Source organism: Peromyscus eremicus, chromosome 11, assembly GCF_949786415.1.
Source record: "Peromyscus eremicus chromosome 11, PerEre_H2_v1, whole genome shotgun sequence".
NCBI lineage: Eukaryota > Metazoa > Chordata > Mammalia > Rodentia > Cricetidae > Peromyscus > Peromyscus eremicus.
This window is the reverse complement of record NC_081427.1, coordinates 59,477,322-59,547,623: the sequence shown is the minus strand read 5'-3', so window position 1 is coordinate 59,547,623 and position 70,302 is coordinate 59,477,322. Positions and strand designations below refer to the sequence as shown.

The following is a 70,302-nucleotide window of genomic DNA, read 5'->3' as shown; positions in this document are numbered from 1 at the left end:
ATGCTGCTGCTCTGATTACAAGTATTCAGCACCTTTGACTGCCTTTGGAGAATAAAACTGCACAACTGAGCTTTAACTCAGGGGAGGTTGTTACTGCAGACAGAAGCACACTAGTCTAACTCCAGGATTGCTGGGTGTACACGATACATTGATACACAGAGGAGCAACATGGAGGCTAGAGGTTGGCTCAGATCATGGCCATGTACAACCTGTGATTGACATTATGGGCTAATCAGTCTGTGATGATCAGGAGCTGTGGGACTTCACAGACTGCTGTGATTCTGATGTTTGGCTGTCTAGAATAGACATTGTTTCCTCTTATATTTCTGTATTTATTTTCGAGGTACTGAAGATAAGTTCCAGAGCTTAGCCCATGCTAGGTGAGTACTCTGCTGCAGAGCTGTACCCTAGCCCTGTTTTTTGTGTTGTTGTTTCTGTTTTTAGAGACAGGGTTTCTCTGTGTAGTTTTGGAGCCTGTCCTGGATTTCACTCTATAGACCAGGCTGGCCTTGAACTCACAGAGATCCACTTGGCTCTGCCTCCTGAGTGCTGGAATTAAAGGCGTGCTCCACCACGGACCGGCCCCAGCCCAGTTTTTATTTACCACACATCCCTGTTTGTCAACAGGGGACAATAATACAAGTGAGGACAATAACACAACTCGTAACAGCTGTCCGAGGGAAAGGTTGACCGTGGATGCTTGGCTAAAGGAAGTGTGGAGTCCTTCTGGGTAGTCCAAAGCATCCAAGCTTACGACAATTAAAAACGTCATAAAGGATATGGGCTTCAGGAATGTGTCCTGGCAAATGTAAAAGCATGCCGAGGAGGGATGCCCTGTGCTTGTCACGGTGCTGTGGTCCACCGCTCTGGTGAGAGGTGTTCACAGTGCCTGCGGAGAAGGTGCCTGTGACCCTGCCTATCTTTATACTTCTCCGCTAGAGACTATAGAATTATGAGTATATAATAATTTGAATAACTAAGCTTAGCAAGTGAGGGGGAAAGACTGGCATGCTGGAAGAGTTTTTAAATGATAAGGCAATTGCATTTTGGACAGGGCATTTTAAAAGTAAATATTCTGCTATAAGGCCAATGGCTTCTTTAAAGGGATGTGGTAACAGAGTTGCTTCTCGTTGTAACTGAGAGGAAAATCAATGTGATTTAGCTTCCATTTAAAATGCCATTGCTTGGGCTTGTGAGGTGGCTGAGCAGGTAAATGTTGTCTGCTGCCAAGCCCAAGGGCTTGAGTTCGATCCCCAGGATCAACATGGTAGGAGAGAACCTCCACCCGCACGCTATGGTCCTCACACACCCTCCCAACATGCACACAAAATAAATAACATTTAATAGAAATTAAAAACTAAAATATTGTTGCCTTTCTCTTAGGATCATGGAGATACCATGATATTTAAAGAGCAATGAAACATTTGGGGTAGAAAATATTTTTTTTTTAAATTTATTTATTACATATACAGTGTTCTGTCTGTACATACACCTGCACTCCAGAAGAGGGCGCCAGATCTCATTACAGATGATTGTGAGCCATCATGTGGGTGCTGGGAATTGAACTCAGGACCTCTGGAAGAGCAGCCAGTGCTCTTAACTGCTGAGTCATCTTTCCAGCCCCGGAAAATATTCTTGAAATTAAATAAACTATGAGCTAGTGAGAAAGCAGGGGATTTGTAGAGGCCCAGTAAAAATCGGAAGCATAAACCTGGAGGTAAGTGAGCAGCCCAGCTTGCTCTTAGCCTGCAGGTGGCCAGGAAGAGTCTGGGGTCCCTGCTTCTGCGGTCACACCAGAGGGATGATGGGATTCCTGTGAAAGCCCGAGCTTCCTTCAGGAGAGGAGTCTAGCAGGAGAGACTGCTGAGAGCTGGAGCCTCGCTTTGGACGGAAGGGCAGCAAGAGAGAGCCTCTCTGCTCAGAAGGGCAGCACAGGGAACTCTGCGCGTCATCATCTCGGTTGTGGTGTGGAGGAGGGAATTCTTTGGGGAGTTGAAATGAGAGTCTTCCCTTGGGTAGGTTTTACAGTTGCCCACAAAGCTTCATAATTTCAACCTTTTCAAACTTGCACGAAGGTTGAAGGAAAAGTGCGAGGCACAGTGGTCTCCAAGTCACCAAGGTTTCAGTAGTCTCCTCAGCCTCCTCTCCGTGTAAATTTCTAGGATTTTTTTTTTCATTCTTTCTTGCTTAGAAGAAGATTTTAAATGCAGGAAATTTCACTCTTAAGTACTCCAGTAAGTATCTCTTAGAGTAAAGATATCTACTTAATCACAATGTCATTATCTCACGAGCAATAACTAATTCTGTAAAGATGTTCAATGTGGCTCACATTCTACATTCCTAATTGCCCCCCACAAACACCCATAATCCAATAAAGTATGCTGTGTACATTTGATTGGTTGTTCTTTTTAGTTTCTTTTAATTTAGAACTCTCTCTATGTCTCTGTGTCTGTCTGTGTGTGTGTGTGTGTGTGTGTGTGTGTGTGTGTACTTGTCTGTGTTTGTGCACACGTGTAGTTGAGTGTCTATACATATGTCTATACATATGTATGTGCCTGTGTGTGGAGGGTGGAGGGTGACTTTGGGTACCTTCCTCAGTTTCTCTTCACCTTATTTTTTGAGACAGGGTCTCCCTGTACCTAGAGCTCATTGATTTGGGAAGGCTGGCTGGCCCCAGAGCTACAGGGATCTGTTTGTGCTCCCCTCAGCCCTGGGGGTGCCTGGCTTTTATGGAGTTCTGGGGATCCAAACTCAGTTTTTCATGCTTGCACAGCAGACACTTTCCTGTCTGAGCCATCTCATCAGCCTCCAATAGCATGAAAATACAAAGCAAATAGAACCAATGCACTCAACCAAAGTAGCATATCAAGTGGGAAGGAAACAACTTACATAGTCTAATGATCTTGCAGTTTTCAGGAGCAAGTAAAAAGATTAAATAAACTTAGACTCTATTAAACTGTTTGAATTAGCCGGGTGGTGGTGGCGGCGGCGGCGGCGGCGGCGGCGGCAGCGCACGCCTTTAATCCCAGCACTCGGGAGGCAGAGCCAGGCGGATCTTTGTGAGTTCGAGGCTAGCCTGGTGTACAGAGCGAGATCCAGGAAAGGCGCAAAGCTACACAGAGAAACCCTGTCTCGAAAAACAAAAAAAAGAACAAAAAAAAAAACCAAAAAAACAACAAAAAAACCCTCCAAAACTGTTTGAATTAATGTCAGGATAACTGTATGACATGTTCAGAAAGCAGAGGGAAGATTAACAAAGGGAGAACCCTGCAGCATGGGCTAGCCAGTCTAGCTGAACTGAAGAGCTTCGGGGTCAAAGAGAGACAGCCTCAGAAAATGAGGTGGAGGGGTCAGCGGAGATGTCCGAGGTCAGTTTCTGGCCTCTACACACACAGGCACATGCTTGAACAAGTATAACCACCCCTGTCGTAGGTTTTTATTGCTGTGTAGAGACACCATGACCACAGCAACTCTTACAGAGAAAACATTTAATTGAGGTGGCTTCCTTACAATTTCAGAGATTCAGTCCATTACGATCATGAAGGGGAGCATGGCAGCGTGCAGGCAGATGTGGTGCTGGAGTTGAGAAAGTCCACTGAGTGAAGCTTGAGAAAAAGACCTCACAGGCCTGGAGAGATGGCTCACTGGTTAAGAGCACTTGCTACTCTTGCAGAGGACATGGGTTCAATTCCCAGCACACACATCAAGCAACTCACAACCACTTATAACCCCAGCTCCTACAAGATCTAATGGTTCTGGTCTCCTGGGCACTTGCATTCATGTGCTCATTCGAACACACTAGGGGGAAAAAAAAGCTTTAAAAAATGAAAATTATGGGGCTGGAGAGATGGCTCAGAGGTTAAGAGAGCACCGACTGCTCTTCCAAAGGTCCTGAGTTCAATTCCCAGCACCCACATGGTGGCTCACAACCATCTGTAATGGGATCTGGCACCCTCTTCTGTGTACATAGTAAATAAATAAGTAAATCTAAAAAGAAAAAGACCTCAGAGCCGGCCCCCACAGTGACATACTTCCAAAAGAAGGTGTGGCCCAGATTAAAGGTGTGCCCTCCAGCCTCAAGGTCTGGATTAAAGGCGTGTGTCATCCAGCCTCCTCCAACAAGACCACACTTCCTCCAACAATGCCACACTTCCTCCAACAAGGCCACACCTCCTAATAGTGCCACTCTTGAGTTTATGGGTAGTTCAGACTACCACGACCCCCATCTCTCAACACATTTGTGGATGACCACACATTGCAAGCTACCCTGTGAGATAGTGTCTTTCATGTTTTTCATTTTTCTCAACTAAAGATGTGAGAAATCTACTTCCAATTCAAGTATAAAGAAAAATCTTTGTTTATTTGGGGGTGTTTTCTTTATGGACAATAGAGAAGTTTGTTGTTACTAAAATTTGTTTTTTGCTTCTGTCAACAAGATGCCTGGCCTACACACCAATCTTTGCTTTACCACCCTGGCTCTTGGGGTCACACCATCAGTTTGGGGTTTGGACAGACTTCCTACATTTCTGCTATGTGTCATGCTCTTGTGTAAATCAGGGTTCTCAGCAGTGCTGATCATAAAACAAAAACACGGATCGACTCTGAGGAATAGTAAAGATGCTTCGTATCTTCCTACACTGTCAAATTCATCTGAGAGCTAATTTTTATGTAAAAATAAGCACATTCGTCTCATTACTGTTAATTTTACATGTATATCAAATAATTATTTTTAAAACAAAGTACTTTATGATTTTAAAAATCAACAAATGCTTGATTTATATACCTATTTTATACACATAAATATGAGAATATACAGAAATTTCTTGGGTGAAATGGGGTCGCAAGTGGAAAAATCTGCACCAACCTAGCTTTTCTACAGCTCATCCAGGTTGGAATAACAACCAGCCATGGGGGGTTCAGTCTCTGCTCACAGAAAACCTTTAACAAGACAGGAAGAGGGTATTAAAGTCTTACCGGACCACCTTTTAGAGCCAGTAGTAATTCAAACACAATAATATATGTGTGCTCTACATCATTTATGATGAACAGGGTTATGTCTCGCAAGTAGAAATTGTAGCTGATAAAGAACCTGCCCTTCTTTGATATAAAGAATTGGTTATAAGATTTCATCTCACTTGATTCAATTTATTCTAAAAATAATATCCCTTCTCAGAGCAATCCCACTCAAAAAAATCAGGCAAGACATTCAAAAGAACACAGAAAATAAATGTGAAATGGAATATGCCAGAATGAGCACTTTCAGACTAGAGGGTAGGTGTGCCAGGAGGAAGGAACAATGGAGAAACCCAAAGAATGGGGCTAGGAGAGGAGACAGCCCTTTGGCAGTGCAGCACACATTGTGAATTAAAACAGTATGATGCCCCCCCCCCCTTACACAGCACACTGCTTCTACTTAACATGTATAGATTTAAAAGTCAACACTTGTAAGGAAAAACCCTCTGAATCAAAGAGGGAATTGGTCAGTCTAAAATTTGGAAATGAGTGGTTTAGGAAGAGACTGTGAGGCAAAGTTCAGTGAGGTCTGTCCAGGGAAGGGCTGTATCCTGGCCCCAAACACAGGCCTTTTAGGTTGAGAGGCAGCCAGGATGGCATCGTGAGGTTGAGTGTACCAGGCAATTACAGGTGCACCTCATGAAACATTCCCCTTGTTTTTTTGTCAAGCAACTGTCTGTTAGATTGATGTCCTTGTCATTTGTCTGAGAAGGAACTGGCCTGCTGGGTGCTGATGTCCACCTTGCGATAGAAGTCTTACATTTTAGTGACAGATTGGCAGCGGGGTTAATATTCTCCCGCGTCCTTCAGACACGGATGGGAAAGACTTTCTACATCTTCAAGACAGAGGCTCTGCGCTTAGTCCCCAGCACGTTCACATTGGAAGGAAACACCGTCCGCTGGACTCCATCCTGCCAGTCTTCCCGTGACAACTGACCTCCTCTTGGGACCTTCTGCGTGAGAGTTGACAGCCAGCAATCATTTTACTGGTGATGAGAATGCTGTGTCGCAGAGAGACACGTTATGGAGAGGTCCTTTATTGAGGGAGGGGGGATACTCCAGAAGGTAGAATGGGCTTCAAACCGTGGACTCTCCTCTCCTCTGACATCTCACAGAGACAGGCTGCATCACCTCCACTGCAGCAGGCCAAGCAGCCGTCAGCACCTGAGAATGTGGCTCCCCATCTTCCCAGCTATCCATGAGCCTTTATTGAGGGTTGCCGTGACCAACCGCACAGATCTCAGCAGGAATCCCTTAGCAGAAGTCCCTGTCTGAGATGACAAGCCCCTGCTTAGCTCTTGGTCTCAGCAACTCTGTACCAAAGACGCCAAAAGTCTCCTCTTCCCCTGACTGGGTCTTTATTTTAATGTCAAAATGTAAAGTAGAACAGGGTCACGCCTTTTTCTTACAACATCGCTTATCTAAATTTGGATAATGTTCTAGGTTGAGTACTGAATGTTAATTATTTTAGAGGATGTAGCGTTCCCATTAAAAGATACTTACCGGAATGGTAAACTTCAAGTTTGGAGAATTACCAGATTTCAGTGGGGAAGGGATATTAAGGAGACCTAGCCTATCTGCATCTGGTGATGAAATACACTCACCTTCAGCCCCCGCATTCCTTTCTAATGCATGGGAAGGACGAGGCTCAGAGAAGATGTTAGGATTAGGATTAATCCAATTCTTCAGGCTCCAGATCCATGCTCTCCCTTCCTCATTGAGGTGTAGGCTGAAATGGAAGCTCATGGATTCACTCTTACGATCCTTGACAACAGACATGAACTCCGTCAGTAATGATTAGAAGCTGGGACCACTGCATAGTACCAGTCATTCTCTTCCTCTCTTTCCCCAACAATGGGGCACTCCTACATCCTTAGGTTTGAGGACCACACCTATCGGAACTCAGGGATCCCCGAACTCCCTAAAATCTGTGAACCTAGGACTGCCTGTGGTTCCAAGGGTCCTGCTATACCCACAGAACATCACACGGTTTCTGGAGATGACGCCATATCTATGAGGGTCCATCATGATCTCTGCTAGAAATTATCAGTCTGTTTGTTAGAAGTCATATTTGTGCCTAGGTGCCATAGTCATATTAGCTAGAGGTCACAACCATTTCTGCTGGGGACCACCTCTGATACCTTGGCTTCTGTGAGATTCCAAAGCTATGCTGCATTTTGCCATGAAGTTGGAGAGGTAGCTCCCTTCCCAGTCAGGTACAACGTACGTGCTGTAGAAGGCTGTGGTGGTACCGGGGTTCCTCTATCTTGTCCTCCCAGTCGTCAGCGGTTCTTATTGAAACACGTCTTTTTCTAATTCACTAATAGTCTCATCGTTTAGGGGACTGGGTTAGTGGAAAGCTGGGCTCGGAGCTGTGTCTGGAATCTCTCCTGAGGCTTTACTGCTGGATCAAGTTGACTTCTTTCTCCTCACAGAAGCCTAAATCTCCTCCTCGGAGGCTTATTTATGGGACAGCTACTGTAACATCTGTCATGTGTCAGTGCATACTGCATTCTAGAGCTCGTGCCAAGAGCTAATTCTGCGTCGGTTAATTCTCACAACAGCCCCATGGAGCGGATACTATTGTTATGTCCCTATTTTACAAATGAAGAGGTGAAGGCTTGGTAAGGATAAAGGACTCTTCTGTGGCCACACAGCTAATAAACAGAGCAGGGATTTGGCCCCAGACCTGTGGGAATTGGTGCCTGCCCTCTTAACCTGTGCCATGCTGGTTGGTGTGGACGTACTTGGGGCAGGCTGGCACTACCAGCTATCCCCCATGCTGGCTACTGCTAAACCCCAGAAGTGGGTTCAGTCAGGGCTCAAAGGAGGGCTGGCTCTTCATGGGGATACCACTTTCTCCTTAAAATATAGAAATACAGAGCTCCCAAGACTCTTCTGCAATTTAAGGAATTAAACATGGGGAGGGCAAAACTTGACCCATTTTGAGCCCCTGTAATGCTATGTCTCTGTACACTTAGAAGTCCCTGTATTCTACTATTTGTGTTTGGGAGAAGATGAGGATGAGGGCAGAGGGTGAGGATGAGGGCCGAGGGAGAGGAGAAGACAGATGATCCCTGGCAGAGGACTGCAAGTTATGAGGCACCCCATTTAACATTCCCACTCATCAGGGGTGAAGTTTTCTAAGGATACTTTAATCTTAAGGAGGAGAATGAGGTGTCTGAGCTGTGTGTCTGGATCTTAATGTCTACCACACTTGGGTGAAGAGAACAGAGGCTGAGTTAGCGACGTTTCCACTGCAGTGTTAAGACACCATGACCAAAGTAACAGAAGAAAGAGTTTATTTGGGGGCTTTGGCAGCAGGCAAGCAGGCATGGCACTGGAGCCCTGGCTGAGACCAAAACTTTTCTGTTGTCCCTCCGGAAGCCAGATGTTCCATGGTCCCTGAATTCTGCTGTTTGGATTTCTATAGCTTCACTGTTTTTCCTATCTCATATTGACTTCTTTCTCTTATTCAACCTACAGGAATTACTAAATCTTTCTTCATTGAGACAGAAATACCTGCCATGAATAGCTCACAAAGAAGAAAGATTTGTTCGGGCTCATAGACTCAGAGCTTTCGGTCTGTGAGTGGCTGGCTCTATTGCCATGGTGCAGAGAAAATCATGGTAGCAGGAAGCAGAGGAGATTGCTTTCTTCACAGCAGTCAAGAGTCAGAGTGGGCAGGACCTAGTGACAATATATACCTTTCAAAGCATGCCTACAGTGACCTACTTCCTCCAAGAAGACCCTAAATACCAGGATTTCAGTCAGCAATGAACTCATTAACAAATGAATCCACTTATGAAGTCCAATCAATTCTCAATAGTGTCCCTAGCTTGGGATCATGCCTCCAATACATGAACCTTTTGTGGGGCCACTTCCAAGTCACAATACTGAACAGAGACCAGGATGGCTTGGTTGGTCAATCCCATACTATCTAATACAGTACCACCATCAGCCAGAGCTTGACCATCAAGTCTTCTATAGGCTGCTAATCTCTTCATGTTCACTCTGGAAGTGGTGGTTTTTCCAATGCCTGTGCAAATCAGTGTAGGAACTGGCCTGGCTACTTCATTTAGAAAGAGAGGTGCTAGGCACTTGAACATTTCTTCATCTTCTTTTCTGCTCACTATCATCCTGCTGGAAACCCAAGTAACACTAACAGAAAATGGTACCTTTGTACCTTTGCTATCTTGGGTCAATATAATAAATGTTTTCTTCGTGGAAGCAGAATCATATTTCAGTTCATTTACTTTAGTTAAAAATTTGTTTTGAGACGGGGTCTTGTTACATAGCCAGGCTAGCCACACACTCACTGTGGAGCCCAGAGTAGCTCCAGACTTGCAACCCTCCTCCCTCAGCTTCCACAACACCATACCTGATCTACGTGTAAGTAGACGTTATCCTTTACATGAAGTCACTTGTCCAAGTATGCATCAGGTCTCAGAAGATTATCTAAATACCGGTTCTTTATGTGACTTGGAGTTTGGGAAAACAGCCTGGAAGTGAATCCTCAGGAATCTATTTCTGCAGAGCTTTGGCAACTCAGCCCTGGCCCATCCTGAAACCTAGCTGAGTTTGAGGCAGTCACCTACTTAAAGGGCATCACTGGGTATGAGCAACCGCTCTTTGGTTCTTGTCTGATTTTTAGCTCTTTCTGACTCTGTGCATTATAGAGAGCCTACCTCAGTCAAACGTTTTTGCTGTTGTCCATTTGTTAAACAAACTCAAACAATGCTTTTCCTTTCCACCTCCACTGTTCCTTTCCAGGGTAACTGAGCCCAAGCTTCCTAGCTAGAGAGCACGCTTCCAACACCCCCTTGCAGCTATGGTGGCCATTCAAGATATTCTTCATAAAGAGACATAAATCGAGTGGCACATTCAACTTCCTGTTCACATCCCCGCAAGGATGTTGTGATTCGCTGCCATCTTTCCATCTGGAAGGTTGATAGGTGATGGCCCTCCTTGAAAATTGTCTCAGTGGAAAAGAGCTGTGTCATCTAAAGCCATGCCCCTTTCCTGGAGCAGCTCAGCACGAATACCTAGTCATGGAAGCCAAAGGGCCAACACCTAAAGCTACCTCTGCGAGATCATCCGAGCTTCCGTGGGATCTGTGCTGGCTGACAGCAGACTTAGCTGTGCTGTCCACCAACTTGACTTCCTCCATCTCTTCCCTGCTTCTTTCTTTTTTACCCCACAGGCCGTGATCCACACACTTCTCCTTCACAGAGTATCTTCTGGGAACACTATCTGTAACTCTTCATTAACAGAAAACAGCTATTCTCTCTCTCTCTCTCTCTCTCTCTCTCTCTCTCTCTCTCTCTCTCTCTCTCTCTCTCTCTCTCTCTCTCCTTTCCTGCAAGTTGAGACAAAGATACACTAATGGTTTGTGAGCGTTGACCAGGGGATAAGGAAAGTGCCCTCAGGGTCCAGGAGAAACAAGCTTGGAAGTACAGAGGCTGCTGTTTTCTCCTTGAAGGAAGCTCTCCACAAACCCTGGACAGCTGTGCATCTGCATACTCCCATCTTGTCATATGAGAGAATAACCAGCTTTGATTTTTCTAGAGGCAGTCTATTGTGGGGTCCCACGTTGGAGCAACTTACTTTCCTTTCTAGGGGGAGTGCACTTCTGTCTCCTCTGATCATTTGGGACCTAAGATCCTGCATTAAGAATTTTGGACTTGACCATAAGGACAATAGATCTTTCCTTGCTTTTGACCTTTTTCGAGTTGACTTGACATACAGAAGGAGAAGGAGGAGGAACAGGAGGTGAGGAGGAGGAAAAAGCAGACTGTTGGGAGAGTTGTCCTCTAAATTTACTCAGAACAACTTAATAAGAATTTTGTTGAGCTGTCTTCACAAAACAGAAAATTATAAATTGCAAATTAATAAAGGTAGAATAAGATGTTCACACATTCCCTTTGGAACCCATCTGAACACTCGTCCTTTTGAGTTTCTCCTTTCTGGAAGCAGATTTGAATTTTGACTCCAACCTGGCAACCATGTAGAATTTCGGTGCAGGGCAGGATTAGGCTGGAAATTCCTGGGAGGACAGGATGATGAGTGACTCTCAACACAGGACCATGGAACAACTTGGAGGCACACAGGCTCGAGAGGTTAATTCTTTAAAGATTTTTTCCCTTAATATATGTAACCATGCTACTTTTTTGGTTAAACAGCAAACTAAATTCACACGCTTTCTTAGGAAAATAGGAACTACACCTTTGCAAAATTCCCTGTCAAATTAGTTTGTCAAAATATCAAGTAGTAAACAGCTTCCTTACTTGGGTTCTGACCACATTTCTTGGCCATGTGCTTTTGGACTTTTGGACACACACACACATACACACACACACACACACACACACACACACACACACGACTCAGAAGCTAGGTGGTCTAAGACGGAATTTCAGTAATTACCATCCAAACACAACAAGCCTTCCCCGGAAATCTGTACTAACTGTTCTTTCAGAGCCCAGATGAGGCGAGGCTGGGACGCTGAGTTAGCCACGAGTACTCCCTGCTGCCGGCTTCTCTCCAGACACTTGAGCAAGCAGAAGCTTCTACTGGAGCCTCAGACTGCAAAATCCTTCCACGTGCACCAGCTAGCTCATCCGTTTCCTAGCAACCCTCCATTGATGTCTCTCCCCAAATACTGTAAAATGAATGCTGCATAAAAAAAAGGCTTTCCCTTTCTTTTCTCAAGATCAGCCCAGGCCAGGTTTCTACTAAAATAGCACACACTGAACTTATAAACGGGTTGCTTCCCTTGGAGCAGCAGTCCTTAACCAGGAGAGATTCTGCCACCCATCACCTCTCCGTGGCATATTTAGGGACATCTGGAGGTGTGTGTGTGTGTGTGTGTGTGTGTGTGTGTGTGTGTGTGTGTGTGTGTGTTTGTGTGTGCATGTACACATGTATAGATGTGCTGTTGAGGTCAGTCCTCAGTCTTGGCTGTCATTCATCTGGTGCTAGCCACCACAATTTATTTATTTATTTTTTGAGACAGGGTCTCTCATTGGCCTGGAGCTCACCATGGAGACTTAGTAGGCTACCAAGTTCCCAAGTTCCAGGGATCCAAGTGTCCACCTCCTCAGTGCTAGAACTCTTGGTGTGCATAGCCAGATTCTGCTGTAAATATACGTTTTCTGGGGGCTGAACTCCAATTCCCCTACTTGCAAGCCAAGCACTGTACATACTGAGCTGCTAACCCTGCCCTGGAGACATTTTTGTTTATTTGTTTTTAAAACAAGGGGTCGCTCCTAGCATCTAGCTGGGGATAGGCCAGGGGACTGCAAAGTACCGTCAGACCACACCCCTCAACAAAGAACTATCCAGTTCAGAGTCAGTAATGCCAATGTGGAGAAACCCCACTTCTGTGAATTTGAAAAGATAGTCACTTATTCTCCAAATGAACTGACCATTATTCAGTTTGGGTTTTATTCACCAACAGTATTTGGAAACAAAATTAAATCCTTTACATTATGATTGCTGTATTCAGTAAACAAAAATATAGGAAGCCCAGAACACTTTGAAGGTTTTATGTATATGAAACATTATCCATAAGAAATTAAAATTTAACTGAGAATCTTGTGTTTTATCTAATAACTCTTCTGGAGATGAAGACATTTTCTTTAGCGTCTCACTTTGACATCTTTCATGTTTTTTTGTCTTAAATTATATGGAAATGATTAGTTTTATGTTTTTAAGTGAGAACCACTTTAATATCTTGGTGTAAACCAATGACTGAACTGAGTTGAAGAAGCTCACTGACTACCTTCCTACGTTAAGGTGGCATGTTAAACAAACTAATTGCCTTTCAGAAATACCATATAACCTTAAACACATGGGCTAAAGTTAGATTCTGTCACAAAAATTACACTAATTTGATGTTTTTGGTCAACATTGATGTGATGTGCTAATAAACTCTATAGTGTCTTTTCTTGTGCCAGGAATTGTGCACATTTACTCTGGATGAACACTCACATTTTCCTCAGATCTTACTCCAAATATAAGACTCAGAGTCTTTCATTCATGTTTCTTGCAAGAATTTTTATTCTTTTTACTTTCAAAAGACAACAAGGTCATATCTATTTTAGAAGAGTCTAAGTAATTGTCTCAGACAAAACCCAACAAGCCACAACTAGAGAGATGGTCCAGTGGGTAAAGAGCTTGCCATATGCATGTGGGGACCAGAATAAAATGAAAAGCAGTGGTACACACCCACGATCCTGGTACTCCTCTAGGAAGGTGAGAAATGGAGACAAGAGAATCATGACGTCTGCATGCCAGTTAGCTTGACATACACAAGAGCCAGCAACAAGAGACCTTGTCTTAAACAAAGTAGAAGGTTAGGAGTGAAACCCAAGGTTTCAACACACATGGAAAAAAAGACGTACCCACCACATTGCCAGAACAAAAGACGAGCAACAATAAGGCTTAAACAGTGATATGTTCTAACAGCACGTGGTGTGTGTGCTGGGGTCAGAAGAGCAGTGTTCTACTGCAGTTCAGTGCTGGCTTGTGTCGGACTGCTCACCTATTCCCAAGGTTTCAGTTTCATTCACAATTTGGATCTTTGAGCACAATTGTCCCCAAGAGCTGCATCAGTTGACAGGGTTGAAGGCGGTCAAGCAGAATTTTTTCCTCACTTCTTTGCTTCTATGAAACCTATTATTTTTCAGGAAAAAAAAAACCTTTAAAATACACACTTCACTTTAAAAACAATGCCATAAACAAAATTGTACAATGTACAGTGTCCCAATTTGCACACATGTCTAACAGGCATCATTTTTTTGTTCTGAAGACTTACAAGGCCACACATACAACTTAGTGGTGTTTCCCTTTATACAAAACAGGGCACTAAGATTGACAGAAGCTAGCTGAACTCGCTCAGGCCCACATATGGCAGGAACAGGCCTGACCCCAGATCTCTAGTGCTCATATTAAGTTCTCATTCCTTTGTGACTCAGTTTCTCTTTACAAAGTTTAAGGTGATTTGTGGCTTACGTTTATTCAGATATATTAAGAATGACTTAATTTATTCATACAATTGTCAAATCTAGTAAATTAAAGCTAGAGGATAGTTAATTGCGGTTACTGCAAATGTATTGATTAAATTAACTTTTAGCTATACTTATTTTTATTACACGTGGAGCTACAAGCTTCTAAATTTTTAAGAAATCTAGACTCTCTTACTCTTTGCCAGTATGGAAACCTGGGGACCATTACTACAAAAATGAAAATACTTTAAATTTCCTTTCTATTCTGTTTAGTTGCATCAAAGAACTACATTAAATACTCACCAAAGGAGTTAGGAAAGAAACACAAAACCCAGCCCTGTCCCCAAGTCTATTAAGACCAACTTTTCTGCATGAACTTTATGCAATAACTTCCATTTTCTGAGCTTTCATTGTAATTCTTTCTTCACTTTCCCCTTTTATTGAAAAACAGATTCATTTCTCACACTGTATATCCTGATTATAATTTCCCCATCCTCCACTCCTCCCGGTTCCTCTCCACCTCCCCTCCCCTCCTGATTTATTCCCCTTTTGTTTGCCATTAGACAAGAACAGGCTTCTAAGAGATACCAACAAAACGTAACAAAATAAAATATAACAAGATAAAACAAAGACCATCACATCAGATTTGGACAAACCAACAGAAGGAAAAGATTTCAAGGGAAGGCTCAAGAATCAGAGACCCACTCATTCACACACTCAGAAGTCCCAGAGACCTAGGGTAAAACCAACATTACTGGTCAAAAAAAAAAAAAAGTAATGATAAAACGACTCCTAATGATATTCTGCTATATGCAGAGATCAGTGCCTTATTCTGCCATCATCGGAGAAGCTTCCTCCTGCAGCAGATGGGACATTACACAGAGTCCTTGGAACACACAGCTCTAAATGGGATGTCCCCATCAAATCCCTCCCTTCAGAGCTCAGCAAACCCCATGGAAGAAAGAGGGGGAAATTGTGTAGGAGCCAGAGGGAATGGAGAACATCAGGAGAACAAGGTCCTCTAAATCAGCTGAGCAAAGCTCATGTGAACTCACAGAGACTGAAGAGCAAGCTCAGCACCCGCACAGGTCTGCACCAGGTCCTCTGTGTATACACTGTAGCTTTCAGGTTAGTGTTTTTATAATTCTCTCTTTAAAAAAAATTTTTTTTGACAGAGGCTCACTGAACATCCTTGGCTGACCTGAAATTCACAAAGAGATCCACCTGCCTCTGCCTCCTGACAGCTGGGCTTAAAGGTGTGTGCCGCCACACCCTGCTCTCTAGAATTCTGGTTGGCCATTTATTCTTTATTTGCCATGGCTACAGAATGCTAAAAGCTGCATCTTTGCCTGAATGGATAACCACTTATCTAATCTTTCATCTAATTACTCATTTCTACATTTCTAGAATTTTTGTAGACTGTAGTAGAGGGATGACCACAGTGGATGAGAAGAAAGGGCACGACACAATGTCCTGCAAAGATTGAAGTCTCCAGAATGAACGTGGAGAGGTCATTCAGCTCTGGGTTGAAGGTTGTCAAGTCCAACGACAAGTTGTAGCATCCTGTGAGGGCCTGTGTGCTGTGTCATAGCGTGTCAGAGGTAGAGACAAAATAGGAGGGACAGATGTCATGTATCACCACCGATTCTCAAGGTTAAAAGCCCACCCTTGAGAAATGACATCATTCCATTTACGAGAGCTCCATCCCAGGACCCAGATTCCTACCAACCCTGGGGCATTGTGAATCAAGCTTCCAATGCATAGATTTGGGGGAACAAACACACACATTACAACAATATTTCTGGATATTCTGAAAATTTCCATTTTCTCCATCTGGGGAAAAATAAATAAATGTTAAGCCAATCCTGAATGATGTCATAGAAAACTCAGCTTCCAGTTTCAACTTAGCCATTAAGGCTCAGGGTTCCTGTGAAAGATGCTTGCCACATGTAGAAACTGAGGAAGCCAACCAGATTTTAAGAACCCCTTTAGCTGTAAAAGTTAGTGCCCTTTATTTCCCCGTCTGCCCCTAATTCATTTAGACAACATCAGGACCTTCCCCCATACCTGCTGTCCCAGGGCTCACCGAACTCATCTTCGCTTTCAGTGTTTAAAGAAACAGACCTGGAATGTTGTAAATCTGCGCTGTGTGAAGAGCCTCTCCAGGATCTCCCACCCGCCTGTTTCTGATGACGAATGCCAGATGTGAAAGAAGAAGATTAACTCCGCAGACAACTTGCTTGTAAATTACAGTAAATTATACAGCGATGGCGGAAGAGGGGTCTGGAGGGAGACGCAGTTTCATTCTGAACTTGGCTAAAGCATCTGTTCCTATCCCCAAAGGGAAGGAGCTGAGAGCAGCTCAGCCTCATTCAGATGCACATGCTCACTGCCTTTCCTGCTCTTGGTGTGTGTGTGTGTGTGTGTGTGTGTGTGTGTGTGTGTGTGTGTGTGTTGGGGGGTGTAGTTGCTGACCTCTTCCCTCCTCTTTCCTGTCTGTTGGGGGAGCCGCTTTAAATTGGTTGAAGCTATTAGGTGGGAGGGTTTTAGAAACAGAAACACTATGGGCAGTTGAGTGAGCCTTGAGGTCAGTGGGAGATGGCTACAGAGTTACCTAATCAGAAAATTGATTGATAGGCATGTAGCCTGAATGTTTCTTAGTCCTGCCCGGCCCCGCAGTCTTGCAGATGCTTATAAAGTAATGACTCAGAGGCTTATATTAATTACAAACTGTATGGCCTATGCCTTCAGCTTCTGACTAACTAACTCTTTTGTCTTAAATTAACCCATTCCTAATAATTTATATGTTGCCACATGGCTGTGGCGTTACCATTCTGCTGGCATCTCGTTTCTCCTTTTTTTAAAATTATTTATTTATTTTATGTGCATTGGTGTTTTGCCTGCATGTATGTCTGTGTGAGGGTGTCAGATCTTGGATACCTTCACAACACAGACAGTTGTTAGCTGCCATGTGGGTGCTGGGAATTATTACATATAGGTACTGTGAAGGCAAATTTTTCTCTACTCTTTTCTTCTAGAGGTATGGTTTAAAAAACAGTTTTTAAGTCAATAACTATAATAGGCCATTCTTTAGGTAACAGAGTGGGCAAGGGCATCCCATTCTGTAGGGAGCCCATAGGCTGAATTACTTTATTAATGGCTCTCAGATCTGTCAGCATTATCCAATTACCAGATTCCTTTTTAATAACAAATACAGGAGAATTCCAAGGGCTGGTAGACTCTTCAATGTGTTGAGCATTTAACTGCTCTTGAACCAGCTGTTCTAAAGCTTCTAGCTTCTCTCATGTCATAGGCCATTGTCCAACCCAGACAGGTTCATCAGTCCAGAAGACTGTATGGTGACCTCTAGTCCTGCTCAAAACCATCATTTCTCCTCTGCTTTTCTCTCTTCCTACTTATTTTAGTTATTTGTTTGTTTGTTTACTTTTGGTTTTTTGAGACAGGGTTTCTCTGTGTAGCTTTGGAGCCTGTCCTGGAACTCACTTTGTAGACGAGACTGGCCTTGAACTCCCAGAGATCCACCTGGCTCTGCCTCCCAGTGCTGGGATTAAAGGCGTGCGCCACCACTTCTGGCCCAACGTATTCTTTCTCCCTAGCCTCTGCCCCTCTGGCCTCATTCTTCTTCCCTTTCCTCTCCCCTAATGTGCCTTGAGCCTCTGACTCTCCTTTGAAGAACAATGAAATGCTCACAGTGCTCAGTCATATGGGAGCATATTCGGAAGAATAAGCGTTGCTCCACTACTCAGCTAACAGGTCCATCATAGAAAATCACGGAGGCTGCTTCCATACCCCTCTCCTGCTGGTGCTCACCTTCATCTCTCCCATCCTGGGAGCCAACCACGGGGCTTAGCTTGTCACCAGCTCGGCCGCGACAGACTGCAGTGGGAACTGTTGTGAAGATAATCCTGTTCTTACTGTGTGCATTTTCTGTTCTTAAGAGTTAAAGTTTTGAAGAAGAAGGAGGAGAAGGAGGAGGAGGAGGAGGAGGAAGAAAAAGAAGAGGAAGAAGACAAAGAAGAAGAGGAAGAAGGAGAAGAGGAGGAGGAGGAGGAGGAGGAGGAGGAGGAGGAGGAGGAAGGTGAAAAGGGTTTTTTTAAGATGACCCTAGCTGCCCACTGCCGCACTTCATGTCCACAGCCCCTGACCCCCATCTCTGACCTCTTTCTGAGTTCCTCAGCTGCCCACCTCTCCTCCCTTCTCAGTGCTACAGGACTCCTCAGTGACATTCACTGCTCGGATAGTTTGTTCTTGAGTTTCAAGTGCCTCCATGTTCTGTGCCTAGCACTGAGTGATTCTGCTTGACTCTCTGCACCCTTTCTGTTTAAATGATCTGCTGAGAGGCCTGACCATCATCTACATTAAGATGCAGCTCGGGGGCCGTCAGAAGGGGTTTCCTGGCCTTTTTAAGAAGAGTGACTGTACACAAGACAGAGGGCACGGTCCTTGGTCTCCTCTTCCTCTTTGGGAGATGCTAATGGTTCAGGGGCAGCAGAGTCGTTCTCAGCACTGAGACCTTCTTTGACACTGTTGAAAGGCTGTCAGTGACCAGTGCCAGGGCAGGAAGAGACCTCTGATCCTTTCTGGAACAACAGACATGCATTGATAGAGATGCCCTTGAGATGGTGTCCCCAGATTCCCATCTCCACAGGAAGTCACTGGAGGCACTGCCCAGATGCCCAAAGATAGAATACTTACCATACAGTGCCCATCAAGTATAAACCCAGTACTGCACGAAGTCAGTTTGCTATCTTATTACTGATGAGAGTGAACAAAGCAAATAGAACTGATGGTATAATGTGAATATGATGTAAAATATGTCCAAGGGATATGATGGTATGTCATAGCATGCTTTTTCCCCCGAAATAATGCTTTAAAATATTTTTCATATTCATTTACCTTTTATAATATCACTAACTTACATCTTTGGCAAATAGGATTTTGACAGTATCTGTGAAGTAGACAGACAGGATTTAATGTAAAAAGTCCAAGCTTTGGTGGCAAATAGAACTGAATAAAACCCTCATGTAATTTTTTTCACATAATCGTTTTGAAACAGATATTACCCCTTTACGCTCTGAAATCCAAGTTCCTCAATGTGCCTACAAAGGCCTCTATTTGTGCTGTAGCCTGTATTGTAGGCATTGTGTCAATGGTCACAATTTCCATCATTTCTACTGCCCACTTTACCTTCCTGAAATGTTGAGTTACACTAATTCTCAGAATGCAGAAGTAAACGTCTGTGCCCCTTGTCTTTTCTTGAGCTGTTTATACCTGTCTGAAACTTTCCCATGATCCATCTCCTCCTGGGCACTTCTCTGATCTTGTTCCATCTCCAGTCCCTCTGCAAACTGAAGAATGATTCTCCATAGATCATCTCACGGCACCCAGAATTCATTCCCATCAAGAACTCACCACCAGGATGGTATGACAACCCTGCCCCCCAACTGTACATCAGTCAGTAACAAGAGCTGCATCTTATTCATCTTGCTCTAATTGGTGCCAGAATTTGGTAAACCCACTAAGTACTTACTGGATTAGCAGGGGCAGAGGAGCATAATTCTATCCTTTCAGTTATGATGAGGAATTCAAGAAATGCTAGTGTTAGCTCCATTACTCAGCCTCCAAGGTATTTCTAAAATACAGGAGCAAATGCAGGGTGTATGCAAAGGAAAACTATTTGGACAGTATTTTGAGGTACCATTTTTGTATCACAAAAAGCTCATTCAACAGAATTGCAACTGTCTCTGTCATCTTCAAGACACTATGTTGCTCAAATTTCTAATTGGTCTGATAGTAAAAATATCTGGTACCAGATATTGGGGTAAATGCTGACTTATCAGAGAGACAAAGGAACAAGCCACTGTCACATCTCACCTCACCAGTTTCAGGAATCCTCTGATTGAAATTCTCTGAGTCCTCACCCGAAAGGCTCCAGACCAAAAAAAAAAAAAAAAAAAAAAAAAAAAAGCCTCTAGCTGAAAGGGATGCTTCTGCCGAAAAGCCTTCAGTTCCTGTCTCCTCACGTCTTATAGACCTTTCTCTGCCCAGCCATCACTTCCTGGGATTAAAGGCGTGTGTGCTTTCCAGTGCTGGGGTTAAAGGTGTGTGCCACCACTGCCTGGCTCTGTTTCTCTCCTAGACTGACTTAATCTCATGTAGTCCAGTGTATCTTTGAACTCACAGAGATCCAGACGGATCTCTGCCTCCCAATGCTAGGATTAAAGGTGTGTGCCACCACTGCCTGGCCTCCATGTTTAATCTAGTGGCTTGTTCTGTTCTCTGATCTTCAGGCAAATTTTATTAGGGTACACAATGTATCACCACAACACTACTTGTCTGGGGCTGAAGAGATGGCTCAGCAGTTATGAGTTCTTTGCTCTCTTCCAGAGGACATGAGTTCTGTTCCCAGCATTCATATCTGGCAGCTCACAACCACCTGTAGCTCCAATGTTTTCTTCTGGTGTGTGTGGGCACTGCATTTACATGGCTTACACTCACACAAACATATATACAAGTAAAGAGAAATGTTTTAAAAGACTTAATTAAAAAAAAAAGATATTGGCTGGCCAGTTGTGGTACGTGCCTTTAATCCTAGCACTTGGGAGGCAGAAGCAGGTGGATCTCTGAGTTTGAGGCCAGCCTGGGCTACAGAGCAAGTTCCAGGACAGCCAGCGCTACACAGAGACACCTTGTTTCAAACAAACAAACAAACAAACAAACAAACACTACTTGCCTCATGAAATCCAAAATGAGGGAGGATATTCATAGATCAGACAAATAGTTTAAGAATCAACTGCTTCTCTTGCTTTTGATTAAAAAAAAATTGGTCATGCCCACAGACAGGAATTACTTTGAAGAATAAATATAGAGGTGTGTTGTTATAAGAACAGGCCATGTCCTACATATAAAAAGATCAGGAAGAAGGGAATCTCTTCTGCAAATGAAGACTTGAAAACAAGGTCTTCATACTCTCAAGAAACACAATTCCTTCCCCGCAACCTGCCCTGCACCACCACGGCATGCACACAGGTGTCCATGGAAACATCACTCGGGGTTACTCACACTGAGTTCCATACCATTCCACAACTAGAGGTAACACTTCTCTGGATTCAGGCACCCCTCTGCTACCTTTGTGACTTTTGGTACATGGTTAGTCTTAGATGAAAGATGACCTTATTACCCATGTCAATAACAAAATGGAAGGTATCAAAGTTGCGTTTAGTCACATAACAGTCTTGCCTGCACCTATGACAGAATCAAAGGAGGGCATGGGAGGCAAGTGCTTCAGATCGGGAATCCCATGCAATGGGAATCCAGTGCCTCCAGTTAGCACAGGGTTATTGAGTGGAAGGAAGAAGACAGGGTGAGAAGAGAAAACGGACATCAGGAAGCCACTGCAGAAAGGGCTGGGCTTTATGGTGAAAAGCCAAGTTGACTTTGAGGCACTGGAGACTGAACAAGCCAGCAATGTGCTTTGTGCCCATCAACTACAAAGTTTATTGTGTGCTTATTGGATGCTGTGGGCCATATAAGACCTGCCCCCCCCCGCCATTTTCATAGAAAATCAGGGTAAAAACATCACAGGCAGGCAATGATGTGATTTGAACAAATGGAATAACAAGCGTTTACACTCAGAGGTGTTTTGTAAAGAAGTTCACACATATGCCACCCTCTCTGATGCACCTTTATACACCTCTTTGCTTTTTGGTGTCTTTTCTTCGGGACCCAGATGAACAAGGACAGCAAGGTATCCAGAACTGTGAACCATCCCACGGGCACAAACCATGACACAACTTACACACTCACTGAGTTCTGTTCTCTCTTCTCCCCGACGTTTCTCTGCTACCTAAAAAGCACATTGATTTCTTTCAGGGTGCTAGATGATATTTAAGGCATTCATTCAAGTAATAACATTTCATGAGAGATTTCCTTACAGTTGGAGTTCAGAACAAAGATGTTTCATTTTATATAACTGATAAGATAGACATATGGACTGTTTTTAATTGCCAGGAGACCCTGCTTTTCAAAACAATTTGTTTATAAAGCAAAAGGTTCCCCCCCTTCCAATACAGAGCCTTTCTTTATGAAGATTACAAGACATCAGATCTCACAAGGCAGGATTTGTTCTTCATTATTGAAGATAAACAACCTAAAAGAGTAAGCCAGTTCCCTAAAAGCTAAGTTCTGGAAATAACTAAGATCATTTTGTGTCTTCAGTTTTATACAACCCAGAAAGTGAAATCACGACTATAACTTTTCAGTTATCACCATAAAAATTCAAGGCATATGAATTTATTGTCTCCCCCTAATACACTGGTCTAATTCAATGGAGGAAATAGAAGGCAATATGCATAGTATAATTTACATTTCTGCCCATTGCCTTTTCTTTTTCCTTAAAGAAAACTTTTGAAATGTATCTTCAGTCAAAATAGAGAATGCTGGAAGATTTGTGAGTTGTAATGAGGATTCCAGTGATTTCCAAGGATAATTGGATCCCAGTGGTGTAAGGAGGCAGACCAGTGCTGAGAATGGGCCCCTGAGAACAGCCTCACTCCCAGAGGCGTGTCTTTAATCATTGTTATTGATTCTGGAGGGCCATGTGGTCAGCAGAACATTCAGGGCATCACTCTGGGGAGACAGTCAAATGGCATGGTCTTGCTGATGAAAAGACGTAAGTTTGCAGATCAGTCGAGTACATACTTAGGAGCACAACCGCTCCATTGTGTGGTACATTCATTTTCTTGGACTGTGGCAATAAATTACCATGAACTGGGTGGCTTAAAATAATAGAAATTCACTTTCGTAATTCTCGAGGCTAGAAGTCTGAAAACAAGTTGTCAGCAGGACTGTGTTTCTGCTCAAGGCTGTAGGAAAGAATCCTTCCTCATCTCTTCCTAGTTTCTCATGATTCCCAGCAATCCACAGTACTCCATGACTTGTAGGTGCATTACTCTGACTTTTGCCTCCATATTTACATGGTCTTTGTTAACCTTTTTCTTTGTGTTCTAATTTGCTTTCTGTTGCTGTGAGGGAAACACTGGACAAAAGCAGCACCAGAGAGAAGGGTTTGTTTGGCTCACAGGTTACAGCCTACCATCAAGGGAGGCCAGGGCAGGAACTCAAGGCAGGAACCCGGAGGCAGGAATTGAAGCAGAACTCATGGAGGCACACTGCCTCCAGGCTTGCTTCCTCCGGTTTGCTTAGGTACATTCTATACAACACAGGGCCACTGGCCCAGAAATAGCCCTGCTCACAGCAAACTGGGCCCTCCCACAGCAATTCGTAACCATGACAATGTCCCATAGACACGCCCACAGGACAATCTGTTGGACACAGTTCCTCAACTGAGACTCCCTCTTCCCAGATATGTCTGTGTGTGAAGTTGACAAAAGTTACCAGCACAGCGCATCTGTGTTTGTCTCGGCATGTTTTCTTCTTTTCTATCATTGATTAACTAGATTTCAGACCCATCCTAATCCAGCATGCTCTCCCCTCAATTTGACTGTATCCTCAAAGACCCTATTTCCAATAAGGTCACACTCACAGGTATTGGGATTTGGGGTTCAACATACCTTTTTGTTTGGTGGTTTTGTTTTGTTTTTTTTTTAAGTAGGGTCTCGTGTATATAGGCTGGCTTTCAACTCACTATGTAGTACAAAAGACCTTAAAATTGTGATCCTGTTGCTTCTGGAATTATATGCATGGTGGTACGTGGTTTCTGTGGTGCTGGGCACGGAACATGGGACTCTGCGTGTGCTAGGCAATCATTTAATTGAGCTGCACCCCCAGCCTCTCGGTGTACCTTTGTGAGGGAGAGCACTTCAACACAGAACACACAGCAGGATAACATTTATTTAACGTTGTCTTTCAAAGTTTTGCATTCCCAGCAACAATGACTGACAGTTCCTTCGAGTTCTTTGGGCTTGCAAACTACTTGGTGTTGTCGAGTTTGGATTTTAGGCATTCTGCTCCAAGGGGTGTGTGATGATATCCTATGGTTCTTTTCATTTTCCATTCTCAAATGGCAATGACGTTTACCCTATTTCCACATGCTGACTTCCTTTCATATGACATTTCTGTAAGGTGTCTGTCCACAACTTTTCCCCATTTTTAGGTTGGAGTGTTTGCCTTCTTGTTGCTATGATTTGGCTAAATGCACCCAAAGGCCCATGTCTAAAACTCTGAATCACCAACGTTGGCACTATTCTCAAATGCCTTTGTGGGGGTAGGGGTGGGGGCCTTGATGGGAGTCTTCCTGTCAGACCTATGGAAGTGTGCCTGGAAAGAAGAGTTTGGCATTCTGGCTCGTCTTCATTCACCCTTTGCTTTCCAGCAGCCATGAGACATCACCACACACTCTCCAGCATCACATGCAGAACTGCCATGGGCCCATAGCAATGGATTCAATTGATCACAAACTGGCACTCCCAGAACTCTGAAGCAAAGTAAATGTCCCCCCCCCCCTTTTTTTTTTTTTTTTTTTTGGTTTTTCGAGACAGGGTTTCTCTGTGTAGCTTTGCACCTTTCCTGGGACTCACTTGGTAGTCCAGGCTGGCCTCGAACTCACAGAGATCCGCCTGGCTCTGCCTCCTGAGTGCTGGGATTAAAGGCTTGCGCCACCACCGCCCGGCTTGCTTCTACTTTTTAGGATTTCTTTGTGTTTGGGGTTGGGGCACAAGTCTTTTTTGAGACAGGGTTTCTCTGTTTCCCTGACTGTCCCGGAATGCACTCTGTAGACCAGGCTGGCTTTTAACTCACAGAGATCCACCTTCCTCTGCCTCCTGAGTGCTGGGATTAAAGGGGTGCACCACCACTGACTGGCTTGCATGAGTCTTTTTTTTTTTTTAACAGATATGCATTTTGCATATTTTCCTCCTAGTCTGTTATTTATCTTTTCATTCTCTCAACTTGCTTTGTTGTGTTTCTAATCATTCAGATTTAGGATTTTCTTTTCCTTTGTGACTTCCTGTTTGACCATGTGATTGTTTAGGCTAGTATTAATTTCCATGTTTGGAATTTTTATTCGTACCTTTCTACTATTCATTTCTAGTATGTTTAAGACATATACTGCAGCTGTTTCTAGTCATCAGGCTGTTTCTCATTAGGCATTTGATCACAGCAACGGGAAAAGTCACTAAAATAATGCTCACATTTAGCACTGCTATGACTTTTTAGCGAGCTGGCTCATTTATCATCCCCTAAGGCCTTTCTTTCCAATTGTAACTTTATCGGAAGTCTACTTAATCCACATTAGTTAACACACTCACTTCTGACTTTACCCCGATCAATGTTTGTATCACGTAACTTTCCCACCTTTTCATGGATGTTTTAAGCATACCTATCTATATCACTATATTTGAAGTAAATTTCTCTAAGATAGCATACATTTGACTTACGATTTTTATCCATTCTGCCAAACAACTCCTAATTGGTATGTTTAGATCACTTGCATTTAGAGAAATCACTGGTATTCTAGGGTGTAAGTCTATTTTATTCGTCTTCTGTTTGTGCCCTGAATCTCTCCTCCTCTCTCCTCTTTCTCTCACACACACTCATGTACGTATCTCCTCATGGGTTCTTTGGCTCTTTAGAATTCCGTTTTGATTCATGTGGCACTTACCGCCTCACCTCTTCTATCGTTTTCTTGTTGGCTGCCCTCAGTGTTACAATGGTGCATGATTATCTTATCACAGTTACTAGTGTTTGTTTTGCCACTTTCAGTGAGACGTAGAAATCTTACTTTTATTTAGGGCCTATTACCCTCATCACTTAAAAAATATAATTAAAATTCAAAGTACAATTATCATTTTATTCTTTCAGGACACATTGAACATCATATTAGGTAATTTTTTAAAATATTTTTTGTTGCGTTTAATTTGTTTTAATACAAAACATAGATCTCACGTTCACTCTACCAGAGAGGCAATGAAGCCCTTCCGATATGTATCACCTCCTGTCAGGATCCACACAGTTACCTAATGAATGAACAAACCTGGCTCCCTAGTCATGCTTCTGGGTAGCAAAGTATCTTTGGAGGAAGCCACATGCTTGTACAGGCAGCTAGACTTAATGATGGCTGAACGCCACCACACTGGAGCTACGGATGCCATCTTCCATTGACCCTTGAACGCCTTCTCCTTTGCTCACCATCGTGCTTAAGTACAATTCCTCAAGACTTACTAAAAGTCAGGTATCCACAGAAAACTTAACATCGTTGGTAAAATGTAAATTGATCCTGTTACATTCTAAAATCAATATCACTGTCGCTAAAAAAGTTGACACTTAAATAGTGCCTGTTTAAAGGCCCCTCGTAATTAGCCCGCCTTTGGTATCGTCTATCTTCATGCTGAACTATGTTTGATTTTGAGCACGGTCAGCCATGTTTCTAGTCACTGTCAACCAATTCCCTGGAGATAGTTCCAGTCTGTTTCCGTCTCTGTCTCCCTACCCCCAACCTCTCTCTCCCTCTTAGTCCCCTTTTCTTTCTATCATAACAGAAAAATTTGAAGGAGTGTGACTCGAGCTTACTCAGCATCCTGTCTTCCTGCTTCAAGCTTCCTTAGTGTCAAGGAGAAAACAAGCCACTCATTTCCAGTGTTAGCCTCACAGCTCAAGTTCCGAACGGCGGCCCCTCAACTCTTGGGATCCTATCCTTCTTTCCAGTATTTCAGACTTTTGCTCACAATGGCCATTTCTGTCTTCATCTGTATATAAATCCATCTTGTCAACTCTTTCAAAAACTTTATCTTCTACAAGACTCTGATTTTTTATTTCTTTTGTATCTTCAAGATCTTACCCACCCCTACTCTTTGTACTGCTTCTTCTAGTAATCCTCAAGCACTTTGATTTCTAACAGCATCACTTTCATGATATTCTGCAGTATGTCCTCATTTCATTTTCCAGCCCATTTTGCTTCATTTGATGCAATTTATGGATCCATAAAACTTCTCTTCCTGTTATATTCATGAAATAACTCTATTACTCTTGTTGCCTTTGACTGGGGATCTATTGGTTCTGTTCGGATGCTTTAGTTTTCCTTCGCATCCTTCAAAACTACACTTTCCCACAACTTCCAATCATGGTACCCATTAATTAAGCATCACTCCTTCCCATTATAAACTATCCAGCTTATAATTTCCTGCTAAAGACACCCCCATTTCCGTGTCACATCTTCACTCATCTAGCTTAGCTCAGTGGCCTTCTTTCCTTCGTGATAAACTAAGCTCAACAGACTCATGACTCAAGGTTATCAACACCCTGCTTCCTCCATTATGCCTTTTCCAAGCATGGAAAGATACTTAAAGCCTTTGTCTAAAACAACATTAGGCTTATGGTCTTGACAAAATGGTACATCTTGTTAGTATTTAGTTATCTCAAACATAGAGTTCTTATTTTACCAACTATTCCTCTGAAACGTGAATGCCAGTTTTTATTGCCTCACTGTCTTACCGTGTGCTAGGTACACAGAAATTGTTCAACTAATTTGCTCAATTGCTTAATGTTAAACATTGCTTAAAGAAGTAATAATGTCTGTATCGTGTCACAAAAGGAGACTTTTAAAGACCTTAATAAAGTACCTTCAAAGAAACAAACAAAAAGTAGACTTTCAAATGGATTTCTTGGGAGGTTATAGGAGGCATTGTAACATTGTTTAAGAAGGAGTTTTGGCTTTAAAGCAGATTGCCTGGGTTAAAATCCTTGTTCTCCCACCTAGTGAAAGTTTGGGAAGGTTAACTAACATCCTTATATGTTAATATCTCTCCACAAAGCTGGAGAGATAACAGGAACTGCTTCATGGAGCTATTATGAAATCAAGAGAGTTAAGTCACATACTGAAAACAATTCTAGTATGTAGGAATTGCTCTATAAATATCAGTTATTAATAAATGTTTGTTATACATACAATGGTAGTGCCTCAGAGCTAAAAGAACCTCCACTTTATAACAGAAGAGCCACGGAACCAAAGTAATAACTGGCTCACAATTCAGAGCAAATTTAGAAGCCAAGAAAAAACACAGTTCTCTTGACCTATTTTCTATGGGATTTTTCTCCTTAAGGATTTCTATATCTGAACACAAACTAAGGGACATTCAAGGATGTTCAGCTTAACTCTCCCATAAGGGACTGAACTGCATGATCATTTATCACAAACTGCTTCCTTGCCAGCAACTCTATTTCATAGATTCTTGGTCAGAAATGGGCAGACAGGGATTCCAACAGAACTTGTATCATAGCCCCAAGTAAAACTAAGAAACACATGAGCAATAGAACTAGATGCCAAGGTCGGGTCCTCTGAGTTCAGATGAAGCCACTTAATGTGCATCTTCTGAAAAACAAAACTGTTCAGGGAAAACGTGGTCTGGAAGAGTCATTATAAAGCTGTGGTCCAGGCTATCCTGCCCATACATGAATGCTTTGCAGATAGTGAGAATGCTTTGCCTGGGAAGAATCTGAAATTACGATTTTGATGAACTCGGAACAACCTCTTTAACAGCCAGAAAAGTCACCAGAGCCAGGTACCCATACCAGGCATGATTTCTGATGGTTTGAGCTTTCTTTGTCATTGTCTGGAACAATATTCAGCCTGGTTGTGCAATCAGGTTCACCAGTATTTTAAAATTCAATTATTCAATCTAACAGATATAGACTTTCAAGAGGAATTGCAGCAACTAGGTACAAATAAACCTCTAAGAAAGAATTCTCTTATCAGATGAAAAAAAGATGCTGTTATCTGCCTCAACTTAACAATAATGCAAATTAAATCATCATCAGTAGGAGTGGTGGGAGAAAGGGCCATACTATGTGCCCACAAAGGGTTCTGATCACCCACTACCCCAATTGCCAACAAGACTCAGAGAATCCACATTCTCACTGTAGGATTATTTTAAAATACCTTGCTTTAGAACACAGACTCTGAGCTTTATTGCTTGGAATTTTATGTCTCAAACATGAAGTTTCCATTACATTAAATCAGAAAGTTAAATTACCTTCTTTATATTGAAGATGAACCAGACACCCTCCAACAACCTTACGGTGATGCACTGTTCCTCTTTTTGTTTTTAGTATTTTACATATATCTCTAAATTTACTGGTGACAGTGACTTTTTAATAGTTTTGGTTGTGAGCTTAGCTTTTAATGGCTGAGCCATCTCTCCAGCCCAACAATGACATTTTATACCTACCTGTGTGTGATGTCCGATTTGTAGACTCTAAACTCCTAAGAAGAGACTCCCTGTATCATTATCTTTTTATTCCTCCAAACTCTTCTACTGTCTCAGATGTATCTGCTCAGTAACTGTGTTGTTTAGTTTCAACTATACACTCACTAAGCATTTCCCACTTGAAAAATGTGACTAATGGATTCTTGGGGTGGAATGTCTTTTCTTTCATTTCTGGGATATCTTATTTTTGAAACATAATCTTTAAAAAATACCATAGCAGGTCAGCATTGAGATTTTGGAGTGCTAAGGAAGTATCTAGCAAACATTGCTGAATATTATTATTACGGAAATTTGCAGAGGTTTCAGTTGAAGAAGACCCAAGCATCTCGTGACAGAGGCAAAGAGAAAGCCCAGAGGTGTGTCAAGAGGATTATCCAGAAAGACTATTGTGCTGCCTATAAAAACCACACAACACCCAGGTCCTACCTCTGAAAGAAAGTATGCCAAGTTATCTCTTTAATGGTTTTTCTGAGAAATTAGCAGGTTTAATGTTTATGAAACATTCAGTACATGCCCATTAGGCCCATAGACAAGACTGGTTGAATGATTTACCATGTTTAGTCTAAAATAAAAATGCAGAGTCCTTTATGCCAAGATTAAGATTTCAAGATAGCAACAGCAGAGCAGTTAGTGAACTGAGGCTTTCCAAGCAAAGAACCTCTGTGTCTGCATTGGTCCCACACCTACAAAGCCAGACCTGGAAGCGCTTCTGTACAGTGGGAGGCACAAAGCCTGTGACTAAGACAGAAGAAAAATTCAAGGGCATACAAGGAGCTGCAGGAAGCCAGAAGGGGCTCCTAATTTTGTGAAAGGTAAGTTTAACTTAAAAAAAAAATTCCTTTTATGTCTATGTTTTGCCCGCATGCATGGATGTGCACCCATGAAGTCCGGTTGGTGCCTATGTAGTCCAGAAGAGGGCCTCAGATCTCCTGGAACTGTAAGCACCATCTGGGTGCTGGGAACCAAGCTAAGTCTTCAAGAACCCTTAGTACCTTTAACTGAGCCAGTTCTCCAGCCCCACTAAACTCAATCTGGGAAGAGGAGTTGGAGAAGAAAGCTATTCTGGATTAAAGGAGTAGCACTGTGAGCAGGTAGGAGTCCTCTGCTAAACTTCGGAACAGGGTTCACTTTTAATGAGGTTGAATCACGCTAGCAGAGGAATGGCAACCGAAATTGAGACTGGAAAGGCAGGCAACGGCCCATCGTAAAGACTGAACACTACAAGGGCCTACCGTGTACCAACCACCCCCATGTCATTTTAAACTATGTGTGAAGAGTCGTTTTACAGATTTGGGTGTACCACAGTGATGTGGGCAGGAATATTCCGTGTCATAAATACTTTGAGGATGCCTAGCAGGTCTGTTTCCCTGATGGCACAGTCCTCTGAGCCCCTAGTCTGGCTGTTAAATTCTCTTCCAACGCCCGGCGCTGTCCTTTCGGCCTCTGTCCGGAGTCCTACAGCAGTCAGCCCCTGCTCCTCGTCCCGCCCCCGCCATGCCACGTGCTGGAGAGTGGGCGGCAGGAGTGCTTCCGGGTGACGGAGAGGTCGGCCCCGGCAAGATGGCGGCCCCCTTGGAGCTGAGCTGCTGGGGAGGCGGCTGGGGGCTCCCTTCGGTCCACAGCGAGTCCCTGGTGGTGTTGGTGAGGGCGCCTCGCGGGCCGGGGCGCGGGAGGGCCGGGCTGGCTGGCTGCGGGCTCCGCTGGGGACGGGCGGGCCGCCTGCAGGCGTCAGCTCGCGCCGGCCTGGCTGCGCCGGCCCGGCGGTGGGAGGAAAGCACGCCTCCTGCAGCCCCGCGTCCCCGTCTGCAGACCCGGGGACGGGCGCGGGCAGCCCTGGGCCTCTGCGGTTGCTGCAGCTAGCTGTCAGAGCCGCTCTGCAGACCTGCATGACTGCTCCGTCTAACATGTCTTTTCTTTTTTCTTTTTTGCAAACTCTGTTTCAGGCTTATGCCAAGTTCTCTGGCGCACCCTTGAAAGTCAATGTTATAGATAACACCTGGAGAGGTTCCAGAGGTACAGTATGAGCTTTCACACGCCCCTTGCTCCCCTTTTAACACTTGCACCCCTTCTTGCATTTAAAAGCCCTGGGTATATAGCCCTAGAGTACCTCGGGTGTTTTAGCTTCTTAGAATGATCTTGGCTGTGGGTTGGTTGTGATTTGATCACTCTGAGTAATAACTCAAAGTGCAAGCCAAATCTGTGGAAAACAGGAGAGATGAAAATGCTCTCCAGAACTGCTCCTTGTGAAACTACAAGCACACACTCTCCCATGTGCAATTGGTATAATTTTTAAGGTATTGTAATCTTCAGAGTAAATCAGGATGTTTGCGTGTGTGTAAACTGTTTTTGATTATAGGTGATGTACCAATTTTGACAACTGAAGACAGCATTGTTTCTCAGCCTGCAAAAATACTAAACTTTTTAAGAAAACAGGTGGGTGCTCCTTTTGAAGAACTAGATAGTTTTCTGCATGTTACTCTTTATTATTATTTTAGACTGGGTTATACTCTACTGTACCCTGGCTGCCACTGTGCAGCACCAACTGCCATCAAATGCTAGTATTATAGGTGTAACCCATCACACCTGGCATCCTGTGTGGCGCTTTGTTTGTTTTTGGGTTTTGATTTTTCGAGACAAGGGTTTCTCTATCTCTGGCTATCCTGGAACTCACTCTGTAGACCAGGCTGACCTTGAACTCACAGAGATCAGCCCACCTCTGCCTCTTGAGTGCTGGGATTAAAGGTGTGCTCAGCCACCACCCAGCAGGTTTTTGGTTTTGTTTTGGTTTGTTTGTTTGGTTTTGATTTTGGTTTTTTGAAGACAGGATTTCTCTGTGAAGCCTTGGCTATCCTGGAACTCTTTCTGTAGACCAGGCTGGCCTTGAATTTACAAAGATCCGCCTGCCGCTGTCTCCCGAGTGATGGAATTAAAGGTGTTCACCGCCACTGGGCTGGCTTTTATTTTTAATTCATTATAAGGTGGTTTTATTTTTTCAATTCTTTGGGCAACTGGGAATGCCTGGATTTTGACAACAGAGATAGAAAGACTTGCTTACTAGTTCCATAAACCATGCATTTTACTGTGATTTGGAAGTCATAGTGAAGTACATAACTATATTTTTGTGAATTTATTGAAATAATATAAGATTCAGTTTAAGTTATTCAATATTACTCTTACTGATAACATTATCACTTTATTCCCATTGTTACTGTACATTTCATGCTAAATTTGACACCTGAGTTCCCACCAAATCGCAACTTATTTGATCATTTATTCTTTTTTGTTTTGTTTTATTTTTGTACTGGAAATTGAATCTGGGGTCTTGTGTTGGTAGGCAAGCATTCTACCACTGAGTTGTATTTTACTTTTTAAGAAGCACTTAGCTGGGCGGTGGTGGCGCACGCCTTTAATCCCAGCACTCGGGAGGCAGAGCCAGGCGGATCTCTGTGAGTTCGAGGTCAGCCTGGGCTACCAAGTGAGTTCCAGGAAAAGGCGCAGAGCTACACAGAGAAACCCTGTCTCGAAAAACCAAAAAAAAAAAAGAAGCACTTATCTGATAGTTATAGACTTTATGAACTCATGCATCTAAAATGTGTGAAAGTATAAATATTTATGTAGTAAATCTGCGATGTTTAAACATAAAGATTCATATAAGCACGAAAGTTATAATTGGTTTGTCAGTACTCTTAAGGAAAAAACCTTGTATCATTAAAATTTAAGCATATTCTAAATTGAAGAGTTTCCTTTTGTATGCAGAAAAACATTAGGAAGAACTATATGTTTTTTCCTTTCTCATCAAAAATAATTGCTTCTTGTGGACTTTGTACCACATGCCATACTCTGAACAAAGGCCATTAATGAGCGTCGAAGCAATATAAGTCAGCCGACAAACTGTAGGCAACATTTGTTCACTTTGTGTATGGTGTGGTGCTGAGAACCCTCTTTGCGTTAAGGAACAGTATTCATTGGGTTAGTATTTACCCCCCTCTTAATGTTAGGATTGACATTTGTGAGGGAGAATCGGAGTTCTAATTTGCTCAGCTTCCTTGTCCTTGGGATGTTCTCTGACCTCTGAGACGTTTTGTTTTGGTTTTGAATAGAAATATAATGCTGACTGTGAGCTCTCAGCAAAACAAGGGGCGGATACCCTGGCTTACATCGCCCTCCTAGAAGAGAAGCTTCTCCCTGCCGTGGTGAGTGTTCTGGATACCGCAGCATTGTCGTGACTTAGTGAGAATGTTGTGGTCTGTTTAGGAAGAACAGAAGAGGGGGAGGGTCTTAGAGGGAATTTCTCGTATTAGCCTTGATCTTTTATATTATGACAAAGCTGGATTCTCGTAGACTTTTAACTTCCCACTGAAGTGGTAGTCTGGTTGTTTTGTTTGCTTGCTTGGCTAGGGGACCATTCTACCATTGAGTTCCACTCCAGCATAATATTGTGTTTTAAATAAACACCACTAATAAAGATGAAACTTTGCTCCATGGGTAGAATTGGTTATATTGAAGTTCATTCATTCGGTGAATACTTACTGAGCACTCAGTATGTGCTAGGCTCTATTCTGGGTGTTGAGATACAGCGGTCATCAAAATTCATAGGTTTAAAATCATCTCATTTTACCTTGAGTCATTTTATCTGGAAATTTAAATGAAGTTACATTATTCAAAGACCTTTATGAAGAAACTGTCACATTGATTGAGCGATGTTTGTTTTAGCAGAAGAACATCCCTGTAACTGTTTAACCTTCCTTTGGCAGCTTCACACTTTCTGGGTTGAGAACGACAATTACTTTACTGTGACAAAGCCATGGTTTGCCTCCCGTATCCCTTTCCCTCTAAGTTTGATCCTGCCTGGAAGGATGTCTAGAGGGGCACTGAACAGGATTCTCTTGACAAGGGGAGAACCGCCCCTTTACCACCTCCAGGAAGTGGAAGCCCAGGTATGGGATTCTCCCAGCAAGCCCTGTTGGGAAGGGAGAGGAGAGGAGACCGGTGGCCTTCCCTAGAGATGCTACTCCAAGGTGTCTTTCATCCTTTTTAGATATACAGAGATGCCAAGGAGTGTCTGAACCTCCTGTCAAACAGATTGGGAACATCTCAGTTTTTCTTTGGTGACACGTGAGTAAATTCCCTTAAAAGTCATTTTGCTGTAATTCACCTTTTTGCTGTTTCCACCAGTATATTTGAAAAATGCTTGATTTATGGCTTTCTTTGCCTTGTTACTATAAGAGCTTCCTGAAACTGCTGCCATGGTGGGAAACACTATTTAGAGTGACCTGAATCTGTAGAATAAGCTACCTGTTATCCCTTAAAAAAGAAAAGAAAAGTAAAGTGGGGGCCAGTGATTCTGCTGCAGAAGATGAGGGCCCTTCTGAGTGAGGTTCCGCCTCAACGGCCACTGGGCTTCCTCCTCCCACAGGCCATCTAGCGCATGTCCCTGATCATGAAGCCACTGGCCACTGCCATGTGTGATGCACACATGCTGCCACGCCCTTCTTGAGGAGCACCCTGAAGGAAGTCACCCAGCTGTCCCTGAGTCCCAGGGCTGGTGACTGGTATTGGATTTGTGTGGACTGTTGATGCTTGCTTACTGTATAAATACAACTTATCATTTTTATTATGTAAGAAAAGAGTCATTTTTGATATGTTGTGTGGGTATATTCAGTGAGACGTGAGTTAAAGCCAGTTCTCCCATCCCCCAAAAGGTCAGTTTTTCACTTCAGAAGGGGACCTGGGGGTATAGCCGAGTGGCAGAGCTCACAAACAGCATGCCTGAGGCCCCAGGTTCAGTTCTTAGCCCAGGACTTTCTCGGCTTTTATAGGAAATTTTTTTGTTGCCATTAATCTTACATTAGCTTAACGTGCTACAAATGTGGCCGTGAACGTATCAAAATCTCCTCCCACCCTGCTTCCAGTCCATACCGTTTGCAGTTTACAACCTCGGTTTCCTCTGACTAAAATAAATGGCGAGAGTATGTTTAAAACTACTTAGAAGGTAAAACCCTGGCCGCTTCACTTTTGGAAACAAAACATGGTGGTAGATCATTCAAAACATGATGCTGCCTATTCGACTCGGCAGATAGTGTGAGGAGAACTTTCAAAATACGGTCCGAGTCAGGCTTCCCATCGATGCTCCTGACAGAATCCGTTGTTTCCAGGCCTTCCACCTTGGACGCCTACGTGTTTGGCTTCCTTGCACCACTTTATAAAGTGCGGTTCCCCAAAGTTCACTTGCAGGAGCATCTGAAGCAGCTTTCCAACCTGTGCCGCCTCTGTGACGACGTCCTCCACAGCTACTTCAGGCGGGGTCCTGGGGGTAAGTCGGTTCTTCTTTAGCTAATGTCTGTTCAGATTGACTATTGTAATAGTCTCCTGGCAGTGCAGAAGAAGAACACGTTTGTGGGTTGTCTTAGATCTGGTTCCTAGCTTCAAGACCTGGTGGTTTGCCCATTCTGTCTGCCGCCATGTTCTTATTTACATGGAGAAAGAGACCCCTGACCTGCACCATCCTCTGGACTTTACGTGTTATGTGGCTCTTCTTTGAAAGTACTGCCCCCCTGAAGTGAGTCATTTTCCTCTAAAAGATTAAACCACATGTGTTGAGTCCCTGCTAAAAAGTAGTGTTTATCCTCGTGCAAACAGGCAGTCACTTGAAATGATTCTTACCTGCTGCTTCCAGCATTTTCCTTCATGAACAGAAAACAGTAGCAGATTGACTTTGGTGAGGTACACTCCCATGATTCTACTTGAAAACTGATTGCACCAAACTGGAGATAGAGTAAGTAGAGGGCTCTTGGCACTTAGGATGGAATTCTCTGTGACTGGGGGCCTGTGCTTAAGGGACTGGGCACACTGTGTTTGTATCTGTGGAGGTGGCTGAAGTTGTCCTCCTAAGAAGCAGAAGTTAGGAGATAGCTGGCGTAGGCAGCAGGCTATTTTTTTGTGGTGGATTATCTGCTTTACCTATAGGGAAGTCTAGGAAATGGGAAGTTGGGGAACTAAGTAACCTCCGACCTTATGACTTGGACCAGTGACTAGCAAACCTGACTTCACAGCTCTTCCATACTTCCCAAATTAAAATGTCCCGGGATCAATCCCAGAAGGTTCTGCTTTTAAAAATGCCTTTAAATGTCTTGGGTGCCTGATGAGTAGCAGTTAGGGAATTGCGACTTTAGCAAGATGCCTCTAGTATTATAACCGGTGGCCTGTGTGTAGTGATTAGGGAAGCGGGCAGCATAGTCTTGAGACCGCCTTGCCATTACTAACCGCTGTAGCTGACTGCGTGTCGTGTGCTCAGTGTCTTCTAAGAACACATCCAGTGTTTTCCTTTCTGGTTTCCTGTGGAGCACTGCTGTCCCTCCTGACTTTGCCCTTGAACCCAAAATATTTTTTCTCTTTTTCTTTTTCTTTTGCGGGGGGCAGGGTGGGGCATGGAGCAATTGGGAGGGTGGGTAAACGGAAAAAACTTTTTTTTTTTTAATCTTAAATAGCTTGAAGTCTTTCAAAGTTTCCTTGCTTTCCCTGATTTCTCTCCTGGCTTCTCAGGCATCTCTCCAGCTGGACAAGAAATGATAGACGCCAACCTGCAGAAACTCACCCAACTTGTAAATAAGGAGTCCAACCTAATTGAAAAGGTCAGGTCCAGTTACCTCAGTCCTTCCTTTCCTTTCTGTGGGAGCACTGTTCTCTGGGCTGTGTGTTCACTTTACCCTCTTAGTTTTAGAGTTTACTTTTCAAAAGGCTGTTTATATGCACTTTGAGTGGAGATCTATTTAACACGGTGTTTTGAAGCCAGTGGCGGCCCGATGGTCCCGAGGGAAATCTGAATCATTGTATTGGGTCCGTCTTTTACTGTGTAGTTGGCGTTTGTCCAGTTGGGTGAGATAAGAATTCCCTCTACAGACAGCAGATCTGAAGCAAAGCCTCGCTTGCTGCCCCTGCTCTGTCCCGAAGTCACTTTCTGCAGGGTCTCGGCACTCCTGCCCCTCCTCTTTATCAGGAATGTGTTTGTCTTCTTCCTTCACGTGCCTTCTCTGTCCTGAATGTAGTCTCCGGTGTTTTCACCAACTCGGTTAGCTTGTCACTCTGGAGATTCTCAGTGTGTGAGAGACTTTGAGGAACTGGGGAGAGGAGAGGGCCAACCGCAGAAGATTTGAGGAGGATTCTGATTGGAAGCATGGGAAAGGGCCATGCAGATTCTCCCCAAGTGTGCGATAGACTGGCTCGCTTTCACATCCACCGAGGTAAAAGAGCTTCATAGGGGTTAGCTTACGCAAGCCTCCCAGAAGCTCCATGTGCAGATACTCTAACTGTCCCCAGGTCACAGATGTGAAGGTGTGAGCAGTTTCACCACCTGCCTGAAGTCTTGGCTGAAGACGGTCCAGGGAGGAGACATGAGCCTCCACATGAGTGTTGTAGCAGTTCATTGTTCTCTCCAGTAGCAGCTATTTTCTCCCAAATGAGACTCTCTGTCACCAGGAGGATGTGCAGGCCATCACGGCTGTCCTCTGGATGGCCTTGTGTTTCCAGTGCTTCGCGTGGTGTTGACTTTGGAGAACTTGCAGAGTTCATTACTGTCCGAGTTTTTGTAGTGTGAGGGAAAGGGACTCTGTTCTTTGTTCGGTCCAATACGCATCCTATGAAGATGTGTGCGAAGTGCTAAGTGTGGTTAAAGGAGCTCACTCGTCTAGTGGGAAGGCTGTTTTAACAGTTTCCATTTTCTTTCTTTCTTTTTTTTTTGGTTTTTCGAGATAGGATTTCTGTGTATAACAGCCATGTTACACAGTCCTGTCTATTAATTGTTTATCTCAGGTTGGCTTAGAAGTGATCAGTGTTTGAAAGACCTCTAGATTAGACCTAAAGAACTTGTCCTTGCCACAGTTCTCCCAGCATCCTTTGGTTCACATACTCTCAACTAGGGTGGGGGGCTGGGGAGTTGCATGGCGTTCTGGCCACTTTCAGTTTGGAAAAGGGGAGTAGTTAAAAAACAACTGTGTTAGAAGAAGAAGACATGGTTCATGATGCTGGCTTTAGGACCTGGAAAGGGGACTTCTCTCTCCTGAGCCTCATAAAGGATGAGACAGTGCCTGTTCTTCAGTGTGGAGGGGTTGGCAGAGCACATTAGAAGTATCACGTTTACCCTTGCTTGTAGAGTGTGTCTTAAGTGAGTCACTGGTCCAGTTCAGCAGCGTATTCTTTTTTGTGGAACTTACTATAACTTTGTGATGGACAAGGATAAGCCACATTGCTTTTCATGGATACTGAGTCAGCCAGTATTTGAGATGACAGTCATAATATGTGAGCAATTGTCAGAGAGATGTCTCTCCATCAGTCCTGCAAACAACCAGTTCTGTTGTCTTCCGAGCTGGAGTCTAGATGGGGAGGCCACGTCCACCAAAGAGGAGCCTCCGCCTCAGTCAGATGTGTCTTTGTGCTTCCTACAGATGGATGACAACCTCCGCCAGAGCCCTCAACTTCTTCCCCGGAAGCTGCCCACCCTCAGGCTGACTCCAGCAGAGGAGGAGAGTAGTTCCCTACAGCGCCTGTCACCCTGACGGCTGCGACCTAAGTCTTAAGGTTGTTTGCAGTAGCCGAGTGATCATACCGAGTGCACGGAGACCCAAAGAACAAACGCTGTAATGGGTGGAAGGAAGACTTTACGTAAAGCAGAAGGAACTGTACGAGACTTCCTTTTTAATTAGAGAATCTCTGATTTCCTCTTGGCAGTGCATTTTAAATAAAGGGGAATGCTACGGGAACTGGGTGGGTGGGTGGGGCAGATACATGGTACTGTATATAAAAATCCTGCCTTAATCATGGCAGATCTTTGCCTTTGGTTCGGGTGTTGCTGACTAAAAGCTGCAATTCTGTTCTGAATGTGCATTTCTAAGTTATTTAAGTCAATTTTATTTACTTATTTCTCTTAGCCCTGTCTCAGTACTTGACATGGGGCCTTTTGGCTGAGATATTCTTCTTCTTCTGCTTTTTTGCAGTTTAATGCCTATTTCAGGAAGTAGAAAAATAGAAATTATTTCAATAGAAAAGCCTGAATTTAACTTTAAAAAGCAGTGAGGAATGTGCTTTTTAATTATTCTCTTGTAAGTCTGATTCTTTGGCTTAGTGCCATGTATGCAAGTGTTAAGGGTGGTTATATAACACGCACCTGATAGCACATGTATGAATAAGTACTGCTGATATGTTTGCTCTAAGCTAGCAAAGGCGAATGTGGCAGCCTTAGACCTGTGTATTTAGACACTGATGCCCACTTGTCTCATTCTTGTATCGATTCCAGAACTGGAAGTCTAGCTCATCTTAGAGTATTCAGCTGAAACCCTTATTGCACTGTGCTCAGTTAACTGTTAAGCATCCTTGGGATGAGCTGCTGTGAGGGTCCTAGAGACACCTCCCACGTGCCTGGTCTCAGTGCTCTACACTTCATTCAGAACAGTTTGTTTCATGATAAGTGTGTCATGTAGTCACACACTTTCTGACAAGCTATTATTTTCTGTGTATTTTTAAGTACAGTTGCAGGATCCAAAGGAATAAGTAAAAACTAACAGATTTCTAAGACAATTTATATTTATTGGTGGCTGAATGAGCTGTTCGAGCATTTGCTGTGTGGTGATTTTACACGTAAGAGAGACATGCTTATTTTAGTGGCTGAGGTGCTTCTGTTGTTGAAAAGCCCTTCTGGGATTTTTCAAATGTAAGACCATGTTTTGGCCCAGTGTCTTACAAGATTACCATGGTGCTCAGCAAAGCTTGCCAGCTCCTGCAGAAACCAGGCTACGTTGTCCAGAGACTCGGCTGCTGGGAGCAGAGTGAGGCTCGGCTGCCTTTGACCTGCGCTATCCCGGTTGGCTCTGTGCTGGGCGGAGGAAAGTCTTAGGTCACTGTAAAAACTGTGTCTTGAAAGCTTTAAATGAGTCACAAGGTGGTATTCACAGTCTTGTTCATCTCTTTGGGTGCATTTAGGTCAGGTACACGTGAGTTTCATAATCCTTCTGTAAGAAAGGGGATGTATGTAAGTGAGTGTGTGCCTGGAAGTGTGTGTGTGTGTGTGTGTGTGTGTGTGGTTGTGTGTGTCACTCATCTTCTAAGGCAAGTTACAGCAATCTGAAACCTGAGTATCTTGTTTTGAAAGTCATGATCAAAAGACTCCATTGTCTCTAGGACTGATCTATATTGGAGATGGATGGTTAGTACATTAATCAAGCGTCTGTTTATGCTTTAATCAGGGTTAGTCATTTTCAATTATGATTTAATAGTAAGCCTTCCAAGAAGTATTTGAAGTAGCTTACAGTTGTAAAACACATGTAAAAATAGGACAATTATTTTTGAAAAGTAACAATTTCTAAGAGAAAGAACCGTATCAACACTACTAGATGTAAAATCAAGTATGAAATCTAACTGTGGGTGAAGTTAGAAGGTAATATCGAGTTAAGTTCTTCTAAAACTGCTGATGTCTAGATTAAATGTGTAGAACAGCAGTTCTCAACCTGGGGGTCGAACAGCCCTTCCAGGGGTCACATGTCAGATATTCTGCATATCAGATAGTCACATTACGATTCATAACAGTAGCAAAATTAGTTATGAAGTAGCAACAAAAATAATGTTATGGCTGGGGGTCACCACACCATGAGGAACTGTATTAAAGGGTCGCAGCATTAGGAAGACTCAGAACCTGGTGTAGAAGAATGCAGCAGACCGTGTCAGAAGACCAGCCAAGAAGTGCACTGTAAGGTTTTGTGTGCTGGACTCTTAATCAAAAGACTCATCTTAGAATAACAAGCATTCGTCCTTTTTGGTGGAGAGGATGACTGTGAAGGGATTTGTCTGCTTTCTGGTCACCCTGCCCAGAACTGCCTTTAGCCTTACATTCTGTAGCCCATGTGCTTGAAGACCACATTTCTTAGATGCAGAACCAGAGTCAAGTGAGAACTTAGATGTTGGGTTCCTTCGTTCAGCTTTGTTTGTCCAAGTGAGTGAGTGATAGAAAATGGACTGAGCACAGAATGCTTTAGGACCAAGCACACAGAGAAGCTGTTAGAAGGAAATCATTTCAAAGACTGGACAAAGGGCCCATGTCACTCCGTCAGGATGTTTGTGCTGGAAGCTTGAGTGTGCTGGGAAAAGTGGTCCATGGCCTTGACCGAATACTGTGAGCCATTGTCTTCTGGAGGTAGAGGATAGTATGAACAAGGACTCTGCTCATTTTTATTTTTGTTGATAGTACAGAGCTAGAAAAATTGGTTTGCTAATTCCCACAGGTTAAAGATCCTGAATGAACACTGTGTCCCGGTGGTGACCTAACACTAAAGACATTGCAGGCAAGGGAGATGGGAGTTTCCCAGAACTTTGACCTCACGGGAGGGTCACATTAACTAATAAATCTCAGTTTCAGTGTGCTTGAATTGTTTGGGGGTACCAGAGGAGCCGTTTTTTTTTTTGTTTGTTTGTTTTGTTTTGTTTTTAAAGCAACCATTTTTATTTCTACTTGTAATCCCTAATGATTTACTCTTGATAGATATAGTAACGCTAAGGTACAAAGACATTTATGTTGGAGCTAAGTTAAAAATTTTCAGAGTCTAAAAGTGGGGGAAATTACCAACAGAGGCAGAAACTGGTAATGGACTATTGTAAGAAAATGACTTTAGCTTCGTGTGATAAAGTGGGATTTGAATTAGATAGTGTTTCTTTAGAGCCTCTTTCAAACATGGGCACCTAACAAGCTCGTTAAAAATATTTTTTCATGGGGTGGAACAGTTTTTTGACAGCCACAGCCATAACCACGCAAAGCCAGAATATAAATGTTTATGTATGGACGGGGGCTGAAAAGATGGCTCAGTACTTAAGAGAACTTACTACTCCTGCTGAGGACCTGAATTCAGTTCCCAGGACATACACCAGGTGGTTACAACCTCCTATAACTCTAGCTCCAGGGGATCTGGTGCCCCCTTCTGGAATCCATGAGCACCTGCACTCACAATGTGTATGTACCCCCCCCCCATATACACATAATTGACAGCAAAATAAATTTAAATATACATAGGAAGCTGAATGATAGGACCATGGGATATCTCACTTCTATTTTTGTAATGCCTTCAGAGTCTAATTATTTTTAAAAAAATATTTTTAAAGCAAACTTAATAGAGTAAGTTTATTACTATCTACATAAATGTGTCTTAAATTTTAACACTACAGACCTAGTATTTAGTTCCAAATGAGAACTACATTATATCTTGCTAAAATTTTTATTTCGTTCTTGAGTTTAAAGAAAAGGCAGCTAAAGTTTCTAACAAATTGTTCTATGACACTCTCCTCTGCCTTACCAAGAAAGTTTTCCTGACAACCTTACACCAAAAACTTCTTTTCCATAAAATAGCAAAGTGCTTATGATTTCATGTTTCTACTTTGTGTATTTTTTCCCCCTGTGGCAGCGGGGTTCACATTTGAGGACAAAGTATTTTGAGACTTTTCTTCGGTCTTTGTGTGGTCCTTTCTTCTTGTCTTGCGTTTTTTTTTTTTTTTTCTCTGTATTCACAGTGTGGTGCTATGCACACTGAGGCCACCCTCTATCACGGAAGGTGTGACGTAGCTGTGCACATAGCTTTAAGGTCAAGGGGGTTTGTAATCAATTTTGTCTTGTTGTGGTTATTTTAGAGTTGAAATCCTGAGCAAAGCCACAGCGATCATTTGAGTTACAATGATTATCCTTTGTGTATGTTCTTGGTGGTTAAAAAAAAAAAAAAAGAGTTCTATGTCTGTCTCTCCCCCACCACACACACTTTTGCTGTTGTTCAGTTATGGGAAGTTTACATTTATTTCTTAGTGCTTACATATTTCTTAAACAAATTTGAAAGAAATCTGTGGTTACATGCAATCATAGCGCAGTGGTTTCACCCTGAAAGGTTTTGTTGAAGCTTCATTGGATTTCAGAATGCTGATTTTCATAATGATGCATGCTGGGAAGAGTTTTGGTTTTAGTTTTCAAGTGTTTGTAAATAGTTGAGTGCAGAAGTTGCTGTTCGGTGTTGTAGTCTCCAGGAGCCCAGGCTACTTGTCGTACAGTTAGGACCGTCGTGACAGAAGCAATGGGGACTCTGGGAATTAAAAAGGCTTCAAAAATGTTTTTTGTCCTCCCCCCACCCCTGAAAGTATTCCATGGATTACTTAGAAGAATTAGCATTCTTGAACAATGATACAATAAAAGGGAGACTTGAGTTGATTGCTTGTGAATAGTGAGGGGTGTGTTGTGATAGACTCTTACTCAAACAGAATAAAATAGTTTCTTTAAGAGGAAAAAAAGGCTAGTTATTTTTCTGCTCTCATTATTATTAATTTAAAATTATAAGGTAAAAACATTTAGTTTATGCAAGAGTAGTTTCTAAAAGGGTATTTGGCAGAACATATTCTTCTAATAAGTTTGGAAAATTCTGGATTAGGTAAAGCTGAGTTGCTGTAGGCTTTTCAGAACCTTTGATGTGTAAATGTGTGGCTTGGTTTCCAGCTTCAGAGATGGTTAACTTATTAGCAGAGAGGGCAGTCTGAACAAGGCTGCATGTGGACACATGTAGAGAGGACACAGTCTGAACAAGGCTGCATGTGGACACATGTAGAGAGCACACAGTCTGAACAAGGCTGCATGTGGACACATGTAGAGAAGACAGTCTGAACAAGGCTGCATGTGAACACATGTAGAGAAGACTGTCTGAACAAGGCTGCATGTGGACACATGTAGAGAAGACAGTCTGAACAAGGCTGCATGTGGACACATGTAGAGAAGACAGTCTGAACAAGGCTGCATGTGGACACATGTAGAGAGGACTGTCTGAACAAGGCTGCATGTGGACACATGTAGAGAAGACAGTCTGAACAAGGCTGCATGTGGACACATGTAGAGAGGATGCAGTCTGAACAAGGCTGCATATGGACGCATGTAGAAAAGACATAGTCTGAACAAGGCTCTGTACGGGCACATGCTTGTCTCCCAGGAGACATCATGGCCACTCCATTTAATACACTGCTTCCCTAACTTACTTTACTGTGGGTTTTTTTTAAAGTGAGTGTTTTATGGGATTTGTGTTCTGAGACATTTACTTAGGAGAACGTTGAGTGTTTTGTTCCCTGTGCTTATTACAAGGTTTCTGCCTCTGTGTGCTTCTCTGGTGATGGTGAGGGTAACTAGACGTGCTTTATTTCATTTCTGAGTCGGAACCAGCTCGCTCTGAGTGCTGGTGTAATGGTGAGCATCCAGCCACATGAAAAGCTTTGGATCTTAGTTCTGATGTTTAGTTCAGTTTTCCTCTCGCGAATTAGAGCACAGCCTTTTAATCATGTAGTTTACATATCACAGATCCTTGGAAATCACAGGAAATGACCTGCCAGAGTTTGCATCAGCCCTGAGAGCCATTTAAAGTGGAGAGGGCCATGCTGGCTGCTTGCTCTTGGGTCTGTGGCTGCTGGCATTTTGATCTGTGGAGGAGGGGTATGCGCAGCCTTTAAGTTAAGTGCATAAAGATGAGCCGGGTGTCATACGATTTATTTTATTTTGTAAAATAGAAACTGTTTTAAGTGGGACTAAAGTGTTTGTAGCTTAGCTTTAGCTTTCTGGCAGATCAACAGTGAAAAAGACAAGAACTATGTATGTGTGCTATTGAATCCATCTCCTCCAGCCTGTCTTTGAATAGCAAACATTTTTAAACATCTATCTAGTGTGCAAATACTGTAGTCTCTCATAAAGTAAACTATCAAAATCAGCAATGTCGGCCACGGTCTCATATTCTAGCCTTGCCTACTGTGAATGTATTTTACCTAGAGCTGATGTGTAAATACCCAGAAATGGAAATGATGATCATTGTTGTTAAGAATTTATTCTGATAAATGAGAAACTGGATATAATCTCAAAATAGCTATTTTCTCAATAAAATTTCAGATCACCTGAGTGGTTGTTAATTTTTGGTGTAATACTATTTCTTCACTGAGGGATTATTTGTTCATCCCTGGGATGAGCTTTCAGTGGTGGAAGCAGTTACCAGTGACTGAGCGCTGGGGCTCAGCTGCATGGGGCCTTTCCCTTTCCACCTTTCGTCTAGGGCGCGTGGACACCATTGTGAGCTTTGCACTCCATGCCGAGGGGGGAGGCCTGCTTTCTAGGCCACTGACCTGCGTCTGTGTCGACACCTCCAGCTTTGCAGGGTTGCTGCCTCTTCATCCCCAGTTCTATCCATCTCCTCTTTCTCCGTCCACAGCCCAGCAATGTTCCATCAGCTGAGTGGAGCCACTAAGAAAAGAACACTGTTTCAGGTTGGAGGGAACATACTGTTTCTTGCTTGCACGTGTGTGTGCATGCAAGTGCATATGTCAGGTCAGGAAGTGAACAGGCCAGAAAATACCCTTGAGTGTCATTTCTCAAGTGCTATCCACCTTTTCCAGAGTCTTATTGCCCTGGAACTCACCAAGCAGGCCAGGCTCTAGGCCAGAGGCCCCAGGGCTCCTCCCCTCCATCTTCTCAGTGCTGGGAGCTTACTTTGGGGAGGGCAGTTCTAGGGTTCACACTTCGAAAAAGTTCAATCTTTTGGTATAGAAGAAAGCATTGGTGTTTCTCATACATCTCAGTCAGGACCAAACAGACTTTAGGTTCATTTTAAATGCAGAAGGCAAACTGACCTGAAGACTTGTCTCAGTCTTCCAGGTTTGATATGCATGATCCCAGTCTTCTCCACAAGAGGGAAAAATTGCCTTTTAACCCTGATAAACTATTTGCATTTTGAATCATACACAACATCTTGACCCCTGCTAAAATTGCTTTAAAAAAAGTGTGTGTCAGGGAGGGGGGGGGGATATAGTAGGTATAGAAATTAAGAAGAAAAAGAGGGAAGGATTGCACATGCACACGTATACAATCATGAACCGGTTACAAAAATGCGTAGAAGATGTAATCATTGAAGTATGTGGCTGAGTGTGGATTCCTGCAAACTTTATCTGCCTCTCTAGTTTTGAAGCTGTTCGACTCACGTTCATGCCAGGCTCGATGCCCATCTCCTCGTCGGTGCCATGTGGGAGCCAGAAACACCCACACCTTTTAAAGCCATTTCTCTCCTGCTCCTTCATCTTTCGAGAAGGTTGCTGTGGTGGTACTGAGTGTGGACGGTTCAAGCACATTTTGGGGGGTGTACAAGAGGCTGGGAGAGATTGCTCTCAAGGACCTCATAATATGAGATGAATGAATATCACTTCAGTACGGGATTGTCTCGGTCTGACTTAGGCTGTTTTCCTTCATGCTGCTATAACTCTGTTTTGTGCTCAGCCTAGGTAATTTATAAATACAGGAAACCATTTCTTACCATTTTTGAGGCTGGGAGGTCCAAGATTAAGGGACTAACCTCTGTAATGGCCTTATACTGTGTTACCTCATATTGGAAGATGGAAGACCAGGAGAACAGGAAGGAGAGGGTGCGGGGGCTAAATTCATGCTTTTCTTAGAAACCCCCACAAATAACTAACCCATTCCTGTATCTCTAGCATTAGTCATTCGGGGGCAGAGCTCTCCTTGCCCGATCCCCTCCTTGAAGCTTCCAACTCTCAATACTACGGTTTAGGGATTAAAGTCCTAACTCATGGTCTTGGAGGGAAACAATTAAACTGTAGCAAGTAGCCAGGACTTACCATCCACATGGCTTTACCTTCTGCCCCCTAGACATAGTCACAGATCCTCCCAAAGGCAACAGATGTGTCTGCACATGTGGCTTTTATGTCCAGTCGTGCAAAGCCCTGAAGGCGAGGTTCATGGCTATGGGAAGCTGGGGCATCCATGCACTTACAGTTGGGAATGTGGGGTATCCATGCACTTACAGTTGGGAATGTGGGGCATCCATGTACTTACAATTGGGAATGTGGGGCATCCATGTACTTACAATTGGGAAGCTTCAAAGGAATCAAGGACCAATTGAGAACTTAAATGATGAACATGCCCAAACTGGACAGAGCAAAGCCAGGAGGCATCAACCCTGTACAAAGAACTACAGGCAGCTGAGAAAAGCTAAGACTGGGAGGGATTTGCCCAGGGGAGAGCACACCAATTGGTTGTCCAGTGCCAAAAATCCAGCCCTGAGAACATACATACAAGTAACATATGGACTGAACAGGTTATATTTTAAAATATATGTGAATATACATATGTGCATGCTAGTAACAACTAGTAAAATGAGACCATGAGTGTGAGGCAAATGGGAGGGGTATATGGGAGAGTTTGGAGGGAGGAAAGGAAAGAGAGAGACAAAATTAAATAATAATCTCAAAAATAAGTTAAGGTATTGACTGTCCTTGTAGCTGAGATGGAACCTGGGAGTGGAGGAGCAGGATGCTTCATGGCCTGTTTAGGGCTCTGTTAGCTGTGTGGTGGTGATTCTGTTGTCATAGTGAAGCTCCGAGGACGCTTATCTGGGCGGGATGGGAGATGCCCCTATCCAACAAAGGATTGTCTGAACCCCGATCTTGGTGGGCTGCTGTGCAAGAACAGAAGACCTGGTAAGCCTTAGTCAAGTTTTACAGAACAGGAGCAGATGATGAAACCAGATGACCCACCAGAGGCTTTGAAGAAACGGAAGAACTGCCTGCTGTAGGGAGAGCACTGGGTTGCAGAGTTTAGAAGCCCAGACTCTCTAGGTGGGAGAAATCAGTCTTGTAATAAAAAAGCAGAAGATGAAATCAGATAGGTAGGTCATCAAGGAATTGTTCAAGAAATGATTTAATCATGGGTAGGAGCTAAAGAAGAATGGGATGGAAAGACAATGGATTCAGAGTTTCAAAGCCAGGTTTAGTTTAATAGGCCAGATTGGTGATTTTCAGTAACTTGCCTTTTATTTTGAATTACTCTTTATAATAATGCAGCGGTGTAACTAGGTCTGGAGGTGTGGATGTTTCTTTGCCTTTTTAACTTACTGAAGTGTATGGGATAATGGGGCTGAGGAGATGGCTCAGCTGACCAGGTGCTTGAGGTACAAACACGAGGACCTGAGTGTGGATGCTCAGCATCCACATAAAATGCTCATGTCTGTTACCCCAGTATTGGGGGTGTGGAGACAGGAGGATCCCTGTGACTTGCTGGTCAGCCAGTCTCGTTGGACAGGTGAAGCTCCAGGTTCACTGAGGGACCCTATCTCAAAAAGTTGAAGTGGAAAAGCCATCAAGGGAAACATTCAGTGTTGATCTCTGGCTCCCACTAGCACCTGCACCTGCGCACACGCGCGCGCGCACACACACACACACACACATGCACGCACACACACTGCATAGGACTGGCATAGGATACCAATAGAAAAAGCCCTTCTTATGAATAGCTTTGGTTTACTAATTGGTATCTGTTTCTCCAGTCTTCTCCTCTGCTCCTCCTCTTTTTCTCCTTTTCCCCACCCCTCCTCTATATATCATAATTTCATAGTATTTGCTATTCTGCAATAGACTTTTCTCTTGATATTCAGAAAGTCCTTATAGGCCATTAAATACAGCCAGTATTCCTGTGGTTTTCAGTGGCAGAGTGGGGTTTCATTATCTGGTTGGTTCCTCTTACAGTGGTCCTTATTACCTGTAACTAAACTGTTTCTCCGAAAGACTGTACCGCTTTACATCCCCTGCAGCCCTATATAGCAGAGACCATGTTACTGCAACTCTACCAGCTTCAAATATTATTTTTCTTTTTACTAACTTGGTAAAAGGTAGCATTATAATTATTTAATATATAGTCTCAATAACTAAGAAGATAGAATATTTTTCTATGTGCCTGGTCTTTGAAGGTCTGTTGTAAGTTACTGCTGTGTTTTGGATATTGAATATATTCAAGGCTTGTCTTGGGGCTGGTTCCATTGGGAAGCAGTGGAAACTTTAAGAGGTGCTGCCTACCAGGGTCTTAGATCATTAAGCCCACACCCTTAAAGGGGACTGTGGGACTCTAGTTCTCTGCTCCCTTTCGATTCCCGCCCACTGTGTGCTCTCGGTGGGATGTGTCTGTGTGACATGCTCCACACACAGCCAAGTCCATAAACACTTCATAGATAGACACCTCGGACTCCAGCAGCTAAAACGAAGCCCTTCTCTTTAGGAACGGATCATCTCCAGTGACAGCAAGCTTGAGTGTCTGTCCATACACATCCTGCAACAAAGGCGGATCACCTAACCTCCAAACTCCTGCTCTGCCAGCTGTTCAGTGGGGCTTCAGTGAAGAGCTAATGGGCTAATGCATATTACAGGTCCAGATGTGCCAAGTGCTCAGAGATGTTTTTCTCTTCACCCTCTTGGCTGGCTAGATGCCTCTTTGATCAGGATGCCTCTTTGAGCTCTCCAGCATCCAGAGCTCAGCACAGAAGAAGCTGGAGTAGTTCTGGGTGTTTTGTTTATTTTGAGACAAGGGCTCACTCTGTAGCCTGGCCTACACCATCTGTCTACCTCATTTTCCTGAGTGCTGAATGACAGAAATACACCATTGCATTAGGCTTTGAGGTTTTTGAGAAAAGAATAAGGTTTGAAAACATGTTGAAGCCAAGAGCCAGTGAACCATGAGGGACTCAGTGGCTTCCTCAGATTCTCGCTGTTAATGTGAAATATTTGAATCATATTCTTGAAGATTTATGAGTGTAAAGCACCTATGTTCAAGGCTGAATCTAACCTTTAAAAGTAGGGTACTATTTTTCTCTTTGCAAGCTAAGTATTTTAGGTATACTAGGACAGATGACTTATTAGAGGAATTAATAATTGTTTTTTTAAAGTGGATACAAACTCAGTTTCTTCCTTTGGGGATTGTGAGGGCCCAGACTCAAGTCCTTGCACATCCTAGGACATCAACAGCCCTTCTAACTCATTCAAAAAAAATGAATCTGGATTTCACATATTTAGATTTGTCCAGACAGGGAGCCTAAGACTGTATGTGCAATAAGAATGTAATCCTATAAAAAAGGTAATAATTGAGATCAGTCCAGAGAGGTAGTGCTTCAAATGGGGAAGAAAGAATTGGTGTCAGTACACCAATTGTATTCAGTACAGCCTGGAATCGCGGGGGAGATGGAGTCAGCGTTTTGCTAATGAGAGTTGCAGATGGCTTTAAGTTGAGAGGTATTGTAAACAGCAGGGATGACTGAGAAATGATACAAGAGGCTCTGGAAAGGTTAGGAACATGGACAGGAAATCAAATGATTCAGCTTGGAGTAACGCAAGCCAATCTGACATCTGGGGCCAAACCAGAAGAAACACAGATATGCAGCGGAAGAGAGAAACACGGAAAATAGTCATCTCGAAGGAAAATAGAGGAGCATTAGGCACACACTGGGGAGAGAGAACTAGACGTTGTTCAGTCCCTACTGTCTGGTGCTTTGCTTGCTGAGTTCTTGACCAAGGTTAACTAATTCTGCCTGTAAAACAAATAATAGTGATTTTTTTAAAGGATTACTCACAGGGGCTCATGACTTAATAAAATAAAAGGCCAGTCTCCCTCTAGCTGTTCTTAATGCTGCAGAAGGTCATCAGGATAAGGAGTTATGGAAGTGACAGGAATTAAAAAAAAAAAAAGGTTAAGTAGGAGAGGTCACTTACCACACACTTACCAGGCTGTTTCTCATCCAGTCACACTTCCAGGAATACTGAAACAGCTTCCCAGCTATTCCAGGTACCAGCAGCATCCTGGCTTGGGAGTCTGGCTAAAACAGAAATAAGACATGAGTCTCAAGACGGCTCTACACAGGTGATCTGTGTTTTCTGGTGGAGTCCCTCTTCCCATCTTCAAGTGCCCTCATGTTAACCCCTGGGGACAGTTTCCATCCCAGTCATTTGCCTGGCTTTCCTGGCATTCCTTATCTCCCTCTTACGACAAAGGTATAGTGAGTGTCTGTGTTTCCTCTAGATGTCAATGAACTAAATCAAAATCACTGGTGATACCGGTTAATTTAGGAATCTCCAATTTTTTTTCCATTATGGGGATTTGAAATATTGGGTCATATTAAGGATTGCATGGAGGTAAGAAGGAAGAAGATGGAATTCTGGGAAGGACACACCCTCAGCAGACACTATCGCCTGCATCTCTTCCCCGTTCTGAGAAGAGCAGAGCATGAAAAGGAAGGGTACATGGAAGGAACTGGTTGGAAAGCAGACACTTGTTCTAGCTTGTGAAACACATCATAGCACAGACCGGAAGTCGGAAGCTCAATGTTTCATTTGTTCCCGGTAATATTTTCCCTTTAACACCTGTGTATTTGCCCATTCTACACCCCAGTGAAGATACTGACTCAGCCCTTGTGTAGAAAGAAGCTTATTGTAGTTGAAAACTTAAAGAACTCATTCATTCATTCATCTAACAAGTGTCTCCTCAGTGTCTCTAGGGTCCTAGATCAGGATACTGCTGTGAACACAGAAAGTCTCTCCAGCCTTGTGGGACCGACGTTCCAGCAGGGGGAGACAGTTAATAATGAACATAATAAACAAGCACGTTGCATAGGATAGCGAACATGATCAGTGCTAGGGAAACGAAACAGGGCAAAATAAAGAGTTGGGGAGGCTGGGATGGGACGAGTTACGATAGTAAACATGACAGATGTCATCATCATTTTGAAGAAGGCATTTGTACAGACTTGAGATTAAAGTGTGGGGTTGGCCTTCTTGATAGCTGATGATGAGCAATGTCATTCAAGAAGGTGAATGAAAATAGATCTTGTGTGGCATATTTGAGAACCAGCGAGGAGTCTAGGGTCTTTGGAACAGAGTGCATGAAGATATGAAGCTTATAAGGTCACTGAGCCAAGGAGTGAGAGCAGACCAGGCAGGAGTGTAAGAGCCTTTGTAGAGCTTTGGCTTCCCACACCCGTGTAGTGTGTGTGTGTGTGTGTGTGTGTGTGGGCACATGTGAAGGGTGTGCTCAACATTAGGTATCTTTCTCAATCACTCTCCACCTCAGTTTTGAGACAGGGTCTCTAATCGAACCTAGAGGTTCCCAGTTCATCTGGATTGGCTGGCTGGCAAGTAACAGGGATCATCTGGTCTCTGACACTCTAGTACTGTGATTACAGATTTGTGCTGTTGTGCCTAGCTCTTTGATGTGTGCTGGGGTCCACCACTTAAGTCCTTTCCAGTTATGTGCTCTTCTGACTGACCCTCCTACCATCTGATCGCTTTTTAAAAAAGGTTTACTTGTGCTGGGGTATTGAGGACAGATAAGCGATTATGAAGGAATGAATGTTGGGAGTATGTTGCAGTAGTGTAGAGCCAAGAGTCAGGGGATGAAGAAGTGGTAGCTGAGGTGGGGGCTAGAGGGATATATGATTATATATGATGATTATATATTGCCAGCACCGTGGAGATCTAAATGTACATTGTAAGACAAAGAGAAGAAAGATGACTTCAAGATTTTGGCATGAGCACTGGATGAATCAAGTTGCTTTTAACTGAGGTGGGGGCAGGGGGTGGGGTAGGCGAGGATGAGCATCACAGCTGTGGAAGAGGGACTGGCAATCTTGTTGACGTGTTGTGTCTGAGGTGTCCATTTAACAGCCAACAGCAGATGTTGAGGGAGCACAGTCCTGGAGGAGTGAACTGGAGAACCATCGGGGCAAAGAGGTCATTCAAAGCCACGAGGCTGGAGGGGATTTTTCAAAGATTTGAATTAACAGCAAAAAGTGATCCCCGGAGTGCTCCAGTCAGAGACCATGGAGAAATAGCTGAGGATACCTGAACCCTAATGCCAGTGAAGACTGTGCTGGGAAAGAGGGCGTGGCTGGCCACATTGGGTGCACCCAAAGGGGCTCAGAAGATGAGGCCTGAGGCTTGGCTATGCAGTTCAGCAAAATGAAGCTCATCAGTGACCTTGGTGAGCAGTTTCGATGTCAAGGGTACAAGGATAATGGGAACAGGTTTAAGAAAGAACAGGAGGAAGGGAATGAACTTGAGGAATCACCTCACCAGGAGCACCAGAACAGGGTTGGAATGATCTCTACAGGATGTGTGTATTTTTGCCAGGAGGCAGAGCAGCCACATTTGAGAATTAGAGAGTCATCACTGCAGAAAGTGTTGAGAGAATTCTGTAAGGAGTGAGGATGTGCTGGGGAAAATGCAATATTTGAACATCAAAGAATCATCAGAAACAAACCAGAGTCTTGGTGTCATCCTCTCTCTTACTGTTTCTAGCCAGTAAGTCACCTAGTCTCTTAGGTTCCTCACCATAGATTTTGCTTGAATAGGAGTTGGTCACCTGCTGCAGGACCCTGGCTTGCTTTTGGTACCCTGGGTCCCTGAAGCAGACATATCATTAGTCCCCCAACTTCTGCAGAGGATTCTGCCTTCCCAAGCTACTCTCCATATTATTCATCTTTCCAAAAGATGATTGCAAAGTGGTCATCCTGCATCCTTGTTTGGTGCCCTTAGTGGCTGCTTATCACACATCTAGAGACATTTGATTCTCTTGGTCTAGCCTAATGATGCTCCCACCTTCCGGCTTTACCAGCCACAACACCCCCTTGATCTACAAACACTCCATGCTTTCCTTGAGGTCTTTGGATGAGAAGACTTCAATGATTGATAGAAGCCACAAAGTCAGCTTAAGAAGATAAAGCAAACCATTTGATGATAAAGTTCCATTAAACCAGAAGCAGAATCCCTGCCTCTTGGCTCCCATATTCCTTGTGTTCATAGTACACCAGATGTTCTTATCTCCTCTTGTCTCACATACGTACGTAACAACACAGTACACAGAAGGCCACAAGGATTCTCAAAAGCCAACCCTACCTTCCTTCTCCTCCTTCTCCTCCTTCTCCTCCTTCTCCTCCTTCTCTTCCTCCTCCTCCTTCTCCTCCTTCTCCTCCTTCTCCTCCTTCTCCTCCTTCTCCTCCTTCTCCTCCTCCTCCTCCTCCTCCTCCTCCTTCTCCTCCTTCTCCTCCTCCTTCTCCTCCTCCTCCTCCTCCTTCTCCTCCTCCTCCTTCTCCTCCTCCTCCTTCTCCTCCTCCTCCTCCTCCTCCTCCTCCTCCTCCTCCTCCTCCTCCTCCTCCTTTGTTTTTTGAGACAAGGTTTCTCTGTGTATCCCTGACTGTCCTGGAACTCATCATGTAGACCAGGCTGACCTCAAACTCACAGAAATCTGCCTACCTCTGCCTCCAGAGTGCTGGGATTAAAGGCATGTGCCCCCACCGCCCAGCTCCTACCTTACTTCTTTATACCCTTTCCCTGGCTTTTTCTGTACCCTCAGCTTTAAGCACTATCTGTGTTGAGGCCTTGAAGATTGACATTTCCTGCCCAAGCATCTCTTTTGAGGTCTGAATCATAGCCAAAGATAGGTACTCTGGAGGTCTGTAGCAAGCCCAGGCTGGTTGCTAAGCTGAACTCCGGTTTTCACCACCCAAACACTTTTTTTTTCTTCTCTCAATAAATGTCAAGCTCTCAGTTAGTGTAGTTCTTCCAGAGCTGGCTAGAATGGCTGACCAGCAAGCTCCAGGAATCCTTTCTAGTGCTGGGAATACCGTGCAGGCTGCTGCATGTGGCTTTTTATGTAGGTGCTGGGAATCCAGACTCACTTTCTCATGCTGCAGTGCTCACCCCGGAGATCTGGAAGGTTACTTCTCTGTTTCAGTTTGCAAGAAAATCCACTTGCAGAGCTGGGTGTGGTGGTGTGGAGGCAGGAAGATAGGAGTTCAAGGTCATCCTCAGCTACATAGTAAGTTTGAGGCCAGCGTCGGCTACAAAAGACTCCATCTCGATCACTCTGTACCCCAGCAATCAAAAAACAAAACCTACATGCTCACAATGGTCAAAATGGTTCATAGATTGTAAGTTGTTTAATCTTCACAACAAATCTTTGAGGTAATGGCGATGATTATCACTCATTTTGTCAAAGTGGAAACCAGGGCACAGTGAGGCTAAGTAATGTGCCCAAAGTTACACAGCTTTCCAATAGGATTAGAAAGAAAATGGCTGCCAAAGGGAGTGGCACTATTAGGAGATGTGGCCTTGTTGGAGTAGGTGTGGCCTTGTTGGGGTAAGTGTGTCACTGTGGAGGCTTTGAGGTCTCCTTTGCTCAAGCTTCCCTCAGTGTGACACTCAGCACCACATCTGCCAGTACACCACCATGCTCCCCACCATGATGATAATGGACTAAACCTCTGAAACTGTAAGCTGCCACCTCTATAAGAGTTGCCATAGTCATGGTGTCTCTTCACAGTCATAGAAACCCTAAGACAGAAACTCAGGCTGTCTGACTTGGACATTCGTGGACTTAACCTGAACTCATTCATCTTGCCAAATCTTTTGACTCACCCTTATATACAACCTATTAGATGAGTAATCAATTCCATCTCTAAAATGTCCCAGACCTACTGACTGTCATAGTAATTCCATGCAGGTCCCCGTTCTACTGAGTCCTGCCTCCCCAGCTCTCCCCTGGGGCTTTCTTCCCAGGAGAGCCAGGCCTCAGCTTTATTGTAATTCTTTTCCAGGCTGCCTTCCTTCCTGGACACGGCCCCCCCCCATCTGAATTATATTCCACTCTCGTTATTCTTTCGTTGTATTAGTCTTTTCCCCCAGTTAAATTTTATAACGAAAATGTTGCATTTGTGTATCTTTTTAAGTAAGCATCATGAAGGCAGAGATCTTGATCCTTTCCTTCTATCTGTCTGGCACTGGGCACAGAGCTGTGTACATAGCAGAAACTCCATAACACTGGGGGATGGACTGATGGACCAGTCCATAAAACAAGAAATGACTGTAGCTTTTACGTTTTATCTCTTTAGGATGAGCTACCTACCTAACTCATACATGAATTGTATGAACTAGTGAGTATTACACAACCCATGCTTTTGAAAAGTAAAATTTATTTCCATCATTTCAGTGAAAGATACTGGTAAGTGTGCCCCTGCCTCTCTAAGAAACTCCACCCTGACTTTTACACACTGCTCAGCACATCAGACCAAGGATGGGAATTGATTCCAGCAGGGCAAATTGGTCTCCCTGTTCAGAATTTAGAATCAGGAAATAGACAAGCAAAAACAGGTCTGCAAGGTATCCTCATTCATCCATTCTTCTAGTATTTTTGAGCATCCATAATGAAGTAAGCACTGGAGACATCATGACTGGCATCTCTCCTGCAAGGCATTTTATGGTTCTGGAAAGAATCCAGGAAGTAAAGCTGCTAATGCAATGCAGCCCTTGAAGTGCTGTGACGGGGAGCACACGAATGCACAGGGTCTCTATGCAAAGAGGGAGGGCAGAGAAGGCTGTGCAGGAGAGGGGACATCACAGACTCGGGGTGGGGGGAAGCTTAATAGATCCAGAAGGGGGTAGAGATGAGGCAGAGGGAAGTCTGTGGAGAATAGAAAACGTAAGCAGTCTACCCAGTCTGGGTACCAGAGGCGAGAGATGATCCTGGAAGAGGAGAGAGGTCCCCATCATGAAGGCCTTGTCAGCCTGACCCAAGTTTGAAATTTCTCCTAAAGACTGTGAGGGCTCTTGACAAAGTTTTTAGCCAAAGACTGATAGATATATTCCTATGGGTGCTCTAGAAAGATCCTTATGGTCTTGGTGAAGAAAGATGTGTCAATGAAGGGATGGTTGTAGAAGTCTGGACCAGAAATGATAATGACAAGGATAAGGTGGTGACAGTGGAAGGTATGACAGAAAGCAATTTTAGGATAGAGAGGGGAAGAAGAGGTGCTAAGGATGATGCCAGGCTTGAGGCTTAGAGACTCAAGAAAGAGAAAAGGGACTCATGGGATAGGAACACACAAGGGAATTCAAGGAAGAGGCTGGGTGGGAGCTGTGGATGTAAGCAGTGTTTGCATAGGATTAACTCAAGCCTTTGGGGTACACAGTTCCCAGTGAGGAAGAGGAGCCTTCAAAAGAATCAGATGAGAAGTGTCTAGAACACATTTGGAAACTCAAGAATGAGTGATATCACGGAAGCCAATGAGTGGGACCTTTTCTGGAAGGTTCTGAAGAATGTCAACAGTCTAACCAAAAGACTCAAGCAAGGACAACTTCCAAGTAATTAGTTGCTGGTGGAGATTTGTTAGGGAAGTAGTACTAACCATTTCTAACAATCTCACCACAGAGTGCTTGTTTCAGGAGTGCTAAGGCGCTTGGCCTGTTGCGTCACAGCAGATTCCTGAGGAATGGCTTCACCAGGGCGTTCTGAGTTTGGGTTTCAACAATGTTGTTATAGGGCAATCTGTAAAGTGCACTTGAATGTCAGAGTTGAAAATGTGGAAAAAAAAGTAGACATAAGGAAAATTTATTTTTAAAAAGTGTCTTTTCAACTTGAAGGAGACAAGTAGCAACCTACTAACTTAGCATTTTGTGTGCGTTTATGACCTGTCGAGAAGTGCCAGGAAGTGAGTGGTGAGCAAGGAGAAAACGATGTGGCCTGTTTGTCATCTCTTAGAGTGTCCAATTGCTGAAGGCCACTCTGCGATCAAAATAGAATTTTCCTTCCTCGGTAGCCATATGTCGGGAAGAAGAAGCAGGCCACATCACGTTCATTAAACAACTACACATGGGAGCCAGTGTGTGATCACTCCCCCCCCCCCATTTTATTTTCAACAGTTTGAGTGTTCCTAAGAAGCCCTGTGGAACTGGATCTGGTACTTCAATCAGAATTTTAGTGTATTTTTCAATCCTGGTCGCATCTCTGCCCTTCTCCATAACAGCCTCTCCCGGGCCTGATTTCTGCTCTTCCATCTGAGTGTTTAGTCAATTTAATATACACGGCGGACATATTCTGGAAAAAATGCGAGGCTCCTCAACAGAGGTATTTCCAAAATTAGGTGTTGTTTAAAAGCTAAGGCAGACCGTCCATCCGTCAGAACACCCAGGCAGGCACAAGAACGGTCCACATGCTAACTAGGGCTGTTCTAAGGGTTCCGACTCTCAGCCTCTTGAGCATCATAAACTCTCCTGAAGATGATGTGCTGCATCCCCCTGACGCCTAAGGTCCTGGAAAAAAACTGAGCAGTGTTTACCAAAATGCTTTCCATTTAAAACTTTTTGTTGAATGGTTAATAAAATGGAAAAAAAAGCAAAAAATAAAAAACGCACGCACAATGAAGGCGATTGTGGTCACAGCCAGCTACGTATTCTCGGGTCCAGGACAGAAGGGCCAGACTTTCAGTGTGAACCTCCTCACTGGGTTCATACGAGGGGTTCAGAGCCAGGTGAGGGAGGCCGTAAATTCCAGGCCACAAACACAAGGTTTAAGAATCTCTTCATTTTCCTATAACAGCTTAATTTCTACTGCCAAGCTCTTATTTCTTCTTGCCACAGAAAATGAAAAATGCGTCACCTCAGTGTCCCCTGGCTCCAATAGGTTGCTGATGCCAGCGCCCAACCACGGCCTCCACAGGAAGCCCACCTGGTCCTGGCTTCTCTGCCCACTCCATTTATCTCTGTGGCAGCTTCGCCTGGCCTGGCCCCTCAGGCCCAGTCACTCCCAAGTCAGTCTGCCAAGCACCCTGGTGTATTGTGTGCTGAAATCTCTCTCCTTGGAAGCAGGGCTGGCTCTGGGCTCCTAGAACCCACAAATCCATCTCTCTGTCACCCCTCCCCTTACCTCCTGCCAGACAAACAGGATCTCTCTGGAGTTTGGGAAATTGCTTCTTTGGACACTTAGAAATAATAAAAGAAGCCTCTTCTTACAACTTATGCTTTTGCTCCCGAAGGTGGGAGGGAAGTTTTAGCTTTGTGTCTTGTCTACACAGTTTCTGAGAAGACAACAACCAGTCAGCTGCAATTTGTTTGATATGGAGGAGGGATGAAGGAGAGAAAAAACAGTGAGCAGTAAGGTGAATAAAATGGCAAAGGATATGTTTTTGGGCCAGCAGAGCACATGTCCACCCCATTCCTCCTCAGCTTTCCCCAGTGCCTGTCAGGAAATACCACTCCCTCCATTCACATTTCCTGATTTCTGTGAGCCCAGGAGCCCATGGGTTCCCAGGCAGACATGGATACCGAATTACAGGGAAAGGTTGGAACCCTTAGCTGATAAAGAGGTCCTTGGCACACTGACCCCAACAGCACCAAAAGAGTCAGGTGCCAAGCACAGTGAACCTCTGAGCAGAAAGTTCTGTTGTCACTCTCCTGAGTCTGTCTGCTGGTGGGGGAGACCGGACCAACAATGTACCTCTCGGAGATGGAGAGATCTGGGAGACTGGACCAACAGTGTACCTCTTGGGGGTGGAGAGATCTGGGAGACAGGACCAATGGTATACCTCCCAGGGATGGAGAGATCTGGGAGACAGGACCAATGGTATACCTCCCAGGGATGGAGAGATCTGGGAGACAGGACCAATGGTATACCTCTCAGGGACAGAGAGATCTGGGAGACAGGACCAGTACTGTACCTCCTAGGGATGGAGAGATCTGGGAGACAGGACCAGTGGTGTACCTCCCAGGGATGGAGAGATCTGGGAGACAAGACCAATGGTGTACCTCCCAGAGGTGGAGAGATCTGGGAGACAGAAGCAATGGTGTACTTCTCAGGGACGGAGGCATCTCCATCTTCTCAACCCACCCCTACCACACAGAAAAATGGAACAGAAGAGCAGGGCACAGAAGATAGAATTCTTGTCCTTACCCCTCTGTAAAGAGAAAGACCAGCGTTAGTGGGACATTGACGACCACGAAGAAGCATCTGCAAAACGGAGAAGGGGTGACCTAAGGTCTACCAGAAGTCACAGATGGTGTATCATCATACCGAAGCTTTGGCTGGCCTTTGAAAACTAGGGACTATGTTGCATGACTGCCCAAGGACAGCAAAGAGAGACAAGAGAAATATAGGCAGTAGCCTGTGCCTGTTGCAATTCCCTGCCTTGCTGTGGGATGGTCTGTATGTCAAATGTGTTGCTCTGATTGGTTAATAAATAAAACACTGATTGGCCAGTAGCCAGGCAGAAGTATAGGTGGGACAAGGAGAGAAGAGAATGCTGGGAAGTGGAAGGCTGAGTGAGGGAGACACTGCCAGCTGCTGCCATGACAAGGGAGATGTAAGGTACCGGTAAGCCACGAACCACATGGCAAAGTATAGATTAATAGAAATGGGTTAATTTAAGATAGAAGAACTAGATAACAAGAAGCCTGCCACGGCCATACAGTTTATAAGTAAAATAAGTCTCTGAGTGTTTACTTGGTTGGGTCCGAGTGGCTGCGGGACTGGTGGGTGAGAGAGATTTGTCCTGACCATGGGCCAGCCAGGAAAACTCTAGCTACACTGCCTCCTGCTTGGATGTCCACAGGGACACGGAAGATGGTCTGCTGTCATACAGGAAGGAGATGGGCTGGGCAAGGGGACTATTGTTTTAGCAGAATTAATGACAAACTATTGAAGAACGGTAGGCAGAAGGAGCCAGGCAGTCAGGAACTTCTGCCTCCACATCCCATCACTGCAGCACATAGAGACATATCATATTTTAGTCCACATGCCATATTGGAATAAGGGGAGCCTTGGGTCCAGGTGGACCTGGGTTTAAACTCTAGTTCTGTTATTTCTTAGCCATAAAGTTCATGGAAGCCCCTTTCTTTCATCTCTAAATGAGCGTAGTAGTTTTTGAAAGTATTGAGTGCACCTCCTGCCATATAAGCACCCATCAAAGGAGAATCTTTTCTTGCTGTTGTGGTTATAATGATCTGATTTCTCCAGGGAGACTCCAGTGCAGGCATCTGGAGTTAGGAGACTGTGCAGGTTCTTGCTTCTAAGAGCCTTCACTACAGCAGATGAGAAGAGAGAGTATAATCAAATGGGTGACTTCTTGGACAAGTGGTCATTCTGTTTACTCATCAAAGGCATACACTCGGGTCACCATGATGTCCCCGGGCATACTGAAACACTAGAACTGAGTCTGCAGAAGTGATGGCATTTGCTGAACTTGAGCTGTGAACAGCTGCTCTGGGCTAGAAATAACTTTTCAAATGATGAGTTTTCTCTGCCAAGGCAGAGGCACAGCTCTGAGTGGGCTTGGAACCACAGGAACATCTAATAGAGAGGTCTCCTTTCACGGTGACACCCTGCAGCCTTTTACCTGCCAAACAGGGAGATGGCCAATTTTTAGAACAGACTCTTTAGATTTTTTCTGGGACAAAGACTCAAGGAAAAGTTCAAGGCAAAGAGAAGCTTCAGTAATTTATTAAGGTGAGACAGGTCCAGCAAATCAAAACCCCAGTGGGAACTGTAAACTTTGGAACTTTCAAACCCTGGCTTCTGTCTCCCCTGCTGCCTGTCGTCAAGAGTATTTGTGGATGTAGTAGCCAAATCTGTGTCCCCAGCACCCAGGCCAAGTAAGGGAAGCAATGCTCTTCAGTGGAAAGTCATAAAAATAAAGACATCCTAGGAAAGCAGTTGGGCTGTTGTTGGTGATTTTTGACCAGAAAGGAGAGCTATGGAAAGATTCTGTCACCATGTATGACTTGCAAACCATAAATGAATAAATAAATAAGAACCATAACTCATAGAATGGAAGATGCTAACAGAAATGGCACCTGGCCTGACCCATGCTTAAAGGCTTCCACGTAACACAGGGCAGATTCTGGACTGAAACGCAGGGCCTCAATGACCTCATGGAATCTTTCCATTATCTAGGCAGCTGGCCCAAAGAGGCAGGAGCATACACTTTCAGAAAGGGCTCCAAGCCCCTTAAGGAAATGGTACCCATGAAACACTAATGTTTTTCACTTGGAGGGTAGGGGTTGAGAATAATACTACACATTGTCTCTAAAGGGACAGGGAAGCCAAAAGGAATACATTTTGCTTCTCATTTCTGAATGGATGATTCTCTAAAGTTCATGTCCAATTATGTGTTTGGATACTCCCTTATACTTCAGACAGAAGCAATGGTGTGATGATTAGACGCCACATTCAGGGTACGGTATTTAACATGTGACTTTGCCTAAAGTACCGACTGCTCCTGATGGGGTTCCAGCAAGCCCACCGTTTTAAACTTACTTTGTTTATGGAAAAGTGAATTCCAGGCTCTGTATCAGAAGGCAGCAGCGGTCCCTTCTCTTCAAGCCGTTGGTTTCCCTTGTAGTTGCCTGGAATCCAGGACCTTATGGTCAGGGGAATTAGCAGGGACTGTTCCTCAGATTCAGAGAACTTGCTGATGGGACATGAGGGAGCCCCTGGGAGCTAGGGTCCCTTTGTGTTCTAACCAGTCCAGCCACTGTTAGAAACAGAAAACCTCTGGAGACTGGCTGACTTGAACAATCGAAATTTACCGCGTATAGTTTTGGAAGCTGGGCAGTTGAAGACTGAAGTTTGGATCCAAGATCAGAACTGGGCCTGGTGACCCAAGCCTGTCTTTCTAAACATTCTTGAGGCTGAGGCATAAGGGTTGCAAGCTCAAGACTGGCCTGTGCTCCAGAGGGTGTTGAAGGCCAGCCTCATTAACTTAGTGAGACTGTCTCAAAATAAACAGAGGGTCCAGCAGCCTGCCTAACATGTGTGAGGCCCTAGGTCAATTCTCAGAAAAAAAAAAAAAAGCCACCTGCTTCCTGGTTTTATTGTCATCACGTGAAAAAGCGAAGAGATCTCTTAGGGGTCCCTTTTACAAGGCACTAATCTCATGCCTAAGAACTCTCTGCCCCCATGGTCCTGTTGTCTTTGACACGCTTAGAACTCGATTGCCCCCACTGAGGTCCACGGGGGAAGAGAGGGAAGGAGAAGTGAGGGGAAAGGAGGGGACTGAGGAGAGGGAAGAGAGGAGAGGAGAGAAAACTTGGGAAGGGTGAGGAGTTGGGACCTTTAAGAAGTGAAGCCTGAGGAAAGGAGGTCAGGTCATTAGGGGTGTGTGGCGGTTGAATGTGAAATGTCCTCTAGTAGGCTCATGGACGCTTGGTCCTGGGCGGTGGCACTGTGTGGGGAGGTTGCGGAACCTTTAAGGGGTGGAGTCTGCTGGAGGAAGTACATTATTGTGCTGGGATTTGAGCGTTTATAACCTCTCTCTGCTTCCAGTTCACTCTCTGTGCTTTGTGTTTATGGTTGAAGCTCTGATTGCTCAGTTTCCTGCACTGGCACCCTCCCGGCACCAGCCGCCAATATGGATTCCTGCTCTGGAACCATAAAGTCAAATAAATTCTTATTGTATAAGTTGCCTATCGGGGCACAAAGTTCCTCAAGCCCACAGATCACTAGGGAAACAAAGCATGTTAATCACATGGCAGGGAGGAGGGGGTGGGGCATATCTCCTCAAAGGAGGAAATAACTATTTTCCACCCGGAAGGCCAGGAGTGGATATCAATGACCTGGGGACCTGTGCGATCTGTGGAACCTGACCTCAGCCAAGTCTCCCAGGATGTCTATCCCAGAGTCTCCCTCCCCAGACCTTTATCTTCAGCTCTCAGTTAATACTCCCTCAGGGGAGATGCCGCATGTATTTTATAGCCTGCTGACCTCTATGCAGTCTCAATCAGAGACCTTTAGCCATGGAACCCATCTTCATGGTCACGTGTACTTTGCAAAGGAGTTTCTATGTTGGCATGCCTTAAGCTTTAGTGTGCACCTGGAATTGGAAAGATTGTTGCCTGGAAACCTGGAATGGGAATGAATGAGGGTTGCCCGGAAACTTTTCCCCAAATTGTACCGTGTTTAAATATGCTGGCAATAAAACACCTGGCATCAGACTCTCGAGAAGTTTGATCCAGTCTGACTAAGTCTGAGTCTTCATTCTCATCTCCTCTCGGACGGTTTTCCTGCCTGCCGGGACATCTACAGGGAACACCCCTCCCCTGCTGTGGTCTTGGTCATGCTTCCTACATGTTGCAGAAGTAACTGTTACAGGGTGTGTCTTTGGAGTAACTTTTCTTGCTTTTTTTTTGTTTTGTTACTGAGTTGCTCTTGGTGATGATTCTAATAAATAGTGCGTGTTTCCTAATACTCATATTGGGAAATTCGCATAGGAATTCATTTGAGGAAATTTCCTAATATATTCAAAAGCAACTACTATAGGGTGTGCCTTTGGATGGGACACAGAGACCTTACCCTCCTCCCTCTGGTTGTCAGGTGACAGGCGCCCTTCCCTGTCCTCCTGTTATGATGCACTGCTTCCACACAGGCCTCAAACTAATCGGGCCTTCTTAAGTCTCCAAAACTGCTGAAACAACCCTTTTCTCTTTATATCCTGATTATTTAATGTATTTTGTGACAGTAACAGGAAGCTGACCATCACATCTCCTAATCCTCCACCTCCTAATCCCACCACAATGAGGAAGGGTAGGATTTTAACCCTTGCTTTTGGTAGAGACATGGATAGTATATAAGGCTAGTCTTTATCATTGGTGCATAGAGCACATGGCTCACCGTCTTGTGAATTAAATGCTCAAAGGGGGACTAATCGGGATTGGTAACTTTTCTAATTACCTGAAAAAGAAGTCCTAGGCAAGCCAAGGGTGCTGCTTATAAGGTTTGTTAATTAGGCCAAACTCAAATATTATTACATTTCCTGTTGAACATGTCAGTGAGGTGTGTGTGGTGTGAGGCAAAAGGCTGACTAGAAAAATCAAAACTAGCATGAAATGTATAGGGATATTAACCTACCAATATGATCTTTAAAATAATGCTTACCATTTTGCATTAAAAATATAATTTTCTCTTTTGAGATAGGATCTCATGTAGCCCAGGCTGGCCCCTTGCCTTCCTTCTCAGTGCTGGGAGGACCAGCATGCACCATCATATCGGGATCATAAAAATGAAAATAAAATTAAATTTAAATGCAGATGATTTTGAGACAGATTTGGAAAGTCCTTGTTGAACACTCTTATTTATGTTATTCTGTTCTTGAAAGAAAAAAAATGGATATCCGAACACACACACTGTTGGTTGGCATCCCTTCTGTGTTCCAGAGCCTACAAACTGCTTCCTGCCTGTCTTCCCTCAGAAGTCCCACTTAGATGCCCGCATCACCACCTGCCTGAGCCGTGGGTGTCAGACTTCCCTTTAAGGGCACAGGATGCTTCCTTCAATGTCTACGGCGAAGTCCAATTCATAGATAAAAGCAAACTGCTTTAGTCAGAGCAGAGGTGGGAGCCAGATCCCTGCCGGTTCCCCCACTTCCACCATCATTAATTTATCAGTTAATTAATTCATCCACTCATTAATTCAATAAATATGAATTGAAATTTGTCAGCCCCAAATCTATCAACAATGTAATCTCCAGATTGGGTTGCCTGGCTCAAATCACATGTCTTTGTAATCTGCGTCCACCACGATAATAGAATTAAATTTCTAAAACTCCCAGGTCTCATCTGACCACTCAGTGGTGGCCTGGCTTATCTTCTCACCAACATTCCATCTTCCATGCCCTTCAAAGCTTTTCTAGACAGCATTTCCCATTTTCCCTCTTGATGCTACAAGCTGAGTAACAGAGAGACATTCCTCCAACATGCCTTGAACATTCCTGTCCTCTGACTGTGCCATTATCTGCCTTCAGCACACAGTTCCCTTCTCTTCACTGTGCTCTTTTAAGTATTTTTATGTAAATGTTACCCCTTCTCCTAACCCTCCTCTGACTACCACAGCTTTCCTCTCCCAAACTGTGTGACCTGTGGTCTGTCTACCCAGCCATTGTTACTCAGAGGCAGATTATGTTACCTGATCTTATCATCTCCAGTGTCTAATGCCATCAATATAGCACTGATGAGTCTATGGTTTGAATATGGAATGTCCCAGGCTCATGCTCTGGGAATTCAGTTGTAGCTGGTGGGTTCTCAGGAAGTGACTAGATCATGAGGTCTCAACTGATCAATGGATTCATTCCTTGGTAGATTCACAATGTGTTGTGTTGTTGGAGGAAGCGAGTCCTAGGGCATACCTTAGAAAGACAGCTCTTGCCCTGTTCCCTACCCCATGCTTCTCCTCCACTTCCAAGTGAGCAGCTGGGTCCTACCATCTGTTCTGGCTGTGATGTCCAGGCTTTCCTCAGGTGGAGCGCCAGCCATGGACTGAAATTTCTGAAAAGCTCAACCAGAATGTTTCCTCCTTCTGACTGTTTATTTCAAGCACGTTTCACAATGACAAAAAGGTTTCTTAGCACAATCAGGAATATCAAACTGGTTGTATTCATTTGTTTGTTTGTTTGTTTATAGTTTTGATACAGAGCTTAAAACTCATGGTGATCTTTCTGCCTCAGCCTCCTGAGTACTGGGATTATAGGCCTGTGCCTGTATTACTTCAGCAGGCCAATTCCATTTGATGAGTATTAGTTGTCTTACATGCTATTTTGAGAAAGATACCATCCTCTCTACATTCAGTGCCTTATTGACTAGTAATATCTGCCGTAGACCAGAGTTTGGGGAGTGAAGACATGCTTGCTATGTTTCTTTCTGGCAGTAAATGCACAATATTTGAATGAATGTATTTCTTTAAAATAAATGAATGGGTATATTGCTTTAAAATGATGAAATTAGGCTTTTAGTAGTTAAGATCAACCTTACACTGAGTTTAGCAAACTTGCTGGACATACCACTTTAAACGTGCCTGATCTTGTCTTGATTTTTTTCCTAGGTGATATGGGCATTTCATTTTGGGACCAAACTGCTGTTGCAACATACGTGGGCATGCCTTTTAGGTTGGAAAGTGACTATGCGGCATCACTTTGAATAAAGTGTTCCACATGAGAAATTTCTGTGATGGTTCCTGGGTAGGTCTGAGAACTGAAGGAAAAAGAGATAACTAGGCATTATCTTCCTGTGATGTCCACTATTTCTTACTGATGAAAGGGGTCCCGATGGAGGCTGAAGGACTTATTTTCATGAGGACTTGGTAAGGCATGGAGCCCAAGCAGCATAACTTCAGCACAAACGGCAAAATACGACGAAGAATCAGGGAACGGGCGGAGGATAGCTGAACATGTACATGAACATGTACAGTTATGCATTGCCCTCACAGTCAGCCTGGGTCATGAATGCTCAGCGGCCCTGGCAGAACGTGGATTACTATGTACCCCTAAAAAGTAGACCAGTACTGGGTCTGGGTCCCCCTAGCACAGGATCCGGGACTTTGGGCAGATACAGAAGTCACACCTGTAACAGAACAGGACTTGTTTGGGAGCATTAGTGAGTGGCCTGTGGGCAATGCTGGTGCCCCTCGTGGGACACTCATTTAGAGCAAGTCAGGGGTGGAGAGGAGTGTGTGTTAGTACCAGCACATGGGCACCCTTTGTATCTGGGTTCTGATTGTCTATTTCAGAAAATTTGACTGGTGTCTTTTTTCTTTTTCCCGAGACAGGGTTTCTCTGTGTGGTGCCTTTCCTGGATCTCGCTCTGTAGACCAGGCTGGCCTCGAACTCACAAAGATCCTCCTGCTTCTGCCTCCCGAGTGCTGGGATCAAAGGCGTGCGCCACCACCGCCCGGCGTGACTGGTGTCTTCTCAGTCATGTGGTCTAGAAGGGACATTTTGACCAGGGTAGCTATTTAAGAAAGCAGCTTTGAGAACATGGAGCATTGAGGTCCCAGGCTGGTTCCAAGTCTCCCTGGGCCCTCTGACTGATGGGGTCTGGGCAATTTATTTGTTGTTAGGTTTGCGGTAAGGGGCAGGGTGAGGAAGGAAAGTGATCCCACCGAGGTGATTTATGGACTGAAATATGGTTTGGAGTTCCTTGGGGGAAGGAGGGTCACCGGTTCAAATCTTCTGTGTGTAAATCAGACACAGCAGGTGCCAACTGCTGTCCCCTGTCCAACAGCAGCTCTCGACATTTGCAATATTGAAGGTGTCAGATCATCCCGGAGGGTTTAGAGCAGGACTGACCTGGTCTTAGCTGGAGAGACGGGTCCCTCATCTAAACCCCCTCCCGCTGCTGGGGTCCTTCCTGGCGCTAAACGGTCAGAACCTTCCCAGCTGCCAGATAACAGTGCACAGGCTTCCTCCATCAGCTCATCACAGGCAGAAATATAGCTCTCAGGGTGTTGGATCCAGATCACGAACCTGTCAGAGCTTCTTTCCAGGCTGCAGGTTTACCGGGGGAAGATGGAGTGGTTTGCAAAATTCCACAGCTGTTAGTCATCCGGCTGACCACACCCCAGGGCAGTGGGCTGTTTCTCTAATAGTAAACTCTCCTGGGCCAGACTCCTTTAGGATGTGTGATGTCAGCAGTGTTCCGAGGCAACCCGACAGCTGACTGAGCAGAAAGCCTTCTGGAAATCTCTATGAGTCGGCTGTTAGCCCACGGTCCATTTCTCGTTTCACAAAGGACCTGCCCTCTGAGAAGGATGATCTGCGAATGTTCTCTGCGCCTCCATTATCAATGGCTTCTTCCACCTGCTCAACACTGGCAGATGCCTTTCCCACCTTAAACACGCATCTGAGGGTGGCCGGGAGGGTCCTGGGATTTCTCAGTGCAAATAAGAACACACAGGGTCTTGCCCTGCTCATTCCAGCTGGGTAGAACTACCTCAGGATGCTCTGGTCACCGACCTAAGTTTGCATGGCTGCGTCCTGCCTGCCCAGACGCAGCTGAAGAAGTCAGTGTCTCAGAAGGTTGAACTGTTGTGTATTAATCGGCCATTAAGACACCACCTCTGTCTTTTACTTGTTCAGATCTTGCCTTTTTTTTTCCTTTCCTATTAGCTTGTGGATGACTTTGAACTCCTGACCTCCTCCATTTCTGCATCCACTGGGATTACAGGTGTATATTGCTGTGCTCCATTTACATGGTGCAGATGATGGAACCCAGGGCTATGTGCACGTTAAGCAGCCACTCTACTACCTGATGCCCCAACCCCCAACTTCCTATTTTCATAAATAACGTTTCCCTGGAGCATGTCCATTGGCCTATGCGTTATCTGTGGCTGCTTTCTCTGCTCATAGGCAGGGGCAGGCGTTCTGCTAGAGGCTACACTATTTACACTGACACCCGAAAAAAATTGTCATAGCCTTGTCTGAATGGTTTGACTCCTTCTAGAAATACACAATGCATAAACACGAGCACACACTATTCCACATGCCTGTTAGATTGCAAGCAGAACACTTGAGAGACTCACAAGGGACTAGGTATGTATAAGCATGCTCACAGCAGTGTCTGTCACATTTCCAAAACTTCAGTTTCTTACTAGGAAAAAAGGACAACTTTTCTATATATGCTGGGATACGTCTTATGGGACTCCAAATAGTTCGAAACCTCTAAAACATGAAGTTGAGGGGGAAATGCAAGTTGCAGGATGATACAAACAATATCCACATGCTATTTATGTAAATTTGAAAATGTGAAAATTCTCCACTCTGTTGAAAATTTAAGAGTGTATACAAGCTAGACAGTACTAGAGAGGCCGGGCCAGGTGTGAGGAACCAGCTAGAAGGAACAGCGTGGCTTTATTTCTAACAGGCCTAGAAGCAGACAGGAGTTTTTCCCCTAGGACTCTTGTTTCAGGCCACGGGCATAAAAATCTGTATCTCAACGATTTTCTCAGGGCAAAGAGAACCAAGGCAGTACATTCCTCATCTACTGCCTTTTATGCTATTCCAGGCTGGGAGCCAATGAACTGCTATGAAGAAGTGTTTTTGCTACCATGCAGTTCTAAATGCCTGTATTTATTTGTTTGCTGAAGCATCAACCTCTTCAAGGTGTTGGCTCAGTTAGCTGGCCCTGTGTAGGACAAATGCAGGTAGAATACATAAGCACTAAATCCATTACTTCTGGGAAGAAACCAAGGAAAGCGATCCAGAAGGCGTTCTACTGGGTGGTAACTGTCTGTGTTTCATTGCGTTAAAGCACAGGACACAAGTGTGACAAAATGCTGTGCTGTGATTAAGCCGACAGTGTGTGAGTCCACAGGCCAGAAGAAAGGTGTGGAGCAGAAGAGAATCAGTTTCTGGCCAGAAAGCAAGACAGGCTGAATATGATGGTGCATGCCTGCTAATCCCAATATCAGGAGGAGAGGCAGGAGGATTGTAAGTTTGTGGTGGGTTTTCAACCAGCTTGGACTGCTACCAAGCTATAATGCTACCCTGTCTCAAAACACAAAATGTGTGTGGGTTGATGGAGCAGGGTGGGATTCAATCTAGGTTCATTTGTTTGTTGTTCTACCCCAACTCACATTTAATAGGCAC

At 44.1% G+C, this 70,302-nt stretch overlaps 1 protein-coding gene and 1 long non-coding RNA gene across 2 annotated transcripts; one reads left to right on the top strand and one right to left on the bottom strand.

The window, feature by feature from the left end:
- Positions 1 to 15,440: 15,440 nt before the first annotated feature.
- Positions 15,441 to 18,807, bottom strand: LOC131921910 (uncharacterized). Its single transcript, XR_009382144.1, has 3 exons — positions 18,738 to 18,807; positions 16,089 to 16,207; positions 15,441 to 15,601 (listed from the first exon to the last, which is right to left on the bottom strand). It is a non-coding gene; the product is annotated as an uncharacterized LOC131921910 (long non-coding RNA).
- A 12,000-nt stretch (positions 18,808 to 30,807) lies between these two features.
- Positions 30,808 to 38,825, top strand: Mtx3 (metaxin 3). Its single transcript, XM_059276255.1, has 9 exons — positions 30,808 to 30,904; positions 31,207 to 31,276; positions 31,620 to 31,696; positions 33,364 to 33,456; positions 34,018 to 34,200; positions 34,302 to 34,378; positions 35,419 to 35,576; positions 36,806 to 36,894; positions 38,704 to 38,825. Exons 1-9 carry the CDS (start codon positions 30,824 to 30,826, stop codon positions 38,812 to 38,814), a joined length of 939 nt encoding a protein of 312 aa, XP_059132238.1. The 5' UTR covers positions 30,808 to 30,823; the 3' UTR covers positions 38,815 to 38,825.
- Positions 38,826 to 70,302: the final 31,477 nt, after the last annotated feature.

Bases quoted from the DNA above. Each gene is read 5' to 3' on its own strand.
- Mtx3 (XM_059276255.1), top strand. From the start codon at position 30,824: ATGGCGGCCCCCTTGGAGCTGAGCTGCTGGGGAGGCGGCTGGGGGCTC. The intron at 30,905-31,206 runs GTGAGGGCGCCT...ACTCTGTTTCAG, and splicing joins GCGAGTCCCTGGTGGTGTTG to GCTTATGCCAAGTTCTCTGG. The intron at 35,577-36,805 runs GTAAGTCGGTTC...CTGGCTTCTCAG, and splicing joins CTTCAGGCGGGGTCCTGGGG to GCATCTCTCCAGCTGGACAA.